The sequence below is a fragment of the Zeus faber genome (genome assembly GCF_960531495.2).
Source record: "Zeus faber genome assembly, chromosome: 20".
Classification (NCBI taxonomy): domain Eukaryota; kingdom Metazoa; phylum Chordata; class Actinopteri; order Zeiformes; family Zeidae; genus Zeus; species Zeus faber.
The window spans coordinates 18,253,084-18,315,406 of NC_137207.1; the positions used below are offsets into that span (position 1 = coordinate 18,253,084).

Here is a 62,323-nt window from a genome sequence, read left to right on the forward strand (position 1 = left end):
TATGTATTATTTTACTGTTAACTTTGTAGGTAGATGCATAAATGTTTTTTTTTGTTTTTAATTTATCATTTTCTTGATTCCAGGGATTGTGTAATATCATAGATTTTCTGTAGAATGGTGGGAAAACATCCTCTGTACGCCGCAAAAGCACACTTTTGTGTAAGGCGGCGACCGGAAAAACGACCTAGAGTCTCTCTGGAATAGGATTTTTACTTGAAAAAGATACATAAAATGACAAAAGCAACATGGATTGTACAAATTTCTGTGCAACCAAAAGTAGCACGGAGGCACTTCAATGCCTTCTGCTGCTGTGATATATGCTTGTACAGACTCACCTGCTATCTCTAATCACCATCGATCAACATATACCACAAACACATCCACACCATTATTTTTTGCTATTTTCATTCGTTGATACATTGTTTTTTTACCAAGTCGTATCATCGTAGGCGGCTAAATACAGATTAAAAAAAAAAAAAAAAATGATTCACCAGTGTTAAAAAAAACGGTGATGGCCTGGGTTATTAGGGACCAGAAAAATCCTCTGCTTAATGAGGAGCGACTGCCTTAACACGGGTGGGCGTCAAGTCAATTTGGTAAAAAACTTGTCACCTTTCATGATCTGCTTGAGTTAACCGCAGAGGAACATGCTCGTAGCAAATAACAGAAGCATGAAGAGTGTCGGAGGCAAACATTGTTCAGTGTCCAGCTTAAAGAATAAGTAAATACAAACATAAAGGGGGGGGCGATCCACTTAATAGACCAAGACTATTAAATAACATTCTGTTGCAGTGCATTGGCGCATCATTGTAATGGCACCAAAGAAAGGTTAAATGGAGAGCCCCGGATCAGTACTACAGCACATACAGTATGTTTCATGTCATTCATTCATTCGTGCCCGGAAACTGCATGATGCGAAATTGGTTCATGCATTTGGGAGCATATCTCCCCTCTTGCAGAGCGCCTAAAATGCACCCCAGCTCTTGCTCATGATTTATGATTAAATATATCTCAGACAAAGAGGGTAGTTGTCCCAGACAACTGAGAAACTACCACAAAAAAAAAAACAACTGAATATCTATGAAGTCAAATAGGTCGGATGGAATCTTACACATCCAAAATGAGCGAATTATATGCCTACTTTTAGAGCTACAGTGTTCATTACAACACTGCAGTATTTCTCTTTCATATTATTATTATTTTTTTTAACATTTCCCGCTTTCAAAGTCACAACGAATCACCACATTCAGGCAAATGACATTCATCAAAAATGGTAAATGACCACAGTTGCAATGACAAAGTGTTTCTGGTCCAGCTCATCAGCGCACATTCAAGTGCTGAGAAAGGAGTATGTTACAGGGTGAAAACCACAATCTGCATCACTATCGGTAATCATCATCCTCATCGTTATTATCAAATCACGTCCTTAGCTCCAAAAGAAATAAATAAATATATATATTACATAACAAATGTCATATCCGTAACACTGGGTCTGGCTGTGTTTGTCCAGGGGTCAGACCCCCAACTTGTTGGCGATGGTTAAGACCACCTTGAGGATGGGCATGAAGGCGGAGATCTCGCTGAAGTTGCTGCTGCTGACCACCTGGGTGTGGACGTCCAGGCCGCGCTGGTAGTTCTGGCCGGCCACGTAGTGGCTGATCTCATGGAGGCCACCCAGGATGTTGTGAGAGAGCTGCGGGGGAACAACTGTCACCGGTGGCTTTCTGGGCACGAGCAGGAATCAAGCTGTTTTTATGAATGACATTTTTTTTTTTTTTTTTTTAAGTTGATGCTCTCCTTACCGACTGGTCTCTCAGCTTGTCGTAGAGGGATCCCAGGCGCTTGGCAGCGTCATCGAGTTTCCTTTTAGTTTGCTACGAGGGAAATAAATCAGGAGAAACATCAGACATAAAATTTTGACTTCCGTTTTTATCCCCTCAGTCCGTGGAGTCCTGCCCACTTCTTTGGCAGCGCTGCTTACCGGGTCCCCCGCTGCAAGCTGGCAGCGCTGCACCAGGCTGTCGAAGGTGGTCTTCAGGACCAGGTGCTCGGCGGGGATCTCCCTCTGCTCCACCCGCTCGGCCGGCAGCTGCTGCAGCAGCTAAGGAGGAGGTCTCAAAAAATATCAACAAAAGAGCCTGCAAGAGTTCAAGAGCGTTAAGGAAAAAAGCTCTAGTGTGACACCGACCTGCACGCTGGGCTCCTGAGGGGCCCCCGGCGGGACCTGGGCGTGTTCGTGGGGCTGAGCGGCCTCCACTGGGAATCCCATTACAGGGGCCGTGATTGGGGCTGGTGGGGTGTAGTGATCAGGGACCTGCATGGGGAAGAACAGGGTTTAAAATCCAGGAGGGTCATGAAATGCTAAAATGAGGACTGCAGAACATTCCTTCTTTATTACTTCAGCATTAAAACGGCCAAAATAATGAATTTCAGTATGACAATATCAAGTACTATTTCATATACTTTCTTCTATTGGTTATTATTTGATGAAATAAAAGAGCTATCTGTGTGTTACATCTATTTTTTAATCTATGCTATCCTCTGGCGCTATCCTGCTGTGGAATCAACCTTTCAAATTTGGTTGGTGATACTGCCCTCTGGTGTTTAAAGTGTGTAAATGAGTACGTCCAGTAAATATCGCGATCCTATTTCACAGTCGAACCACAACATTTTGTGCCATGATACATTGTTGAACCTTTTTATTAAGCCCTTTATTTTAAATCTTTACGTTCTATACAGAAAACATCAGGCAATAACGTCCTATTTGTCGGTTGTATTTAGGCATGTTCGTTATATCTAGCGCTCGTTATACAGTGGGGCAAAAAAGTATTTAGTCAGCCACCAATTGTGCAAGTTCTCCCACTTAAAGAGATGAGAGAGGCCTGTTATTTTCATCATAGGTTCACCTCAACTATGAGAGACAAAATGAGAAAAAAAAACCCAGAAAATCACATTGTCTGATTTTTAAAGAATTTATTTGCAAATGATGGTGGAAAATAAGTATTTGTTATATACCCTTTGTTTGCAATGACAGAGGTCAAACGTTTTCTGTAAGTCTGCACAAGGTTTTCACACACTGTTGCTGGTATTTTGGCCCATTCCTCCATGCAGATCTCCTCTAGAGCAGTGATGTTTTGGGGCTGTCGCTGGGCAACACGGACTTTCAACTCCCTCCAAAGATTTTCTATGGGGTTGAGATCTGGAGACTGGCTAGGCCACTCCAGGACCTTGAAATGCTTCTTACGAAGCCACTCCTTCGTTGCCCGGGCGGTGTGTTTGGGATCATTGTCATGCTGAAAGACCCAGCCACGTTTCATCTTCAATGCCCTTGCTGATGGAAGGAGGTTTTCACTCAAATTCTCACGATACATGGCCCCATTCATTCTTTCCTTTACACGGATCAGTCGTCCGGGTCCCTTTGCAGAAAAACAGCCCCAAAGCATGATGTTTCCAACCCCATGCTTCACAGTAGGTATGGTGTTCTTTGGATGCAACTCAGCTTTCTTTCTCCTCCAAACACGACAAGTTGAGTTTTTACCAAAAAGTTCCAGTTGTCATCTGACCATATGACATTCTCCCAATCCTCTTCTGGATCATCCAAATGTTCTCTAGCAAACTTCAGACGGGCCTGGACATGTACTGGCTTAAGCAGGAGGACACGTCTGGCACTGCAGGATTTGTGTCCCTGGCGGCGTAGTGTGTTACTGATGGTAGCCTTTGTTACTTTGGTCCCAGCTCTCTGCAGGTCATTCACTAGGTCCCCCCGTGTGGTTCTGGGATGTTTGCTCACCGTTCTTGTGATCATTTTGACCCCACGGGGTGAGATCTTGCGTGGAGCCCCAGATCGAGGGAGATTATCAGTGGTCTTGTATGTCTTCCATTTTCTAATAATTGCTCCCACAGTTGATTTCTTCACAACAAGCTGCTTACCTATTGCAGATTCAGTCTTCCCAGCCTGGTGCAGGGATAACAATTTAGTTTCTGGTGTCCTTTGACAGCTCTTTGGTCTTGGCCATAGTGGAGTTTGGAGTGTGACTGTTTGAGGTTGTGGACAGGTGTCTTTTATACTGATAACGAGTTCAAACAGGTGTCATTAATACAGGTAAGGAGTGGAGGACAGAGGAGCCTCTTAAAGACAAAGTTACAGGTCTGTGAAAGCCAGAAATCTTGCTTGTTTGTAGGTGACCAAATACTTATTTTACCGAGGAATTTACCAATTAATTCATTAAAAATCCTACAATGTGATTTCCTGGATTCTTTCCCCCCCATTCTGTCTCCCATAGTCGAAGTGTACCTATGAGGAAAATTACAGGCCTCTCTCATCTTTTTAAGTGGGAGAACTTGCACAATTGGTGGCTGACTAAATACTTTTTTGCCCCACTGTATAACACCCCTCGGTTTGCTAAAATGCACGGGCATGCGTCCCTGTGGTGCCTCCGTCCTCTCTCCGTCCGGACGGAGAGAACGTGCTACATCGGGCGGCGATGCTAAAAGTACCTTCTTCTTCCTGGGTCCCCCTCTCACAGCTGGAGGATCATTCCAGCCATCTTGAGGTCCTAAGCAACACATCTACAATCAGACACATTCTCAGCACCAGGGCTTTTGGCCAAAATACCAACAAGCATTATTCGTCCCAAAGCAGGAAAACACGTTGCCACGCTGGCTGAGCCAAGGTTAGTCCATGTGGCCGAAGGTCAATAATATATGCGACAATTTTTCTACAGCCTCCAGCGGAATAGAATTCAAGGAGGACGGGAAAAATCAAAGCAGCACCAAAGTTAACAATTACCATCAATTACTCTAGAATTCTGTGTGTGTTTACCAACCTAGTACACCTGAGGGCTCAGGGGCTTTTGGTTACATTTTCCAGCACTGCTGACTTTTCTAGTCATACCGTCACCATAGGGAATAGACACGTAGTGATTTTAAAAAGTCTCATAATAAGTCAGGTATTATGTGGAGAGCTTGTGTCTGGATGGATTCCAAATGTAAACCCCCGTGCGTTTGCATTTTGTCTTTGTCTAATAACTAAGGCCAAACAGTCTACTGAGTCACTTCCCGGCATCCAGCGGAAGTTGAGCCTACCAGCGCTTCACACTAAGCACAACTATTTGTGACGTCAAATGCCGTGAGCAAGATGCAAAAAGGTTTGGCTGGAACAATTTGGAGTTTATCACTTGGCCAATAAAATCAAAAATGGTATTGTTTTGATTAAAACTTTCAATCAAACTGTCATTTTCCAGCTCACAAACGCATACGTCAGCAATTCAGTCATTGTGTTTCACTCAAGCGCGTGGCTGCAAAAGCAAACACGCGACCACACGTTTTCAGTGCAAGCCTTCGATATGCCACCCTAACGCTGTCACCTTGATCGTGAAATTGGGAATTCAGCCACGGAAAGTACCCTGAAAGTCAAATAAGGGGGAAAAAGCTGAAGAGACATACAAAAAACCCCCAAAAAACAGCCTGTGAAAAGACATTTCATCGCAGCCATACTTCAATGTGGATTTGTCCCCAAGAAACATTTCACAGAGGATTCCCTTTACGCCTGATTTGGGCATCAAATCAACATTATTTCAGTTGTTATTGTCATCACGTTTTTACCTGTGGGGGGCGGAGCGACAGCAGCTGCAGGGAAGGGCTTTGCGGCGGGGGCGCCAGGTCCTCCCTGTGGATACCCAGGACCGAGGGGAGGGTACGGGCCGGCCGCCATGGGGGGACCGGGCGCTTGGCCGTGCATGCCCCCTTGGTACATGGGGACCGGCGCTCCAGGCTGGGAGCCAGGGGACATGGGGCCCGAGGGCACCGAAGTGGAGGGCATGAAGACCGATGGTGGCACCCCAGGACTGGTCATGGTGGGCATCCCGCCAGGGGCGGATGACGCAGACGGCAGCGGTGGTCCTGACAAGTTAGCGGCTGGCATCGATGGACCCGGGGATGGGAAGGCCGAGGGGGCCCCCATGGACATGGAGTGGGGTTGGAACGGCTGATGAGGAGCGAAGCCTGATAAAAAGACAGAAAAACACCTTAGGGCTTCGAAGACGAATGGCATACAAACCTGAAGCGCAGCGTGCAAAAACCAAGCGGGGCGGACCTGATGGAGTAGGAATAGCTTGCTGGGGGTAGGGGGGGCGTATGCCGGGGCGTGGCCCACTGGGAGGAAGCATGTGGGAGGTGGGGGGCAAGCCAGGGACGGTGTTGGAGAGAACGGCTTGAGGAGTGAACACAGTTGGTATCGGCGGCTGTCCGCCAGGAGCCATTTGGGCAGGAACAGGCTGGTACTGACCCTGTGAGGAGCACAACATGGCTTCATTATTACCAAATATAGCCAAGAAACACCAAAACATCACAGATCCTCTGTGATATTGACATGTGGTTCTTTGAGTGGGGTGAATCTGGAAATCCGTACCATGACGTGAGCTTTCTGGGCGGGTGCTTGCGGAGCAGGAGCGGGTTTGGTCGTAGACACGTTGACTCTTTTGTACGGGACGGGGGGCTGCTGTCCGACCGCGGCGTCTCCCTGCGCGTGGAACAGCCGGTCTCTCAGCATCATGATCCCAGCCTGGAGAAACAATAGGAATGTTGACATAGCAACACAGAAGAGAAGCATTGACATTTTGGATGGCCAGAAGTGACGGCTCTCACCTGCTCCGAGCTCTCGGGGAGGTAGGACATGGCAGTGGCCAGGCTTCCCTCCGCGGCCAGGATGCCGGCGTAGCGGGTCAGCTTCTCCGCCAGGACGGGGCTGTGAACCGCCACCTCGCTGTTGCGAAGGCGTTCAATAGACTTCCGCAAAATCACAACCTTCTCCACCAGGTCCTGCCAAGGTAATGCAGCTGGTAAATCTTTCCAGTCAAAAGGTCATGCAGCATTTGAATTCAACTAGGATGGATGGATAAATATATCTCCATAGATAGATATCCATCTACTCACAAAAAGTTAGGGATATTCAGCTTTCGGGTGAAATTTCAGGATGAACCTAAAATGCACTATAACCTTTACAGGTGAACTTAATTTGACCTTCTCTAGACTTTTGAATGCACATGTCCAACTGTTCAATGTTTCAGTACTTTTTGCACAACTTGCTGTTCTCTAACAAGGAGCTGAACGGCAAAATTCACAACAGGTGTTTGATCCATGAATCGACCAATACATTTCCTGGTTCAATTAGAATTGGTATTCAAACAGTCCTCTTCATCATGCTGTTCACATTTTGACATCGTGAGACCAAGACGACACCTAACAATTGATCAACAGTATCTCGCTGTTGCAAGGCTTCAAACAGGATGTTCTCAGAGGGATGGATGTTCTCCAGAAAAACATCAACAATTAACTCATACGGCCGCGATGCACTCATGGATATAAAAATTTCCCTAAACGAACAACTTTGGGACTTTTTATCCGTGGGAGCAGAGTGGCCGGCGGAAATCCTACGCGGGAACACTCGCAACAACAACTACAACAGAAATGGAGTCACTGTTCCACGAGCCGGCCCACGGAGGAAGCACCGAGGTAAACGAGGCGGCATTCGGGTCAGAATGAGGACGCAACCTTACCGTCCACCTCTGCCAAGCATCCTTCTTGCGAACGTCCAGTCCCTGGAGAACAAGATGGATGAACTTCGAGCGAGGATTCAATTCCAGCGTGACACGAGGAACTGTTGCGTCCTCTGCCTGACGGAAACATGGCTGAACCCACTGGTGCCGGATGAAGCCATACGTCCAGCCGAGGCCTTCTCCGTGTTCCGCGGCGACAGAACGGCAGAGTCGGGGAAATCCAAAGGTGGAGGCGTCTGCCTAATGGTAAACAACCGCTGGTGTAACGCCAACAACACCAAATTCCTCTCCCACTCCTGCTCGCCGAACCTGGAACAGCTGACCATACTATGCCGTCCATTTTATCTCCCCCGGGAATTCAGCACGGTCATCATTACAGCCGTTTATATCCCACCGCAAGCGGACACCGACGCAGCTCTGTCGGTTCTGCACGATGTGTTGTGCGGATTTCAGAACAGACATCCCGACGCGGCTGTGGTGGTGACTGGGGACTTTAACAGGGCCAACCTGAAAAAAGTTCTGCCTAATTTCCACCAACACATCACGTGTGCCACCAGGGGAGACAGAACTCTGGACCATTGTTACACACGTTACAAGAACGGATACAAGCCCGTGTCGCTTCCTGCTTTCGGGAAATCAGATCACGCCGCGATCTCGCTGCTTCCTGTTTACAGGCCTCTGATCGCGCGGGATCTGGTGATGACGAGGGAAGTGAAGCGGTGGACGGACCAATCAGAGGCTGCGCTTCAGGACGCTCTGACTGACGTAGACTGGGACATGTTCCGAGCGAGTTCAAGTGACGTCAGCGAGTTTACGGAGGTTGTAGTGAGTTTTGTGGCTACGCTCGCGGATGAAATCGTTCCCACGGTGAAAGTTCGGATATTTCCAAACCAGAAAACATGGGTTGATAAATCCATCCGCTGCGCTCTGAATGCTCGCACGGCCGCTTACAACGACTGTCTTGTATCTGGCAACATGGACAATTACAAAGCGGCGTCGTACAATCTGCGGAGGGCGGTGAGGGACGCCAAACGGACGTACAGAGACACCGTGGAGCTGCAGATGGAGCGGGGGGACACAAGACGCTTGTGGGAGGGGCTGCGAACAATAACAAACTACAAGAGCAGCTCCTCCCCAGCCACGAGTGTGGACGCCTCCCTGGCCAACCAACTGAACTCCTTTTATGCGCGGTTCGAGTCTGGCAGCAGCACCGCTAGCTCGCCGGCTAATTGGAGCTACACCGCTGGGGACGAGCGCGCACTCTCAGTGTCCGTGCACGAGGTCAGGAGGGCTTTGATGCGGGTGAACACCAGGAAAGCTGCGGGTCCAGACGGCATATCTGGACGAGTACTGAAGACCTGTGCTAACCAGCTAGCTCCGGTGTTCACCACAATATTCAACATCTCCCTGGCTGAATCAGTGGTCCCATCCTGCTTCAAGAGGTCCACCGTCGTTCCTGTCCCGAAGATCGCCTCTCCAACCTGCCTGAATGACTACCGTCCGGTGGCCCTCACCTCGGTGGTCATGAAGTGTTTCGAGAGGCTGATTAAGGATTACATCTGCGCCTCCCTCCCCCGCACCTTGGACCCGTTGCAGTTCGCGTACCGGCAGAACAGATCCACGGATGACGCGGTCTCTCAGGTACTGCACACCACGCTCACGCACCTGGATGGCCAGAAGGGGGCCTATGTGAGAATGCTGTTCATTGATTATAGTTCAGCTTTCAACACCATAGTCCCCACCAGACTGGCTGTCAAGTTGTTGGAGCTAGGATTGAATGCTCCGCTGTGCACCTGGATCCTGGACTTCCTCACAGGCCGCCCCCAGGTGGTCAAGGTGGGGAAGTACATGTCAAGCTCCCTCACCCTGAATACAGGATCCCCCCAGGGCTGCGTCCTCAGCCCCCTACTGTACTCCCTGTACACACATGACTGTGTGGCCAGGTCCAGCTCCAACACCATCATCAAGTTTGCTGACGACACCGTGGTCGTGGGCCTGATCACCGACTGCGATGAGAAGGCCTACCGCGAGGAGGTGGCTGACCTGTCACTCTGGTGCCAGGACAACAGCCTCCACCTGAACGTCAGCAAAACCAAGGAGCTGATTGTGGACTTTAGGCGTGGATCACAATCGAGGACGCACGCGCCGTTGTGGATTAATGGGACTTCTGTCGATAGGGTGAGCAGCTTCAGATATCTGGGAGTCCACATCACTGAGGACTTAACATGGACTGTTCACACAGACACTCTGGTGAGAAAGGCGAGGCAGCGTCTCTACCACCTCAGGCAGCTGAGGAAATTCCGGGTCTCGGTGAGGATCCTCAAGTCCTTCTACTCTGGAGCAGTGGAGAGCATCCTGACAGGCAACATCACTGCCTGGTTTGGGAACTGTACTGCCCAGGACAGGCGGGCCCTGCAGAGGGTGGTGCGTTCAGCTGAACGTACCACTGGAACTACCCTCCCCCCCTTGCAGGAGTTATACACCAGGAGCTGTAGTAGCAGAGCCCGTAGGATCATGAAGGATCCTCATCACCCCAACAACGGACTGTTTCAGCTGCTGCGGTCAGGCAAGCGCCTCCGCAGTCACGCAGCGAGAACAGAGAGACTGAGACGGAGTTTCTTCCCTCAAGCCATCAGAACTGTCAACGCTGACCTCACCAGGGGTCCTAACTGAGCCATGCACTAGGCTCCACTACCTACTGTACTGTATGTAGCATACTGTACCGCATACTGTATCACTGTTCAGGGTTGTTCGTGATGCCGTATTGCTGCGCCGTACTGTTGTATACTGTGCTGTATTATCCCAAACACTACCTCACACTATTCACATTCACATGCCACTTTAATTCACATGCCACTTTAAATGCACATATCTGTATATACATAGCCATATTCCTTCAACCTATTCCGTTTTATTTCAATTTATTTTTTATTGTATTTTACTCTATATATTTTTTATCTTATTCTATAAGTATTCCACTTACTGTATTACGTTTTAGGAGTCAGTTAGTCGGTCTATTAGAAAGTAATTTTCTACTTTTTATTTTATTTTATTTTAGTACTTTTTCCTAGGACTTCTTGTGTGCTATCACCGGGTGCGTTGCATTACATTTCACTGCATATATGTATGGAAGTATGTATATGTATGTGACAAATAAAAATCTTGAATCTTGAATCTTGAATCTTGAATCTTGAATCTTGAAGTGGCCACTGAGCTAAGAGTGTCAGAGTGTCATCAGCAGGTTGCAACAGAGATACAGAGAGACCTACACTTTGTGAATGGTACAGTGACAAGCCCATACTACCTGAATAACATCATTAATCCACTCATTGTGCCCCTGCATGAACAACAAAGGCCTGATTTCATCTTCATGGGATGCTCCAGCTCATTGAGGTCGCATTATTAGGGAACGGCTGCTGGAGACTGGGGTACCTCAAATGGAGTGGCCTGCACTTTCTCCAGACCTGAATCCCATAGAAAACTTATGGGATCAGCTGAGTCGCCGTGTAGAGGCTCGTAACTCTGTGCCCCAGAACCTCAATGACCTGAGGGCCGCCCTTCAAGAAGAGGGGGGGGCCAGGCCTCAGCAGACAATAAGTCGACTTGTGAACAGCATGAGACGTCGTTGTCAAGCTGTAATTGATGCTCAAGGGCACATGACAAGTTATTGAGACATTGACATTTTTTGTTGTGGTTTACCCACCACTGTTCCTGGCTTTTGTTTCAATAAATTGTTTTAGATGAGGAAATCACCATTGCATGCTTCTACTTAAATGCCCTACTTCCTGATGAAATATCACTTTAGCGTGAACTTTTTACATTTTCCAGAAATTTCACCCGAAAGCCAAATTTCCCTAACTTTTTGTGAGAACATATATATATATATATATATATATATATATATATATATATATATATATATATATATATATATATATATATATATATATATATATATATATATACACACACACACATATACACACACACACACACACACACACACCCTTTTTAAACATTACACAGGGCTGTACCTCAAGGACCAGTGGGGAGGAGCAGTCTCTCTGCAGAGCCCAGCATTCAACCAACTTCTCAATGTTCCCAGAGCAGATATAACAGAGACACGCCTGCAACAAACACTTCTCTGCCCCCTCGCCCTCCAGACGGGCTCCCAGGATGTCTGCCAAAGGTTAAAAAAAAAAAGTGAAAATACAAGAGGGGTGCGGTTAAAACATAAAAAATGTAGACAGGCAGGTAAAACAACTAGTTTGGGCACATCCACCTGGGAGATGAAACAAGTCACAGCATGAATGCTGCGCCGCCTCTGGAGTCCTAGAGCGACTTACCGCACAGACAGGCAAACTCCTCCGGGTGGGCGTAGGTGAGAAGAGCGGCGAGAGCCTCCTTCCAGTTGTCCAGCTCACAGCTCTCCACGATGTCCCTCCAGTTCTGGGTGACTACTGATGAGATGAGCTGGAGGGGGGGGGGGTGAGAATATACAGTAATTTGGATGGTGGTAATAGAGTCTCCACCACCTCACCGTGCCGGCTGCAGGACGGTACATCAAACTTTACTGAGATGTAAGCACTGTATGAAGAGTCTAGATCAGGGTTTCCCCAACCTAAATCAAACCTGAGAGCCTCCATTGAAAAGATGCTTCTTGTATGAATTAGTAGTTGCTTTTGTCTGAATTTCTTGGTAGAGAGAGCAAGGTTTTCAGGGGATAAAATACATTAGTAGGACTATACAATTAATTTACATTAGTATTGCATTAACAGTAGTTCCCAACGTGGGGTCAGGGAACCACCAGGGGTCCTTCTAGAGCAGGGGTTGGGAACCTTTTTGGCTGGGAAAGCCATAAAAGCCAAATATTTCTCAATGCATTTCCTTGTGAGCCATATAATATTTAATAAAATTGAATGCAACTTAACGTGTGCATTTTTTAAGTAAGGCATACATTTTTAACGTATAACACATCTGAGTACTTAAAAAAGCGCTATATATAATCCATTTCTCTTTATTCTTCTTAATAATATTGTCGTTATACTGTAGCTAACCTATAATAAATGAAATACTTTTTACCATTAATGCGACTTCTGGTGCTGCATGGTTTTGCTGGTAAAAGGCGCCCCGGAGTCTTTCTGTGGTACGCAACCGGTGCTTGACTACTACTATGTGTCCGCCAAATTTATATTTTGAATTTTATTTTCAAAATTGTAATTTCTGTTACCTGCTTTACTTTAAAATGACACTGAATAATTATTTATTACTTGTAAATTGTGATGAAAAATTTTAGATCAAAATTGTCTGCGAGCCATATACCGTCATCGAAAGAGCCATAGGTTTCCGACCCCTGTTCTAGAGGTTCCAGGGGTTCCCCAGCAAAACAATTAATGGTTTAACCTTTGCCATTACTTTGTTAGCAAGACATTCGCACAGTTAGAAAATGTATAATATACTGAATCATATCCAACAAAATATCAGATTGGGGGCCTTGATACAAAATTTGAATTAAATTACTGGTGATCTCCCGTCTAGATAAACTGAGATGGCAGTTCACTTGCCATGGAGATGCTATTCTTCTGCTTGTCCAGGTATCTCTGCTGGGTCTTCTTGAGGAGCTCCTCTCCTCCGCTGATGGACAGCAGGATGGCCTCGGCGTAGCGCCCGTCGCTCATGCACAGGTCCACGGCACCCTCGAAGTTTCCCACCAGCAGCGCCTGGCTGATCAGCCCGTCGGTATCTTCAAGAGAGCAGAGCCAGGCGTGAGCTAACCGAGTTACCCGGCGTGTCATCCCGTTACCCGGAGAACAGGCCAGGGCTTGTGGACAGCTGGATGTTTATCGCATCCTCGATTACAATTTACCAGACGAAACTGGAATCTGGAAGTTTGCCGGGTGATCCTGAGGGACCTGGCTAAAAAAGTCGGATGGGGAGGCGGAGCCGGGGGTCCTGGAGCCCGACGTAGGGCTCGCTTCATCAGACCTCTAGGAAAGGAAAATAAAAATCTGTTACAGGTTGTGACAACTGGGCACTCAGGAGCCATAATCTGTGGTCGCTGTGTTGTGGCAGGCTGCTCAACGATATAATATATGGATATAATTTGGATAAAGTGATATGAGACTCGATATATCACGATAATTCATACAGAAAATCTCATCTGGGATTTTCTGTATGAATTATCGTGATATAGTTCAATGTTGTCCTTCAGGCTGCATTACAGCATTCAATGCGCCTACCTGCTTGGTTATAGTGATAATGATTGTTTCTCAGATATTGTGAAATTATCGTAATTGAGGTATTCGGCAAAAGATTACTGTGATATTTTATTTTGTCGCCCGGCCCTAGCTCCATGTACAAAAACGACGTAAGGAATAGAGAACTTGATGGATGATGGATAATGTGCTAACTGGTATCGGTTAGAAAGTGTGTGGGAGTATTTGTGAGTTGGACTGCGTGTGAATTTGGGCGCATATATGAGTGTGGATGTTTTTTGCGCTGATTTGTGGATATAGTCAACACTAAAGAAATAGTTGGAATTGAAATGAGGAAAACATTAACAGCCCTATGCTGTGCACATTCTGCCCGGCTGTAGCGGCGCTGACCTCAGTGGACAGCAGCTCCATCTTCTCGGCCAGATCTTTGGCGTCCACTCCGTGTCCGTTGGGCTGAAGGTTCTTCCCCAGGCACTTTGAGATCTGTTTTAGACAACATCAAAGTATGAAGGTACGATGCGTTTCATGTAAAAACACAAGCCTTGGATATGTGAAGTCAGAAAAACAGAATACCTTTCTCTCCAATTCATCTTTGCTGAAACCCAGGAGTCTGAGAAATTTTACCCGAGCTTCGTCTTCAAAGTTTACCTGGAATTTTGAAGCATGAGATTCGTTTGAAATAGGTCAGATCATCGCCAATGATTTATTTAAATATGAAGGCAACACTCACCAGAAGGAACTTCCATATGTCCTGCTCAGCGTCAGATGGGGCGTTTTGGATCTTGGCCTGGCAGTAGCTGCTGAAGGAGCCTGACTGCACGGCCGCCTGCAGCTCCCTGGAGCGCTGCAGGAACTCCGTCTCCGTGCTCACCTGGCTGACAATCACCTGCCGGGGGACGGGCTGCGGACTCTGCACCGGGGCCGGCTTGGGGTTCTCAAAGGTTATCAGCCTTCCGCCAAACTGAGACATAAGACATGAGCGGGTGTGGAAATATTGAGGCAAAAAGAGTCAATCAAGCAATTGACAGTAATATGGTAAGGAAAGGTTATTTACACCGCGTATTATGCAAACTGGATTTAAGTGTCATAAACATTTAATTTTTTGTTTTTCAATTAAACTCATGGACGTTATTGTGTCTCAGGGCTCTTTGGTTCACTGAAATCAATCTCAGACACCTGTGATAATTAGTTTGCCAGGCGAGCCCAATTAAAGGAAAACTACTTAAGAAGGATGTTCCCCATTATTAAGCAGGCCACAGGTTTCAAGCAATATGGGAAAGAAAAAGGATCTCTCTGCTGCTGAAAAGCCTCAAATAGTGCAATGCCTTGGGCAAGGTATGAAAACATTAGATATTTCACGAAAACTTAAGTGTGATCATCACACTGTGAAGACATTTGTGGCTGATTCAGAGCACAGATGGGTTCGTGCAGATAAAGGCATAATGGGGAAGGTTTCTGATTTCAGTAAATATATAATATGACCTCCTAATGCTGCAAATTCAACAAGTGACCATTTTCAGTTCTTTACAACCTATAAAATGTTTTGGAACTCTGTTGTGCATCATTTGGAACAGTGCCTTTTGAGGTTGTTTTTTTTGGTGGTGGTGGGGGGGGTACCGTTATCATTGGGAGGTTTGTTCAACAACCTCGAATTACACCCTAACGGTTGATGACTTAAATTATACTGACTGTCATTTGCATCGACTATTTAGGAAAATCAGAGAAAAATATCATTTGCATAATTTGGAACGTGGTGTATAGGGCAATATTTCATACAAAAGGGCAATTCAAAGTGCTTAACATAAACTGCATTTTTTTTAAACAATATAGACAAATATCAAATACATTTAAATCACAGAAATAAAAAGGTCAAAGTTTAGACAACAATAATAAAAATAATCTGATATTAAATCCTTTGTGCAGATAATTTGGGGACTATACACAGAAGCCCACATTGTTCATACACTTCTTACGATAAAATAATTCAGAGGGAAACGTTTCAATGAGAAATTATAAATAAGGGGAATCATTAATTTATTTTCATATGTGTGAATAGAGGGGGGGCGATCGGGGCGCAACAGTTAACAGTACCGGTAACGTTGGAGCTTATCGATACTACAGTCTCTTATAATTTAGCCCCAGGACCCGTTTTATACCGGCCCTCGGCACTTGCTCGCCGAATATTCACATTGAACAGCTGATAAAAGTGAGCCGGGTACAGCCCTATATACCCCCTATATAAGCCCTATATAAGTGGCTTCTTTTTTGGGAAGAATCATGCACATGATATGAAATCGTAGCACTCACAGCAAAGGAAGCCCCCACTGGCCTGCGAACCCACTTGGGGGGCTTCTTCAGAGGGGGGATTACGGTGGCCTGGGCCGCGGGCTGAGGAACTGGCAAGGGAGGAAGCGCCTGTCCCGTGCCAAAAGGATCCATGGTGTCAAACGAGGAGGAGATCTGTCAGAATTAAACCAAAAGGTCACAATTGAATTTGCAAATCCTTTTACAATTTTTCAGATTTCAATTGCCTTTTTCCTAAACATAATTTCTCGCCATAAGGACGCCACAGAAAATTGTAATTGACACTACTCTTTCGAAAGATTTTGATGAAGATCAAAGAAAATACCACATTAATATGCTGCTTAAGTTATCTTTCTATTCAAGATGTGGCACTTTATAGGAAATAGCCATTCAATGTCGATAATGCTCGACTATATGTTGGTTCCATTGAGGGTGGAGGTGCCTGCATTTCCAGCGAAGAAAACAAAGTTCAGGCACACAAGACCTGAAAGGCGGCCGCGGGGAATTTGATTTAATGTCAATATTGTTGAAAGTTCAGAAAAGGGGAATGAACTCTTGTTTAGGAAAAAATCCTCAAACCCTCAAGTGAGGAACTAAACAAATCATATTTAATTTCACAATCCTTATGATCACTTGAAGGACTCTTTGCCACAAACACCTTATCGGCAGTGCTCTGCTGCTGGGCCGTCAGGCTTCCTCCCATGACGGAGTAGACGCTGATCCTGCCGTCGAACGAGGCGGCAGACAGCAGCGCTGGGTTCCTGGGGCACCACTGAACGTCAAAACACCACTGGTTGGTTGTAGGAAGCTCGTAGATGACCTGGGGGAAGTGAAATAGGACATTTTCGGGTTCAGTGCTCGGTAAAATAAGGAAGCAGACGGGAAAGCGAAAAGGCGGCTCCTCGATTAGACGTACTTCTCCGCTGTTTGGGTTCCAGCAGAGGATGCGGTTGTCCTTCGCGCTACTCAGCAGCAGTTCTGAGTCGGCTTGGCTCCATGATATAGAGAGGATCCCCCTAAAGAGAAAAACACCCTTACATTAAATCATGTTCTTCAGGTTGAGGTAATTAGACAAGCTAGTAACTTGGGTAGGCTAAGCGAACATTAAAATGAATGACGGAATGTACACGTTTAAAAATCAAGCATTTTCGAGGTACAAAAAAACCACAGCATCAACAACTTTACAAATCACCCTTCCAACTGGTCCTGTCAGAAAACATCCATTACATACGTATAGAAAGGAGGATTCCAATTAAATAACATTAATAATATTAAGACATTCTTCAATACTTCAGTTAAGAATATGCAGGGTGCAAGCCGGGAACCTGTGCACCTACTAGAAATAACGGCCGCGTGTTTGATCATTTAGGACACCCGTAATTGATTTAACTATTTGTGGACCACACGCATCATACTGCAAACCAGGCTCTGATCAGAGCCATGCAGTTATTGGAAACGGCCAGGATTCCCCGACCAGGTCCCCTCGCTTTGAGATTTACCTTGTGTGGTTCTCCAGCACCTTGAGCGGAGAGGTAGCGAAGCGCAGGTCCCAAATCTGGATGACCGGCAGGCGGTCGTCCTCAGAGGCCAGCACCAGCTGTGTAGCCACATCAGGGTGCCACAGCAATCCCGAGCAGTGCATCTAGAAGAACAACCACATTATATGAGAGAGAGAGAGAGAGAGAGAGAGAGAGAGAGAGAGAGAGAGAGAGAGAGAGAGAGAGAGAGAGAGAGAGAGAGAGAGAGAGAGAGAGAGAGAGAGAGAGAGAGAGAGAGAGAGAGAGAGAGAGAGATCCACCCACTGACCCTGTTGCTGTGGTCGCTGATCTTGATGATGGGCTCGTTCTTTCTCAGATCCCAGACGACCGCTTTGCCGCTGGGACTGGCAGAGGCTAGGATGTGCTGGACCTGCCGGTTCCAGGACACAACGCTGACGTCTTCGGCAGGCTGAGAGGGGAGAAGGCAGTGAGAGATAGTTCACAGGTATATTTTAAAAAGGAGCCACCCTAATATACACGCCATGCTAATACTATCAGCGTTTGAGCTTTTAAAGTCACAAGTGCCAACTCCTGACGCTCCATCAGATGAAATGAAAGCTTGAAAGGAGTTAGAAGAACATGTCGATAAGTGCCACACACACACACACAGATTATTTAGAATATCACAAAAAGGCCACCTTGTGAAGTCAAATCATGGTCTTAAATGAACTATAATTTTTTTGGTGTACAGATATATTACAATATATTTATTATATTATGGATACACTGATGCCATTTGTTGGACCAAGTACAAAGTACTTCCTTTCGACAACCAGTGAATCAACAATGTTGAGTTGATTGATTTATTCTTTCGTTAGTTTGAATTAAATCAGATTCAACATGAAACTACCACAGCGTTTAATAGATGAAGCATGAAACTCAATACAACTGTGTGACATTAAGGCTGTTTTGTATTTCGGCATCAGGGCATCGTCACAAGCACATGAGCACAGTGTCCAACCACATATACCACTAATATCCGTGCATCCCTATATGTATCTTAATTCCATAAAATGTCCATGTGAGCAGGTATTAGTATTCTCACAACACTCCAGGGCTGTTAAAGACACCACGTTGAAATCCCAAACCAAACTCCACCTTGACTTTCATCCTTACCTCCATCAGCTACAAAGAAAACAAGGAGACAAAGGCTTAACTCAAACTTCACTGGGGATAGTGTTCATTTTTAACTTATAGCACAGATAAGGGGTGACATTTTCTCAAAAACATTCAACAAATTATCCAAAACCATGAAAGTGTAAAAGTTACATTCTGAATAGAAGTTCATGGAGGAAATACATGTAGGTTATACCTGTGTCTTTGCTCCTGGAGTCATCGGATTGTTGAAGTTGTTCAGATCCCAGATGTAAATCTCTGAATCGTTGGCTCCTGATGCGAGAAGATTGCTCTGAAAGAGAAATTAATTCAGAGAAATAAGTTGCGGGGGAGTTTGAATGGATAAAGTCACCCACAAACTACAAACACCCTGCATGCTCGTTTCAAACAAAACAACCTTTGACCTGAAAAAGACCTACGTCCCATGTTATTAAAATAAAAAGGGTGCATGTTTAATAGTGGTCAACTCATATGGGTTTCTGAACGGCCTATGCCGATATTTCCAGAGCGGGGTGGCTGATGGCCGATACACAATGCCGTTGTTTTTTTTGCGTCTGACGAAGTTATTTCCCCCTGGGATTATTAAAGTATTCCTGATTCTGAAAATACAACAATTTAATAATAATAACAAAAGAGACACAAAATTGCTGAACTCTGCTCTGCACTTGCCATCTTTAATGAGCCAACACCATAACAAACCGGAGTGAGACAGTGAAGACAGTGTGTGAGTGAGTGAGTGAGTGAGTGAGTGAGTGAGAGGAGGAGGGGCTACGCGGGCACCGCAGCGGTGTGTGTGACTCGCTGTGGGAGAGAAGAGAGAGCGAGGAAGCGCAGCTGCTACCGGTATATCAATAGTGTGGAAAATGATTATGAAAACCTTTTCAAATATTCCGAATCGATATGTATAAAAAAATATATTTATATTTTTGAGAACACCAACGCTGTTAATCGGCCTTGTGAGCACAGGCATTATCTCAAAATGGGCAAATATCGGCCCCAATTAATCGACCGACCGCTAATATTGACCATCTTAATTCATTTTTCTATGAGCTTTTCATCCTGGAACCTAATAAGGGAGGTGCGTGCCGTTACCCATTAGGGGAGAAATCCAAACCATTGTCTAGTGCCAGAAGTCAGTGTGTCATCTTTCATGACGGATTAGCAGAAGCCACGCACCTGAAAAGGGTTGAAGTCGAGGGCTCTGACTGGGCCGGTGTGCTTGTCAGACTGTCCCACTATGGCCTCTGCTTCAGATGCCATGATGGCTTCTGGGCTATAAACCGTTAACATGCCATTTTCACTGCCGCTGACGAGTCTCCCTCCTGAGCCATCTGCTCCCATTCCAAAATTCACCCATACGATACTGTGCAGCCTGTTGAATATAAAGACTTGTATAACTAAATGTTCTCTGCCGTGTCCGGGCCTTAAACAAATGAGTAGTAAAATGTTAAAACAAACAACACGACTGGTGATGTAAATATGAAAAATAAATCAAGAGGGCGGTCAATGCATTGTCTGACACTGAGGCTCACCTGTTTGAGGTCGGCATAGATCCCTTGAGCTTCATGTCCAGAGAGGGATCAGAAAAATCCATCTCAAATATTTCAAGGGCAGCAGTGGTGTTGAAAGATGCATCAAGCTGTTGTGCTGATGTACCTGTAAATTGACACAGGACAATTAGAAACAAGTCAAATAAGCGATTAGTCGTCAAATTTAGTTTTAGCCTTGAGCTTCATGTTAGTTCTCCAGATCATATGAGTGTGTGATTATAGGGATGTGTAAAAGTAAAAAAAGAACATTTCATTTTTAATGCAAAAACAACCTAAGGCCAGATAGATGGGATGATGTGTGGCCGGACTCCACGCCTGGTGGGCCGTCCTCTGGATCTCCTTCAGCCTCATCTTCCGGTACTGCAATTCTTCTTCCAAAAATCCTGGACAGCGAAACACAGATTACACAATGAATGGATCAAATTCCATCACATTAAGTGTTTTACAACAAAGTCCCAATGAAGTGTCAATCTGTTTATTGAGTCAAGTACATTGTCATTTACAAGGTATTTATCTTGGTAATAGTCGGGGCACTGCAGAGAGGAGAGTAACAAAAATAATGCTTAACAGTCTATGTGCAATAAATACAGAATATTCAAAATGTGTTCTATGCACCAGATAAAGATAGATTAATTACAAAGATGTCCATGGCAGAGGATAAGAGGCAGTAAGGATGCAAGTATTGACTTGGTATTAATATGAATATTGTTGGCCATTCCTCTACATGAATAATATGTATACAATGGTATGGTCAAGGCTAGAACGTATTAGTGTTGTTTTAAATATATTGAACAGTCGAATGCACTAATTTGTGGCGTGTGTGTAGTAGGCGATAGTAATGAGAACCGTTATTTTGCGGTTAACAGGAGAGTCAAGTCAAGATTATTTATAAAGCCCTATATGACAACACAGCCTCAAAGGGCTTCACAAACCCACATTCCACATGGAAATCAACGGCACCCCCATCCGGGCAACGAAGAACTTCCAGATAGGGTGTGCCTTGGGATGATCTCGTTGTAGAAAGAAAAAAGGTGGGGAACCCTGACATCGCCCGCTGTGATATAAGAAACGTCTCCATTGAACTGATTATAGTCTGAGCGTTAGATTTGAACACGTTATGGGTAGGTCAGACCGCTCCACGTATTGGGCTCCGGCTGTTCCAAGGAAAGGACAGATTACCACCTATAATCCCCGCTGTTTCGGCATGAGAACAGTATAATGCATCAGCGAAAGCACAAAATGTGATCCGAACAACGTTAGAATTGTTCAAACAGCGCGTCCCGGTCCGTCCATTAATCCGTGCAGGCTTTGCCCCAGCGTGTAGCGCTGTTAGCTAACTCACCGCAGCTCCGTATGACTCCTACGCCCTAAACCCGTTGACACACACACACACCGCGCCACCGAAGACAGGGAACGTATAGGACTTGTGATTTAAACGACTAGAGCTCAATCTAACTTGGTCGACATTAGTATTTCACTTACGTCGGCGGTCTCAACTGCAGTCGTTGTAAACCAATCGTTGACACACACAGGAGGCTAGTTCAGCTACCAGCGAAGCTAGCGGCTACTCTGCCGTGTTGTCACTTGTCTACGGTGGCCGACAGGGGTAGAAAAGTACGAGCCAAATAAGTCGCAGGCGTATTGCAAAACTCACCGGGTTGATGCTTTTAAGCACGTATCAGCATGCAAAACACGCAGCAAACGATTGACTAATGTAGATGGACATGGTTTGCACCACATAAAGAAACCACACAGAATACCGTTTAAAGAGTTTATTGATTGCATTCATATATTTACAGAAGTAGAGACATGTCTTGGAATTAAATCTCATAGTTTTTGGGTTCCTCAGGTTGCTTCTCAGGATCCCCACCTTTCTCTACGTGCAGGTTGTTGAAGGGGTACTGTTTGGGTCCCTGGAAAATAGATTATTAGGATCATTAAAGAATATATATATATATATATATATAAAGATTCCCACCGTTACAAAACACCAACTAGCCACAAAAGAAAAGCCCTTTTTCGACATACTCGATTTGTTGACTAATCATTCAAGTTGAGACAATTTCTTATTAACACAGCCTGCAGACAAAAACAGATAAACACAGAAAAAATAAAATAAAGGCCATCAACATTTTTAGGCCAGATAGGCATAAGAGAAGTATTCTCAAGTAAACTCATATTGTAGCATAAGGTTTACATTCTCAGCAAGAGTTGTTTTTATTATTGAATAGTGAACACATCCGTGTGCAGTTTGAATCTCTGCTTTCAATCTGGCTTCATCATCAGTGCCACAATGAGCATCAACAGAGCGTGTTTTCAAATGTAAAGCAGACCCTTGTTCCAGCTCACTTTTAGTAAACGCTCATAGATCAAAGCTAAGAGTTCATTATCCACAAAAGCGACACAGTTCGTTGTCTTTTTGGTCGCAGATCCTGTCAGCTATGCAGCTTAGAGGGAACACTTACAGAGAGGCACTGGACAAGGATGCCCATCAAGCCCCTTGCAGCCTCTCTAGGTCAGTGCCAGGCCTTAGAAGGGATAACCCGAGGGGATACCACACATAAATTATCCGTTAATGCTGATGACCTTTTGTATATTGCCAACTGAACATCTTCGCTACCTCATGCCCTCTCCATTTTGGAACAATTTGGAAGGTTTTTAGACTACAAGTTGAACAATTTTCATTTCTAAAGAACACTTTTTTATTTTTATTTTTAATCACTTGACCAAATCCTCACTGGCTTTAAATGGGACGGCAAGATTAGAGGTATTCGTAAATCATTTCTACAAAGGCCAAAAAAGTTAGGCGGTATGGCCATGCCTAACTTTCTTCACTACTATTGGGCTAGCAATATCAAAAACATTATAATGTGGGTCAATGGTGGTGCAGAAGCTCCAGTTTGGGTAAAATCGTAAACTTTTAAATTGAAAATCCTTGATCTCTGCCCCTCTAGAAAGACCGTAGTTGCCAAAACATTAAAGATCTGGGTACAGTTTTGCAATTTCAGGTTGCAGAACACTTCAGGCTTCTCTTCTTGCAAATCGTCTTTTCACTTGCTCTATGTCTGGCCTGGCCTTTTGGGCCTGGCATGGGAACAACATCAGCGCTTTTAAGGATTTACATGTAAAGAAGGGATTTGCATAATTTGAGCAATTGTCAGAAAAGCATGCACTGCCACGCTCGCATTTTTTTTGGTACCTACAGATTAGGCACTTTGTACAAAAAGGCTACCACCCTTTCCCAGAGCAACCCCCAAGTACTCCCTGAGATGCTCTTTTAGGATTTAATGGTAGTCTCAAGGGTGCCATCTACTGGAATTATGATTTAATCACTGCTATTAACCTGCAATCTCTGAACAACCTCAGGACAATTCGGGAATTAGGCCTGTCTTTTGCAGAGGACCAGTGGGCTTCAATTCTTGACCAGTCTTATATAATTCAAGATAGTTCATCGCCTCCATCTCACTTTTCCATCGCACGGTACCGGCTCAACTAGACTCCACTCTAGTCTCCTTTTTTGGTTTTCCATCGGGCAAAAGATGAGGATAGCGCCTGGTACTACTACAAACCCGCCATTTGAAAATATCCAGGCTACTATAGCGGCTGCATTTTATTTTTATTCACTGGACTATTAGAATAAATGGCAACCCACAAAACCACTGAAAAACAAAAGAACAGGAACGCCATCCCTTTGACATCCTCCATTGTTCCTGTGTGTGTGTGTGGGGTTGAAGATGACATCATCGCAGTGTCATGCGTAGTTGCTATGTGTACTATCTGCAGTGGAAAACAAAATACCTGGTACCAAAAGTAAGTAGAGATGTGTCAAGTTGAGCCGTCGCATGTAATGGAAAAATGCCAAGAGGAGAAACTGGCAACTCCCACCTGTGATCGGTGTCAAATTTACCATTACAATGTGGTTACACATGTTTTGGTGATTCTCAAGCCCTTAGACTTACTGGAAGAAGGTCTTTGAACCCCTTAGCTACATGTATAATATGACAATCGAACCTCTTCCTATTATTACCCTGTTTGGATTGAGGCCTGAGGACACAATGTGGCCGACTGAAATGTGTCATGCGGTTGCCTTTACTACTAGCTCAACATCTCATCCTCCTCAAATGGAGATCAGTGCCACCATCCAATACAAGATGGCTTCACTTGAAGATTGTTTGACTCGAAGCTTTGGAAAAAAAAAAAAGGTCAAACTGTGTAAACTTTTAATAATTGTTTTTAAATGTATTTTCTGGTTTGTATGCCGTTTTATGTCTGTCATGTATTTATTTGTGCTTGATGTCACTGTTTTGGTCATCTTCGGAGTATGCTGGGGGGGATATGTGGGGGAGCAGGAGAGGGATGGGGAGGATACTGAAATTATTGATTCTGTGATTTGTAAAATGCAAAATTCCAATAAACAGAAGTAAAAAAATATATTATATAACTTTACTGTAATGCAGCCTATAAAACCTTGATAAAATAGCCACAATCAAAGATGATAACTAGTCTCGTAGTCACAATATCAACATATTGTTATGTTATTATAATGATCTCACCCCGAGGGATGAAGCTTTGAAAATTCCTACTCCTGTAATGTCAGTAATGATTGGCAACACATTGCCGTGGTGTTTAACAACATTTGACAGCCATCTCTATACTTACAACTGGTTGGTAAACCGGGAACTTCCCCCCAAGGTAGAACATGAACAGCATAAATCCTATGAAGCCCAACAGCTGTTTGGACATTGTGGACCAGGAAACAGGGCTTGGAGAGGTGTCCACACGGTTCCTGATGAGCATATCAAAATCCCAGTGCATCTAAAAAAAAAAAAGTCAAAATCATAATAATTTAAATTAAATTTAAAAGAATATGAAGATAGATCACAATATAATCTTTATAGAGAATATAATGATATTGTATTTTCTAGACATAAAGAAACACGCAACTCATCTATAAAAAAGGTGAAAAAGGTAAGAGAAACATGCACAATCTGCATAAATGATTCCATATTTCTTTGAGTGGCAGGTGTCTTTAGTGCAAAAACCATTCGTAGAAGTTTTCCAGAAATGTACAATAGTGCTATATGGGGGGAAATATTTTGACAAAGTCACAGTTCTTACAGGCTCTCCCCAGTTCCTCCTTAGGTCTGGGTGGTCCCACTTGTACCAGGGGTCTCTCTCATGCTGAGATCGATCGGCTAACTTCGGGTAATCACCAAACCTAAAAAGAAAAACATAATAGAATTCTTTGTAATCAATCATATAAGACAACACGCTCTTTTCCAGAGCGGAAATTCGGGCCTTGCAGCTGCAGAAATCGTCAGAAAATTACAAAAAAGTAAAAAAAACAATTAAAAATGAAAAAAAAATATATATATACGGTATGTACACATTTATAGACAGAAGATAACAGGGAGTAACACTAATGTTGGAAGTTGGTGGGTACGCTAAAGTAAAGTGCAAATAGTATTTAGCAGCAATGTGTGCAATAACATGAATACATGTTACATGAGTACATTTGCTGGTATAGCAAAATGTTAACAGCTGTATTGTATGATATATATATAATAATCTGGTCAGATAGCAGTATAGAAGTGAAAATAATATTAATAGTGGTATTAAAAAACAATAATAACAAAAGGGATAGTAGTACTAATGGTAATAACAATAATTGGTGGAAGACATACACAAACAACAGCTCCCATAAAAGAGAAAGTACCACATTGATATTGCCACTATACTAAAAGTACATACTTACGCTACTTTTTCTTAAAAGTACTTGTCCTACCTGGTACCCTGATATAACAGCCTATAATACAGCATACAGCGTTACTGCAGATCTCTTTCTGCACGTGACTGTTTAGGCATATCCTCATTATGGTTTACAAAATATACAGTATCAGCTGTGTCGTATGGGTTTACAAATATGATTCCTTACTTCTACCTTAATTGTCATAGAAATCTAGCAGAGTAAAAAGTATAGATAGCCACTTTGAAATGTAGTGGAGCAAAAGTTTGACGTCTCGCAAATCAATGATGTACGGACACTTGCAAAATGTAGTTGATAATACCATTAGTCAGTATCCATATACCAACTCTGATAAACACTGTGGGGTGGCTGATAATGATTATTGAAAACATGGTCAAATCCAATCTATAAGGCGCAGCGTACCCCTCGCCCTTGTCGGGATGTGGCTCATAGTCCTCCACTCTCATGTTGTATTTCTTTGCGGCGGCAGCTCTCTCTTCAGGAGTCTTTGGGTACGCACCAGGAAGCATGTTATTGGAAACGCCTGAGGCTGAAACACAAACAACAACATATTTACATTGAGCTAGCATATAGTATTGTATCCTTGTGCATAGCTAGTTTGAGCTAACGTTAGCCCGTCAAGGTTATATTGACTTCGGGACATATGCCTCAAACACTGGGCATGATGGATATTAACGTCATGGTTTTTCTCAAAGGGTAAAATAAACTCTGACCTGCTCTACATAGTGGCACCAGCGCTGAAAAGCCGGGCCGTCTGCCTTTGGAAAGCGCTCGGACCCATCGCTGAAAGCCGACGCCGGCCATGTTTACCGTCTGCTGGGACGACAAAGTGAGGATAAAGTGCGCATGTGCAGGAATGGATTTACAGGTCGCCGAAAGGGACAATATTCGTTTTGCGATTTGTTAATGAAAGAGTGCCTCTCTTGACGGTTTCAGATATATATATATATATATACATTTGATTCGTCACATCGCATCATACAAGTACGGTGCAGTGAAATGTAAAGGGGCAACCAAAAAATTGTATGATAAGTCAAGAAAAACTACATACAACAAGAGTCAACACTATAAGCAAAACTATATGGCAGGTATATGAATGTGTGTATGTATAAACTGTAACAGGAAATACAGTATACAGTTGGAAGGGGGAGTAATTCGGAGATTATGTGATAATGTGCAGTGATGCCGATGAGATTGTACACCAATGCAATCTATATATTGAACAACAGATTAACAGATTAATTTGTGACAAGCACTTTCATAAACAAATCAATCAACCAATCGACCAATCAAGAAAATCTATCAATCAACCAATCAATCAAATCAATCAAAATAAAACCGAATAAAATTAAATAAAGAGACCTAACACATAAAAAGACAGAACAACACACAGAATTAATTACAAACAACACAATAAAAGGCTCAAGGGTCAAAAAAGACGAATATACATCACTGTCTTAGAAAGAGGCAGCTGCACCGATGTCTCCACAGCTGGGATTGGTGGCGTTTGTTCTATATACACATAAGATTTCTTTAAACAGCTCAAAATGTATTGACTCTGGGCAACCACAAACACCTCACTTGCACAAGACCATCTAGGTCTCTTCAGTAATGTTCCCATGGCTTCATTATAAGCCACTTGAAGTTACCGCAGGCTTGCTTTTATTGTTTCACCACAGGTGTGCACTATAGAGTGGTGTACAATATGCTCTGAACAGGGGCATCTTCACTCCATCTGTGATCATGCCACATTGCCTACGAATATTGTCATCGTCTGTCTTTTTTTTTTTTTTTCCAAGATATTTGACCCTATTACAGACACCAAGATTATTATCGCATCATTTGAAATCAGGAAACTTTTGTCCTCTTGGGTTCTACAGATCACTCTTCCTGGCATTATATATGATATCGTGTTCTGCACCATACACAGAGCATATAGCGAGGAGCTGCTGGAGACCACAAGATCATCTGCATACAGTATATGGTTCACAACAGTATTACCAGTCATGCACCCAGTATTGTCTGTGGCATTAATAAAGTCGTTGAATATATCCAGCATGATTCTAGGACTTTTGACAGTATGCTGGCTCGAGCTATGGGCCTGTAGGCTGCCAACTTCCCCAGCTTTGTCCATAGTAGCTGGCACTAATCAGAACAGACAGATTGAGTCTGGTAACAAGCCATGAGTCATAAAGCCAGTAAAACAAATAGCGAGGAGAGGAGCCATGCTCAGACTGGCATATTTAAGATGCTCAGCAGTGATATGCTCTAGACCACTTGCTTTATTATCAGACAGCTTGTTTATAGCTTGGTTTACCTTATATGACTTAAGGTATTGATTTTGTTGTTTTGGTGATACAATACAGTGATACAGTAGTGTGAGAAGTTCCGTTAAAGGAGTGACAGACATACACAACACCAAATTCATATGCACATGTATCTTTCAGAAAATATTTATTTAACTTTTTTTTCTCTCCTCAGTATTACAGAAAAAGGTTGCACTTAGAACACAGCGAAACTCAAATCAGCACCAGTGGCCGAAGGGAATTTGTCCTCGGAGTGAATGCACTGAATCTCCGAGTCCTCTTCACCTTCATATCAGATCCAGCTCAGGCGCAATTCTGCATTTACTGGGGGATCCTCACTCTGCCACTCCTGTTGAAAACAGTTCCGAAATATCCACAACGGCACAGCTGCTTTTAAATTAGGAGTTCTATATCTCTTTCCACCTTATCAACGGGACAGTGGAGTTCGTATCTGAAAGAGAAGATAAGTATACGCTAGGTTCCATCTGTATTTGTGATGATGTCAAACACACTGATTCGACTCCATTGATTCTTACCTCCTGAAAGGGACGCCGTCTGCAGCAATGAGGAACTTTTCAAAGTTCCATCGGATGTCGTTGACTTGGATCGGCGACCAGTAGAATTTCTTGATATCTCCAATAACGGGGTTCACGAAGGGCAAATATTCCTGTAAATGAAAGCGTTGGCGAGGGAGGGCAGTCATTTCAATGCAACAGAGAAAACGGAAATATAGATCGACGGCGATTTATGTGAGCAAGGCACGAAGGGTTAACTCCACGAAGAAGCCATTACCTTCAGATAAGTGTACATGGGCTCCTCATTTAACCCGTTTACTTCAACTTTTCCAAACACGGGGAACCTGGGCACAAATCCCCCACCAGGTCTCACATACTTTAGAATATTTAGTGTTTCGTTGTTCACCTCTGAAAGAAAAAAAGATGAAAAGTAAATAGATAATAACAACGAATAGCCAGAGGTAGGTCAATAATAATAATTTTTAAAAGGGTGAGAAACAATATATATATATATGCTGTTATACAAAAACTACAATTTCAAAAACAGAAATTTTCACCCTGCAGGGTGTAATGTGTGTTTCCGTTCATTTAAACCAACATATCCGTCTGCTACCGCGGTCTATGAACGTTGACAGACCAACATGAGGAACGGGGAGAGAATCCTCCGCGGCGGTGGGGCAAGGCCTCACGCTTTCGACCCTCCTACCTGGGGACTGAAGACCAAACTGATTACAGGAGAACCCCAGGACGGTGAAGTTGCGGTCACCAAACATCTCCATCAGTGCATTCAGTCTGTGGTACTAAACGGCGAGAGACAACAGCCGCAAACATTCCGTGAGCGTGACATAAGGCGGTAGAAGGATTGTGAAATTCGTTTTTTGTGGGTTTTTTTTACACCGGACAAACGACTCAGCGGCGATCCTCGGCGGCATTACCTCCTCGATCGTCGACCCTCAGAACGTGGCCAGGTTGACGATCAGAAGCACCTTACCCCTGTAGGCGCTGAGAGAAACACATTGTCCGTCGAGGGTCTCGGCAGAGAAATCGTAGACGGATTTATCCGACATATTTCTGCTTCGGCTGGTTACGGCTCGTGGCGGGTCAGAAAGTGAGTGTTCACCGTGTGCGCCCGCGCTGTTGCCCCACCGCGGTTAAACATATCTCTTAGGTCAGCGGTCCTTCAGCGTGGCTGGCTCCATTGTCCCTCAGCGGGGAAGGGGAACAGGCATGAAGGTCAATTGTTCGACACACTATGCACAGGGTCAACGTCCTGTTGTTTCAGATGTTGGCTATGACAAGAAATTACTCTAAAATTAAGCACCAATATGGATTTGGCCTAGAGATGGACATTTTAAAAGATCCCATTTGACAATATGTTCTCATCAGGGCCATTAACAGCCAAATAATATTACATAAACTAGACTTAAGTGTGTTGTTTATATTCGATTGGCTACAGCAGGCCAATGCAACTGGTGGTGCGGGGGGCAAATTGAGGCTCGCCCATCATTGTAGAGTGGCCCTTTGAATAAGATAGAAGGTTAGCAGCAATAGACTGAAAAAAAAAATAATAATTTGGACCATTGGTTTAAAAGTACACCTCGTTGTCCCATAGGTTCCCGTCTCGACCAATCACAATTTGCACCCTGACCTTCTGAACTGCTGTTATTTATTTGATTAATCTGGATATTATACCTTGGACCTTGGACCCGTTGCAGTTCGCGTACCAGCAGAACAGATCCACGGATGACGCCATCTCCCAGGTACTGCACACCACGCTCAGGCACCCGGATGGCCGGAAGGGGGCCTATGTGAGATTACTGTTTATCGATTATAGTTCAGCTATAAATACCATAGTCCCCACCAGACTGGCTGTCAAGCTGAAGGAGCTCGCACTGAATACTTCGCTGTGTGCCTGGATCCTGGACTTCCTCTCAGCCCGGCCCCAGGTGGTCAGGGTGGGGGAGCACATGTCCAGCTCCCTCACCCTGAACACAGGATCCCCCCCAGGGCTGCGTCCTCAGCCCCCTACTGTACTCCCTGTACACACATGTCTGTGTGGCCAGGTCCAGCTCCAACACCGCCATCAAGTTTGCTGACGACATCGTTGTCGTGGGCCTGATCACCGACTGCGATGAGAAGGCCTACCGCGAGGAGGTGGCTGACCTGTCACCCTGGTGCCAGGACAACAGCCTCCACCTGAACGTCAGCAAAACTAAGGAGCTGATTGTGGACTTTAGGCGAGGATTACAACTGAGGACGCACGCACCCTTGGTGATAAATGGGACTTCTGTCGACAGGGTGAGCAGCTTCAAATACCTGGGAGTCCACATCACAGAGGATTTAACATGGACTTTGCAAACAGACACTCTGGTGAGAAAGGCGAGGCAGCGTCTTTACCACCTCAGGCAGCTGAGGAAATTCCGGGTCTCGGTGAGGATCCTCAAGTCCTTCTACTCTGGAGCAGTGGAGATCGTTTTGACAGGCTACGTCACTGCCTGGTTTGGGAACTGTACTGCTCAGGACAGGCGGGCCCCGCAGAGGGTGGTGCGTTCAGCTGAACGTACCACTGGAACTACACTCCCGTCCCTGCAGGACTTATCCTCACCACCCCAACAACGGACTGTTCCAGCTGCTGCGGTCAGGCAAGCACCTCCGCTGTCACGCAGCAAGAACAGAGAGACTGAGACTGAGTTTTTTCCTGCAAGCCATAAGAACTGTCAATGCGGACCTCACCAGGGGTCCTCACTGAACCACACACACAGGCTCCACTACCTTACTGTGCTGTATGTAGCATACTGTACCGCATACTGTGTCACTGTTCTGGGTTGTTTGATGTTACCGTATTGGTGCGCCGTACTGTTGTATACTGTGCTGTATATCTCACAAACGTTACCTCACTTTATTCACATGCCACTTTAATGCACTTATCTGTATATACATAATTAGCCTATCCCATTAATAAGTCTATCCCATATACATAAGTCTATCCCATATACATAAGCCTATTATTTAATTTTATTCTATATATTTTTATTTTATTCTATATTATTATATTGTATTATTATTATTATATATTATTCTAGATTATTCTATCTTTTATTTGACTTACTGCATTACGTTTTAGGAATCAGTTAGTTGGTCTAGTAGAAATTCTTAGGTAGCTACTTCAGTCTAGGTCATATTGTGTGTAATCACTGGGTTGTGCGTTGGATTGACATTTCACTGCATATATGTATGAAAGTATGTATGTGACGAATAAACCTCTTGAATCATTTGAATGGTTACAAGATGTATGTTGTTCCTGGTTAGACTGATGTGAGAAATATCTGATGGCTCAAATTAATCAAATTAAACAAACCAAACAAACAAGTGTGTGGCTATGCAGAAGCAGAATTAAACAAATATGAGTGAATAAATTAACAAAAGTGTTGGCATTTATGCATTTTATTTTTCATACAGCCACACCGTTCAACAACAAAACAATGTTGAAACAAGGATTTGTAGGGGTGGGGTGGTCGCACTTTGAAACGGCCCCAAAATCGTCAGATCCGCCCCTGTTAGGAACCCTAGAGTGAGCTGAAAATCTGGCCCCCCGGCAGAATGTAGCTGAATAGCCCCTGGGCTATTAAATATGTTAATGTGTTAAATATGGTCTGTTCTGTGGTAAATACTTTTTTTTTTCCGATGTCTTCTATTTCTTCTTCTTCTTATATCACATTTAGTGTTATGTTCGGACAGGTCCATTCCACACGGGGATCCACACCCACTGCACCGATGCTGCATTCCATTAACTCGGAAAATAAATCGCAAACTGTGCAAATTAAATGCACTTTTCCGTGCAAATTAAATGCACTTTTCCGTGCAAATTAAATGCACTTTTCCGTGCACCTAAAAATTCCAATTACAGTCGGTATTCCAGGGTGCATCGCTTGGGCACCGAGTTGACCGAAATAACGGACCTGACGTCACAGCCGCGCGACGGTGCACATCGCTAATGGCGAGCGGAGTTTCCTTCCGCGGCTTGTTCGTTCAACGCCTCTAACTTCGATCTGAAACCACCGTGTCGCTTAAATCCCCCCGTGTAGATGCTCGTACGACTCACACGTTTGCCCGACAAGCGCGCAACTGCTGCGGGTGTCGGAGCACTCCCGAAACGGAGCCGATGGAGGACTTTTTTATTTATTTTTTATTTTTTCTTTAGCTCGGACGTGGGGACAACCCACTCTTAAATACGGACTCCCGACCATTGCCGGAACGCCGCATCGTGTCCGTGTGGAGGGCCACGCCCACTGGGCTGAACCCGGAAGTCAACGCATCGCCCGTTTTCCACTCCAGCGCCGAGCGGCGTCAAGCGGAGCGTTGTAGCCGCTGGATGAAGGCTGGTCCGCCGGCGTCCCACCGCACTAGCACAGGCTCGAGATGGACGTCCAGGCAGCGGAGGTGATGTACCGGTATGTGCGTGGTGGAAAGAAAATGAGCACTTTGGGTGCAGGCTGAGCCGGCTAGCCGATCGGCTCATTTTAGCCTCCCCGGGATGCATGGGTCACGACCAGGACCCGTGTTCAGCTGATAAGCGACACAATATTCACCTATTTGTATTAAATACATTTTCCTTGTTGACCCTTTTCATTTTTATTGTTGTTAATATGAGTAGTATTATTATTACTATTTTTGCCCTCTATGAAGGTGATTGAGGTTATTGTTATAATTGAATGTTATTTTTTTTTTAATCATTATTAAAACACTTTGAGTTGCATGTAGTGTGTGAAATGGGCTATGCAATTAAAGGTTGTTATATGATTTTGATGATGATAATTATTATTATTTTATGGTTTATTGTTACTATTTGATGGCCTATTTGGTTACCTGTCGTATCTCAAAGGTGCTATACAAATAAAGATTATTAGTTAATATATGTGTGTATATATATATATGTATATATATATATAAACATAATATAGCACTTAATAAAGACATAATGCTAGATACATGAACATAGCGAACATTAATGGTTCATGCATTTATTGTTTCTATTTTCGATCACCTCTTTCAGGTGTCATCTCTTGGACCTGCCCTGGGAGGATGTGTTGATTCCCCACATTTTAAGTTACTTACCATTGCGACACCTTGCGAGTCTGCAGAGAGTAAGCAAGCAGTTCCACGCCCTGATCCAGGTGTACCTGGCCAACTGTCGGAGCTTTGATCTCTCACAGGTGACCTGGCTTAAATATGAGGCATATGGAAAGTAACTAAGTACGAGCATTTCATTACTGAACTGCTTTGTGTAATTAAGTATTTTACGTTCGGACGTGTTTGACAATTACTCCATTATATTTCAAAGCAAATATCTATATTTCGTTTTTACTCTACTGCATCTCGAACACCCGTCACAAAAAGTTGGTCAGTTATTGAGTCCATATCCTTTCGAAACTACGATGAGACCACCTGTACTCTTCGTAAGTTGTAAATCGTAATTATTTATAAATTGAATCAATGTATGCATTAGCACTCATCAGCAGGAAAAATAAAGCTACGTTAGGCACGTTATGATTTGTGTGAAGTGCTTTTATTTTTAGTACTTGAAGTACTTTGAAGAGCAAGTACCTATATAATTTTACTTCAGTCGAAATGTATTTGGTATTTAGTATTTCTTACACCACTGGACATAGGAAGGGTTGTGAGACATTTGCTTGTGTCACTTTGTTTACTGGCCTGTGTTTAGGTAAGACGCATTGATTGTTTCTGTATCAATTCTCCATAAATAAAGCTTATTTCTCAACAGATTGGGCCGTGCATCCCCAAGGACGCATTCTGCTCGATGCTCAGGGACAACAAAGTGCTCCAGAAGCTGTCTCTGCAGAACTGCACGGACTGGGTGACCGACAAGGAGCTGCTGCCCGTGATCGGCCAGAACCAGCACCTGCTGCGCGTGGACATGCGGGGCTGCGTGCGTCTCAGCCGCCACTCGCTGGTGGCCGTGTCCCTGAGCTGCATGCACCTGCAGCACCTGGGCCTGGCGCACTGCGAGTGGGTGGACAGCCTGTCGCTGCGCAGCCTGTCCGACCACTGCGGGGGGCTGCAGTCCATCGACCTCACTGCCTGCCGCCAGCTCAAGGACGAGGCCATCTGCTACCTCGCCCGCAAGTGTCTCAAGCTGCGGTCTCTGTCGGTGGCCGTCAACGCCAACATCACGGACGAGTCCGTGGAGGAGGTGGCCAAGCACTGCCGGGTCCTGGAGCAGCTGGACCTGACGGGCTGCCTGCGGGTCAGGAACCAGTCCATCAGGTACACATCCCCTCACCTCACTCGGGAGGATGCGTGACGTTTTCTTCGTTGGAGCCCGTGAATATATAGGATAACCACAAATTTGAGGTTTGTTTAAGTAAACCGTATCAATAAAACCTGACAGCTAACGGTGTTAATCAGTTATCTGAACCGACTCGCGGTTACTCCAAGTCATCGAGTGTTATCTTAATTATAAAGCTCTGGCACAAAGAGCAATATCAGATAAGTCATATAAAATTAAACCTATTGATCCCAGGGGGGGGAATTCACAGACATTGAAGACACGAAAACTGTTATTACTTTCTTAAAACATAGATGTCTACTCAAAGTCTGTAGTGGAGAAAACTATTAACTACACTGTTTAAAAATAATGGATGGGATTAGTATTTGATGCATAGTGTAAATAGTGTAAATGCACATTAGTGGACAGAATTTAAGATGCCATACGTTATTGTCATCTTAAATGATTTATTCAAAGGTAGTTCTTTAAGAATTAATAATAGCTACAAAATGAACACTAATAACACTCAAATCTAAGTGCTGATAGATCAAAAGTCGCAAATTTTTGCTTTGCTCTAATTTATTATTCCTTGAATGATCTTCACACTCTAAGAATACAGAATTGAGCTGATACCCCTTGAGAAGAGTCTCTTCATGCTGGACTGACGTTCAATATTTGAACCCGTCCAAATGGAAACAACCTGCCCTGGAGCGGCCGACCCTGCGTTGGAGCCAAAGTTCACGCGCCTCAACTCGCCGAACGCTCCACGCCTCCGTTTGTCGTTTACAAACCCCGCGGTTTTTTTTGTTTGTTTTTTTAGGACTGTGGCGGAGTACTGCCCCAAGCTGCAGTCGCTCAAGGTGAACCACTGCCACAACGTGACCGAGTCCAGCCTGGACCCGCTGCGCAAGCGCAACGTGGCGATCGACGTGGAGCCGCCTCTACAGCGGGCGCTGGTGCTCCTCCAGGACGTCGTCGGGTTCGCCCCGTTCATCAATCTCCAAATATAGGCTCCGTCCGCCGCGCGTGAAACAGGTAGCTCCGCAACCCACGGGACCGGCGCCGCCGGGGCGTTCCGCCGGATTTGGGCGGTCGGCTCGGTCAAAAACTAAAACGCTGTTCTGCCTCCTCACAGGTTTTTGTCCCCGAGGAAATTGATCCGTTTCCGCCCCCTCCCCCGGCGTGAGCTCACGTACGTCGTGCGAAGCGTTGCGAATATAAGAAGAAGAAGAAGAAGAAGAAGAAAGGAATGTGTGTCGTGTCCGGGAAATGTTTGATCGGAACAAAACAAAATGAATTCTGCCCGTCAGAGACTGACTGAAGAAATGCACTTTTTCGGAACCGCAGCCAAAGCCATGCTGTGACGGCACTATTTCTTAGAAAAATGCGTTGTGTCTCGTGACTTAGAGCAAGTATAACCAAAGTACCGTTTTTTATTTTTTATTTTTGTACTTTTGAACAAAGTACGTGTCGTCATTTTGTCGGTGTTGTAAAGCTGTTCACAACGAAACAGCTTTTGTTTGTTTCATGAAGAAACATTTTGAATGTTTGAGTTTAATTAAACTTTTTATTTTGCATGCACGTGCTAACTTAGTTCACTGCGTTGACTGCATTATAACTGCATTACAACATCTTTTTTTAATTATAAATGGTATTGCCATTCACAAAAACAGAATCCTTGCCACACCTCTTTTGATCTCGAAATTGCACCGCTTCAGACATTGATATTATGTTATTATGATTTTATATCCAAAAAACATAGTTGAAGCAAAATTGTGACCGGAATTTAGACAGACGTTTAATATATTAAGATCACAATGTACTGCAAGATATCATAAAAAAGCCACTTTTTCATGTAAATATTATATGTAATATTCCAACAGGCCTGTGTTGTTCTTGTCTCGCTCACTTCTGACATCAGTTTGGAAGGAAGCAAGTTTAAACAAATTAACTCCGGTTTCAAGAGGGTTAAGATTAAATAACACTTTCTTAATCCCCGGGGGGTTTGGGTTAGGGTTAGGGTTTTGGAAATGTAGGATGTCCATAAGCACAGGGTGGCAGCAACGAGCTTCAAATGATTGTAGAAAAAGAAGGCAAAGTTCACATAGTTTATTCTGTTGTTGACACACAAGGGGCTCTCTCTCGCTCTCTCTCTCTGTAGCTCTTATTTTAGGAAGGATTTGAATAGATCAAGTCTGCACCATACACAGATTTTAACTTGTGACATCAGTGTTTCAAGCCGGTGTATTCCTCTCATTGTCACTCTGAAGCAGTGCCTTCTGACTGCTCCTCCAGCTCCGTCCTTTCCCTGGTGCGAGGCTCAGCGCTCAGTGGGTCAAAAGCGTTCAAGGCCATATCCATCATGTAGGACCTCAATTAGCATTGATTTGGGTGTGTGTGTGTGTGTGTGTGTGTGTGTGGCGGCGGGGGTGGGGGGCATGGCATGGCTGCATTATTGTATAGCATGGAGCAATTTCTGTTCCAGTGATTGAGTGTATGGAGGGATTTCTGAAACATAGCTGGCCTAACATATTTTGTCTTCCTGTCAATAATGTGGCACTTGTCCAAATTATGAATCGATAGTAACTGATCTTTTTGTGCGAAGGCACGATGAAGTCGGTCTCCTTTTTATTTAATCTACAGTTTGTTGCCCGCAGCACCATATGAAATAGGTCTACTTAGTAGAAAGCAGGCTGGATGGTTTGCTTTGGAGGCCTTTAACCAAATCATGCATCTTCATTTGTGTGTGTGTGTGTGTGTCTGCATTTTTTGTGGGTGTGTGTAATCTTCATTTTTGTGGGTGTGTGTGTGTGTGTGTGTGTGTGTGGCGCTGCCAGCCCCATGTAACTGTGTGTAGGTGAGTGTGTGATCTTCATTTTCGTGTGTGTGTGTGTGTGTGTGAGATCTGCATTTTTCGTGCGTGTGTGTGATCTTCATTTTTGTGTGTGTGTGTGTGTGTGTGTGGCGCTGCCAGCCCCATGCAACTGCACTTAAAAACAAACAACAAACATTCATAAATTGGCTTTTTTTCCCAGCTTTCATTTGCATCTCGTCCTCATTTTATTGTTCAATGATTTTTTTTGTTTTGTTTTGTCCTTAATTGCAAAACTAATAACACAATGAGCTTCAATTGTTGGAATTCACAGAGCCTGAGAAAGACATTTGACACAAGTTATTAGGTAATACACACGTACACAATACAGGGTTCTTATACACGCTCCTAAAAATGTTTATTTAATTGTTGTTGACATTATTACCTGCTATACCGTAAGAGTTCAATAGGACACAAAACACGACAGATACTAAGTGGTCCTTTTCCTGCTTATAATGTATATCGTTAAATTTCCTGTGATATTATTTAGATGAAATGTATACAGTGGTGAGTTTCCAAAGGCTGCCACAAGAGGGCAGTAGTGGCGCAGAAAATAATAAAATGTAAAAAAAACCCAAAAAAAACCCTTTTTGTTTACCTTTAATTACGTTAGAATTAAAAGGTCTAAATAGGTATTTAACTAATGCGTCCTGTTTCTGTTGAGATCATTTTATTTAGTCTCTTTCTGACAGGTATATGTGAGAACAACGTATGTGTTGCTGTACGGTTATTTTAGGGACACTTTGGAAGCTCATGATGTAAAATAATTTTAAATGTATGTTTATACAACCATCTACATAGGTCACTTATGAATGTTTCATGGTCAGCAGTACAGAGTATTTGCCGTAGGCACATGGACATAGACAGGATCATGTTCACCGATAACACCTGACTTTCAAATGTTAGAAACATAGAACATTAAAACTTTACATGCCGAGGTTTCCATATTTGTGAGATATGAATAGGCAAAAACCAAAACACATTATTGGGCTCAAAATACAATAATAAACGAGATTCTGGATTATTCTACGGATTGTTTTTATTTGAAGAAAAAAAAAAGTTTTATGAGCAATAATTGCTTCGTGGATATTCAAACACAACACGTTTTCGTTTTGACACTTTAGTGTTCAGAACTATTATGTTTTTGTTTTTTGTTTTTTATCGCAAACTCAATGCCGTCCTTAAACATTCCAAGTCGGAGCGTGACGTGACATCAAGCACCCCAGAGGGATTTAAAGAATGAACCAAAACCTGCATTTTTTTTTTTTTTTTTTTGTTCATTTTCATATTTTTAATTAACCGACTTCCTATGTCAGTGAGCAAGTCGTTTTTTTTTTTCTCTCTTTTTTTTCCCCCATTTATCCAATGTATTTTATCTCCTCCGACCATTCATTTGAGCGCCGGTTGTGGGCGCTGGGACTTTAGGGATCAGTCTTTTCGGCCCCCAGAGGAGCAGAACTAATATACACATTAGAGTATCTCGGTGAGGGCGCTCATCAAATGTCGATCAACCAAGCAAGAAATAATGTTGGATTTCGCAATGTGCATGAATAAACAATGTTTCTAATCAGCTTAACTGAACTGCGAGGGGGGCTCAACTTTAAGGTCCCACATGATGGAAAACTCACCTTTTTTCAGTGCTTGTGCACAGGGTCTCTGATGGGCCCTACCAACACGCAAACTGTGAAACAAGACAACCCAGTCAGTCCTTTTGTCGGCCGTCTATTCCACAAAGACGTGGTAAAACAAGCCGTTCGGATTTGCCCCCTCCTTCCACGTCAAGGGGGGGCTCATCGGAACGACACCGCCTGCGCAGTTTCTCGCCATTATGTCGACGCTAAAAGCTAAGCGGGGGGGGGGGCTCTCTTGGCTGCGCGGACCAGCACAAATCTTCTAAAAGGAAGAGGAATCAATACCAACTGTCTGCGACAAAACTGCGGACGACGGAAATGTAAGTGTTTAAAAAAGAAAAGCAATTGTGCTGCGTGTTTCTTCTGCCGTTTCTTTTTACCTGTCAACCCTCCCGTTTTTCTGCCGTATTTTACCCTCATCTCCTGCTGTCCTCCCGTTTAAACATTTTCCCTTCGACTTCCCGTATTTTTTACCTTTCTAAAAAAATATATATCTTTTTAAAGTTGGCGGTAGGCTGTGCCATTTTTTCTTCCGTTTCTGAACTGAATGACACAAAAAAAAGCTCCGGAGGGCGGCGAAGGGATCGGCAGATCACTTGCATTTCAAGCTACAGACACGGAAACAGGGGTTTGGAGGCATGTTAGAATGGCTAGAATGCATCATCTGAATGGTATTTACAGCAACAAACTTCAAAGAGATGTTCACCTCAGAGACCTATATTAACTTGTTGAAAAGGAGTGTAATATGTGTGTCATATCTGAGATTTAAAGGTGAAGTTTTTTTTTTTTTTTTGCTTTTTGCATAATATTTGATTAAATCTCGTTCGGGTCCTTATGCGTCGCATAGATGATTATATTCTGGTGCTGCATTTATGAAGCTTCTACGGAGTCAGTGGTGACTGACCGTGCCGCACAAGATGCCTCTTTGCTGCCCAATTAAAGTGACATTTGACTCTTTTTTTGTTTTGAAGACACCAATAATTGTCAAACCAATTAGCATGTCCTTAATGACTTTGTTTTTACCCTGAGCACGGACAGGGAATACATGGATAACTAGCCGGCTGTCAAGTACCCCCGCAATAAAAAACAAAGAATAATATTTGGACCTGTCCTCTCTTATCTATGGTTATCAACTTTCGGGGTCTTTAGTTTCATTATCAGAATCAAAATCAAAATCAGAAAGAGTTTATTCCGCCAGGTACATTTACATTAACATGGAATTTGTCATAGTGAGGATTGGTGCATTACACGGGTGATTACTGTAGCATTAACCAAAAATCTTAAATCTGGGAAAAAACGAATTTTTTAAAACGGAATACACAATTCCCAAATATACACATATAACCGAAAAAACCCCAAAACAGAATATGAAAAAATAAACAGATTGTACAAATGCGATTCAGTGCATGGGATATGTTATTGGGAATGGGGTTATAGTGTATACATTCTCATTATAAATATAAATGGTTGCTATAGTAAATCTGGTATTTCGCTTGAAGGTTCACATAAGTCCACTTCCATGAACTTGATGGTTTTTATTCCTCCAGACTTTGGTTGTTTCCTTTATTTTTCCTCCGTAGAATTGAGTTGACCTTTGCGTGACCGGACCGAGAAGCCCAACACTGAACTCACCTGACCCCGGGTCCCGGCCTCCATGTTGGCTTTTTTGATCATCCAGCTGGGGGAGAATCGTAACCATACGCTCAATTTACCTGCGATGTAAACACGGTGACTTACTTCAAATGCTGCACCCACCGCAGCAATAACAAGGATTAATGTAAAGGACTAAAGGGCTAATCTGAAGCGCCGCAGTGTGAGCAGCCGCTCTGACCCCTCTCGTCCTCCAGCGAGCAGAGGTCAGAGGTCAGCGTCCACCACCGATCACATCCCATCGCTTTAGCCTCACTGCGGTTTATCTCCTTATTTACTTTGAGAGACCTTTTTCCACAAGTCATTTTGTCAGTCCAGGGGAATATTCCGATGGCTATGAAATGATGCAACTGTAATCAACGTAACAAAAAAATTATGAAATTTCTAAATTATTTGAAAATATTTGCAAATCCTCAACGAAGTCGGCATGTATTAAAAACTTTTTTATTTTAACTTATTTTCCATTAAATGAGCCAGTTCCGATAATGATAATGTTGTTATAGGTACACTCGACACAAACACATATGTCAAGAGAGCACTAAATAAAGTTTTTATATTTCCAATATATTCAATTTAGGCTCTGTCGAAGACTCATTTTATCTTTTCCTCCAGTAATTTCGCACGGACGGAGGGAGGCACTTTAGTTATCAACAACAGCAACAACAAAAAAAGAGCACAAACAGCCAAATATGTGTTTAGTGCGCGTCTCGGCCGGCAGATTAATGACATTAACAAAGTTTCCATTAGCACGGCGATGGGGGGAGACAGAGGCGTTCATGCGTTCAGCCACATGACTGAATCACTGATAAGAGAAAATGAAACACATCTCCACGGGCCAAGAGGGGGCCAGGAAACGCCACTCCAAATTAGCCCGAGTCCCAATTTGTTGTTACTTCATTAAGCGGCCGGCGTCTGCAGAGCGAGGGAGGACGGGCGGTGACCCGTCTTTTCACCAAATATCCTGCCCCGCCCTCAGTGCCCCCCCCCCCCCGGAAAAATAAAAAATAAACCCAAAAAAAACAAAACAAAAAAATAAAAACCTTTCCCCACCCGGACAGATGGCCCGGGAGAAGAAAAAAAACCCGCAAAAACCACGTTGTTCGTCGGCAAAAAAAAGTTTAGCGATGGTCATCTGGTGATGGAGCCCCCCGGCTGCAGGAGAGTCTGGAAGCCGTCAGGGTTTGGGTTTCAGTGTGTGGTCATGCCTGCGTCTCACGCTGTTCGCCATGAAGCTCGGAGCTGGGCTGTGGGCTGTGTTTTGGAATGTTTTTTGTTACGATTTCTTACAACTTTACGCCACGTCCGTAATCGCATCCGGCAAACGGAGCCTAGCCCCTGGTGGTCGCCGGGTGAGCTGCGTCTGGGTTTCGCCTCCCAAAATATGTCAGGGAAGATGGGGGAGCTCTACCCCGTTTTGAGTCCAGTTCCAATAAAAAAAACAAAAAACCTTGACCGACGCCACTTCCGGTCGTAGTGTTGGACCCAAACTCGCCGCACAAGTGGATTTTTTTATTCTTTATTTTTTTCGCGCGCGGAATTTGACCCTCCCTAGGAACGAATGGGCTTCCGGTTTGCTCTTGTCGTTTGTCGTATTCGGTGTGAAGCGGGCCTTGCATTCAAGTTCATTGGTCTTTAAATCAGATACACTCACATCAAATTTACAGACGTTCATTCGGTCTCTGTCGGTGACGCGGGAGTTTTTTTTTCTTTTTACCCTCACATTACCACGGTGCACACGCCACTGTGTTTTCAAAGCGGTTAATCATTGTTCACGGGGATCATTATCCGTTGTTTGGCAGTTAATGATTTCTTGTTGGTCGTTGCTTTTGCAAGACAGGACAGGCGGAGAGGCAGCGAGGAAAAAAATAAAAAATAAAAAAATAAAAAAATTGGACTTTCTTTCCATCGACGTCTTCTATTGATGCCGCTAAATACTTAGAATTGAAAACCGGCGTCGAGACGATAGGAAAGGAAGGGAAAGGGAAACATGTCTGGAGCAGACCAACATGTCACCGCCAACTGAAGGCGGAATGTCCAAAAATCCTCAATATGTGTCATACAGTCAGGGTAGCGATGCATCGAGGACAACATTTATACTGTAATTTGACTTTTAGACCATAGTGGTGATGAAATAAAAACTCTCTCATGAAGCTCCTGAAGTTATTATTACTGTTTATAATGTCAACGTTGGGGATATCGACGTTTTTAGACCAGACTATTGAATTTTTGAGGTTTTGATCGCTTGTGAGATTTGGTCAAAAAAAGACAAAAAGGCAATGTTGAGCAGGACTAGATGGGAACAACATGGAGGTGGAGCAGTGAGCGTCCAGGAGGAGGAGGAGGCGGAGGAGGAGGAGGAGGAGGAGGAGGAGGAGGTGGTGAGGCCTTATCGGCTCCTGTCTAGCATGGCCGCTCCCTTATCTTCCGGGGCCCGCTGCTGTCCGCCGGGGACCAGAACCGTTGGGCTCCGTGAAATCCTTTTTCATCGGCCGCATGAGGAAGCATCCTCCGCCCGTGGTGGGGGCCGCGGAGAAAAAGCGGCGCCATATGGCCCCTTTTCTTTTAAAATCCTCAAAGGGGGGGGGGGGGGGGGTTTCAGCCGCAGCATCTAGCGGCGCACACTGACAAATACAGATTATGTCGTTCTGCTGAATGATGTCATTTTAATGAAATTTAATGTCATTTAATGTCGTCGTGTCGCGACGAATCACCGAAAACCATGAGCTGCCTCATTCTGAATATGATTCAGACTTTGCGGAACGTCTTCGGACTCATTGCCTGAATCAGGGTTTTCCCTATTCTTTGGGGGCCCCAGAATCAAACACGATTCAACCTGAGAGCCAATTTAAAATCACTAATAAATAAATACATGGACATTTTTTTTTTTACAAGTGGTCAGCGATATTTTTTTCTTCCAAAAAAAAAAAAAAAGGGCAGACAACTCATTACAACATACAGTATAGGTTCTCGAAACCTGATCGGACTATTAGGAAACATACGCCTCAAACCGTCCAAGGCTTTGCGGCCGCCGTTGCGATCTCGGGTGACCTCCCGCCGGGGTCTGGTGCCTCGGGTTGGGAAATCAGTGCGTTAAATGACTTCAACTTAAATAAGGTTTTGTCCCCCCCCCCCCCCATTTTAAATCATTTCCTCTTCTTCTCTGGGCTGCTCCCCCTGAGGGGTGTCCACAGCGGCTCATCTGCCTCCGACACCGTCTGTCCTGCGCCTCTTCCTCCCTCACGCCGACCGCCCGCGCCTCCTCCCTCACCACCTCCACAAAGCTTCTCTTCGGCCTCCCTCTTCTCCTCTTTGCCGGGCGGCTCCATCCTCAGCCTCCTTCTCCCGGTGTACCGCTCATCTCTCCTGCACACGTGTCCAAACCCTCTCAATCTGGCCTCTCTCACTTGGGGTCTTTCGGTATCATTGTCGTGGACTCTGTCGTTGTAGTTCATCCAAATGGCCCCGGCGCCCCGTATGAAGCTGCAGTTTGAATTTCGGGTGTGTTTGAGTTTTGAGCGGGGTCTTGGGGGTCTCGACCGAGAGGATGTTCCCGAACACTTTGAGGCTGCATTACTGCATGCGACCAGATGAGGACATGCTTTCCTCACTCTGGGACAGGGCGCGCCGCTCGAAATATCCCCACCCCTGGATCACAGCAGTGTCACAGTGTCTATCGTCACTGTCGATGCAGAATTACGGAATATTATTTTTTGCGAAGATTGGGTTGATCATTTTCAGATAACGATCTTTATCTTGAACCCATTGACTCCCATTCATGGGGTTTTTTTTCAAAGTTGACCCCACACTATGAAATTCTAAACTTTTCCCGGGGGGGGTTTAGCCCTCGGCGGGGGCCCCCCGGCCCTGCGGGGGGGGGGGTGAGGGGTGCGACCGAAAGACCTCCGTCAGACTGTTTTTTTAATGGAGCGGCTGGCGGGGAAACCCCCCCCCCGCCCCCGCCGAAAGGTGGTCTACCTGAAAGGTGGAGGCCGCCTGCCAGCTGCATGTCATTTCTATCAAATCTGGCCGGGGTCTGTCAATTAAGAAAACACAGGGCAATCTGTGGCTGCTGAAAGGGATCCTTTTGGCCCGCTCCCGGCCCCAAAGACGGCTCTTTTGTTCCCAGGCATGTCTCACATACTTTCAGGGCCCAGATAAGCTCGGGCTTCATGAAACCCGGCTTTATATTTGCCCACTGTAATACCTCTGTGGGGTCAGCGCATACGGTGGAAGCACAGGCAGTGAAAAGGTAATACCCTCCCCCTCCTCCTCCTCCTCCCTTATTATAGGGTCAGGAATAGAAGCCACAGGTTAGGTGGTCCTAAGGCCGGGGCCAGGGACGCTTTGCTGAATGATCCCACCCCCCCCTACCCAGTGCCCACCCTCCGTTGCCCATTTTTTTTCTCTCCGACCCCCTTTCAGTGCAGCGCCGCGGATATAAAACCGGCAACAACCGAAGGGGAGCCTCGGATGAAATCGGTTGAACGGGTCCTCAGCGTCCGTATGTAATCGGGTGGGTTTGTGGGGAATGGGTGGGGCGGGGGTGGTGGGGTTGGATTGGGGAATTCTCTTTTTCTCATAGTCAAAGGTTGGACCACCCACCGCCAAGTAAACAGGTACATCAAGGTGGGTTGCAATCTGAGACGGGGAGGAGGAGGAGGAGGCGGAGGAGGGCCAGGGCCATGTAGGGGGTCGCCAGGAATAAGGGCCCTCTCTATGAGTCGCTGCTGCTGTGGTCAAACATGAAACGCGACCGAGTGCTTCTGCTCGGAGAAGAAGGAGGAGGGCGAGGAGAAGGAGGAGAAGGGGGAACAATAGCGAGAACGAGGAGAACAGGGCTCGCGGCTCCCGCACGCGTTGACATACAAACGCGCAGGCATTGCCGATAAAGGGCATTTTGAGCATTAAAACCACACTCTACCTCCAGTGATTATTTGCGTCATTAACGTATAGCAGCCAATTATTACCGTTATTTCGCCGTCACGGAGCGATTTCCTCCTCCATTGTCAGCGAATCGCCGAGGGATAAGGTCCGGTCTGATTGCGCTTTAATCAGGCGGGTTTTAAGGTCGGCCTGATTGCTCTCGAAAATGAGTTTTTGTGTTTCTCTCTCTCTCTCCCGCTCCGCCGGCGACTTCCTCGAATGCGGGGCGGCTGCGAGCGGTGCCGCCGAGGCTTTGTTAAGAGCGCGCCGGTCTAAGCTCGCAGCTTTTCAAGCCCCCCCCCCCCGTTATGCCCGAGTCGGTCGGGCAGAAAGCAAAAAAAAAAAAAAAGAGCCTTCTCGGCGGTCATGTGGGCATACTGGCACCGTACGCAGCTCTGCGTCGGGATATTTGTGAGTCGTATAAACAGAAGGGCGGGCACGGAGACTTCTGGGGGGGAAAAAAATATATATAATTGGGGAGTTATATAAGTGGCTAAATCCTCCTCAGAGGATTTAATTCCCCACCCCTCCTCCCCCCTATTGTGTGTTTTGAAAAGCAGGGAAGTCCTCACAGCGGAGGTGACAAATCCTCTCACACAGAATAGCACTAAGTGAAGTCTTCAAGCCAACGCGAGCGGGTCCGGGCTAATTAGCTCCCACTGTGATTACTTATTTATATATTTGCGTGGAGGCCGCGCGTCACGTTGCTCTCTCTCTCTCTCTCTCTCTCTCTCTCTCTCTCTCTCTTTTTTTTCCTTTTCGTTTTTTTTTTGTTTTTTTTTTCCCTTCTGCAGGTGAGAACAACAGAGGCAGATTTGGTGCAGGTTCACACTTGACCTCTGACCTTTCTCAGACCTTTCACATCAGTGAAAGCAGAAGTACCCTGACACCGAATGACACCGGTAATGAGGAAAATACCACATTGGCCTTTCTACTTCAGTAAAAGTATGTAGCTACTTGTTCTCAAATGTACTTAAAGTATTAATAGTAAAAGTACTTGTCGTAACCTGAGTCCTGATGTAACAGAGCCTTCAATTCTTAAAAAAGTGCTTCTGATGGGTTTTATTTGTCCTTGAGTGCTCATGCAGATCCTGATTACAATTTTCAATAAAAACCATACAAACAGATATAAATCCTGATCTTCTTTTAAAGAAACTAAAATGACTAAAGTATGTAGTAGAGTATCAAGTATAGATATTTGCCTTGAAACCTAAAGTCGAAAGTCACCGAAAGTGGAGAAGTAAGCACTTAAGCATGTACTTAAAATTTATTTAAGTACAGTGATTTGTTACCCTTCACCACTGTCAAAATCTCCCAGTAAACCATAATATACATATACAGTATAATATCCGTAATATGAACTGTGAAAACAAAATGTACAGATTTCATTGCAGAAATAAGGAACCTTCTCTCTCTAAAATGTTTTTGTTTTTGTGTATCTGTGAGCTGTACGTGTGTACTGCAAGTGTCCACACACATTTCTTTCTGAAAAGAACCCCAGGTCGAGCCACCCAGTCAGCGTGTGTGTGTGTGTGTGTGTGTGTGTGTGTGTGTGTGTGTGTGTGTGTGTGTGCGTGCGTGTGTGTGCGTGTGCGTGCGCGTGCGTGTGTGTGTGTGTGTACACAGTGTGATATGGGACTGGCTGGGTCACTCAGCCATGACCCGGCCATGTCAGGCCGTGTGTTCAGAGAGTCTCCAGTCTCCTGCAGCAGCAGATCCAGGATGTGGGTCATCCACATCCACCTCCCTCGATCCACATCCGCCTCCCTCCACCCGCTCCACCAGCGTGTTAACACCAGCATGATGCACCGCTTCTGACAGCACCACGGCCAGTAGTACAGTTTTTTTCTTTTACTTTAGGCAGAAGAGCCTCCTTTGATGGCTATTCTGAAGCAAAGGCGCTGTTACTGTAGAACATGTAGTAAACTCAAGCCCGAGGGAAAGTTCATCAATTGTCAAATGGAGTGAGAACATAGTCACATAAGTTACTCAAGTCATGTGCAAATTAGTTCACATGAATTTCTAAATATTCTGCTTAAATTACTTGAGGGCTAATGGCATGTTCTATCCCTGGAATTAATTGTATTAATATAAACAATAATACAATACAATATAATATAATATAATACAATACAATACAATATAATATAATATAATATAATATATTACAATATAATATGATATTATACAATATCATATACTGTAACATCATATAATATATAATACAATACAATACAATACAAAACCTGATTGTATAATAATATGTACGCTTGACAGTAAGTCCTGGTCAATGCGGTAAAAGTTTTAACCAGAATGAGGACGGGAGAGGCAGGGATACGGCTGAAGGATAAATGAAATTAAAACACATTTCTATTTATTTCGATAGATTAGGGCAGAATGAGTCAAAAGTGGTGCTTTTATTGCAATGACGCAACACAACACAGCAATAAAAACAAGCAAAATGTATCATGAGAGGAGGCTGCTTCAGTCTCAGTAAGATGTATCTCTTACTTTTTAACAAATACGAGCAAATGAAGGGTCGCAAAAGAAAAGTGTGATTTCCAATACATTTTTATTCAATAAATCCCTTGGGTAGAATGAGTGTGTATATGTGCTGTAACTAGTGACCTCACACCTCTGACAAGGAAAGAAAAAATCCCAGTGAATGGACTTTGAGGATTTGTTTTTATTGCCCTTTTCCCCCTTTATGTAAATCTCCTCCATACAATACGGTCCCAGGTTTGATTGGTTTATTCCAGTGAAAGGCGTCCCGGGGAGACCACACCAGTTCACCATTTACATGATGCCTCTACAATCAGATTATGTATGGCTTCAATTGGCTTAATGGATTTGAAGGGACTAGATCCTATTAATGAATAGGCCGCCCGAAGGCGCTGCCCCCCCTCCCCCCGACCGGCGGCGAGCTAATCTGCCATGCAAATTAAATCCTGCCTCAATATGCCTGCCCGTTTAATGCAATCCATTACACACTTTCACTTATTTATATATACACTATTATAAAAGAATAGGCTTATAAACAAACTGAGGGTGGCTATTATTTTGTAAATGGCTCTCCCTGCGCAGAGGCCCCGGGGCCAGAGGAGGGAGCAGCGACATCCATTGTTGCTCGGGATCAGGCTCCGATGCCCGGCGCTGTTTTGTTGGCACAAAAATCGGGACCGTTTCCTCTGACGCCCTGTTTTTTGTTTTTTTTCTTAGCACTTCATTTCATTTTTGCGACGACATACATTGTTCCCGTGAGCCCAATCTATAATTACTCTTTATTATCAGGTCATCTCATCGAATCTGTATTTTCAGCGATGTGACCGTATACGGCGCGGTCGTGTCAGGGAGGATGACGTTGTGGATGGTGGAGGGTGGGGGTAAAGATTCATCCGATCCCGGTTTTGGTTGACGCTGTCGTCGTCGTGGTCCCGAAACGTATCGGTTCTCACCCTTTTCCCCCCCCCCACTTCTACTTCTTTCTTCCCTTTTCGTTGCCGCGGCCCGTCGTGCTGTGAGCACATGGGCTCTCAGAGTGATAATGTGGCTCATGATGGAGCCCAGGGCTGAGCGGGACGTCTTGCGAGCTCCGGCTTCCAGCCTCTTTAGTTCTGGCGGCGCGGCGTCATGCCTGGTTACCTTGGTGCCTGCTTTGTCAGTGGCGGTGGAGGCGGTGGTGCTGGGGCGGGGGGATAGGGGGTCAGGGAGAGGCCAGGTCCCAGCCAGCCCCCCCCCCCCCTTCCTGAAGTATTACAGCCAAGTTTGCTTACCTCTCCGGACAGGCACACCCGCCGCCGCCGCCGCCGCCGCCTCTACATCTTATGGATGGAGGAGCCAAGACCTGGCGATGCGGAGGGGGAGGCAGTTGCTGAGGATATCGTCGGTCAAACTCCGAGGTGTTTTTTCTTTTTGTTTTGTTCTGTTTTTCTCCCCTGCACCGCGGGCGCGGCCAACCCGGTCGATCTCGATCCCCCGCGTCGCGTCGCCCAAAACGTTCCCCGCGCCGGCGCCTTCCAGTCGTCGGCGTCTCGCGAAAAGGAGCGGCCCCTCGTTCGGGGAACAAAGTCCGATTCAATCTGGTTCAACCAGGGCCTCGGCGGCGGACGTCAGCGCCGCTCGCTGTTTTGAGCGAAATTGAATAAGACGTGAATTGAATATTCTCTGTTTATCTGACACCGGGTTCCCTGACAAATATAAATAAATAAAGCCTTTTCCGTTGCAGGTACACTGCAATGTGCGCGCCTCATTTCAAGCACAATTAACTTGAATTGGAGTGCTGCAGGATCAATAGTCCCCATTTGATCCAGGGGGTCTGTCACTCCTTGGAAATGGCACACATATGGTAATAGAGCCGGCTTAACAACAACTTAGAGGATTTACTGTTGCCGTTTTCAGACCAACACGAATAACAAACAGTGGGACACCCATGGGAGCCATCCTCTTTTATCATGACTTCAATTAATCTAGGAGAGAGATACCATTTAAGCCTAATGAGCAGGGGGTGAAACAATGCACATTTGGACTGGGAGGAAATGGCGTCAGAATACCATCGCCTACACAAAGAGGAGGTAAATATCAGTATATAAATATACGTGTATATATATATATATATACTGTATTTCGGAAATCAGTCACCAGTATGTCTTGTGGGCTAAATAGTCAGGTTTGGGCTATAGTAAACTGGCCACGGCAGCACAACATAAAAAGACAAATGAACACTGAATAACCCTGATGTGGCCCCGGCTCCTTCATCATATAAATAACAAAAAGCGAAGCGAATAAAGCAGCCCGCGCCAGGGCCAATTCCCCGACGGGTGCTTATGTGAAATGCAACTTTCCCGCATTTTCCCCAGCTCAGAATGTGGCATCTATTTGCAGGACTCTGTTTCAATTTAAAGGGAATGGCAGCTGAAGGAGGCACAGGGGACAGTGTCTCATCACAGCCACTTACCAGCCTTATAGGCCTGCTGGCGGGGAGCAAACCCTCCACTTACACAGTGAAGACCTCCACCTCTCACTGTAATGTGCAAAGCTCTGATGGCCCCATATTCGCAATCCTTTTCTGGCTTTCCCAGTGCAAACATTAAGCATTCTGTATGGTGTTTTGTGTGATCTTTTTTAGGATGTACAGCATGTTTGACAGCAGTGTATTTCGGATATAATAATAACAACCCCCACCCCCACACACACACACACACACACACACACACACACACACACACACACACACACACACACACACACACACACACATCCATTGAAATGCATTGAATTTGACCCTAGTTAGATTTTTGTATTTTGTTTGTAATTCTTAATTACACTGCATGGTTGTTGTTTGGCAAAATTTGCACATTTGGTGCGTGCCTGCACAGAAATAGATCTATAGAATGCCGGCACAATAGTACCTCAAAAGCAGTACGCCTAAAGTCATTATGGAAAAATCTTCATGACCCCCTGAACTTTTAAAAATAAATCCTCCTCAATTTTTGTCAAGCAATAAAAATATCTATATATATTTGTTAGTATGGTTAACACAATTGTTTCCCTTCCACCAGGAGGGTGTTTTGTTTTTTTGATTTTTCAGAAAATGTAAATAAAAACCTCTTTGTGTATAACCCTAGCCCTAACCAGCCCAACGTGGATGCTGGTCTGGTCCGCTTGTGAGAAGATGCACTCCAGCCCGTGCACCCGCCCTAATGGGGACACCGTTAAAACCCAACCCCTGGACTAAACCCAGCCCTAACCCAACCCTACTCTGTCTATTTAGTGAGTGACTGTTTGGAGCATCACATTTCCTCTATGTTTCTTTTATTTCCCACAGTCCCTCTATCTACATACGTATACGTATATATGGGAGTGTGTGTGTGTGTATATGCCTGTGTGTGTGTGTGTGTATGCCTGTGTGTGTGTGTCTGTGTGTGTGAAGGTGTGTATATACCTACCTGCAGGAATGAAACATGTACTTTACTTACCTTGTTGCCGCGTGAAGCTCTCTCCCAGATAACCGGCCGGGCTCCTCGGGGCGCTGCTCCTCCGTCACTGCCAGCGGCCTCCACCTGTATGTAACTTGTTCATTAGAATAACAAAACGATGAAAATAGACGTTTTTTGTTTTTTTTCCCCTCTCGGAGCCATGCCGCAAGATAACTCCAACGCTGAATTTCCGCACCACCGCCATGTTGTTTAGCTTCCTTTTCATTTGGAAGCGCCTTGCGGGGGATGTTGAGCGGGAATGTTGCGCCGGCTGCCACAGAAGCTTCTGTTCTTGCCGAGGAATTGAAAATTAAAATCGCTGACCTTGTGGTCAAGAACTTAACTCATTAGATTAATTATCCTCTAATATCTTGATCATAGGAGTCATTAGAAAGAATGTGGCGCACTGCCCAAGGACATCCGAGCGGCGCCGCTCTGCAAAGGATGGCATACGGACATTCCTCGCCCAAAGGGTTAATGTTGATGAAGAACAAACAAACGCGTCCATAAATAGGTGCACTCCCCCTCCCCGCACGCCCCCCCTGGAAGAAAGGGTTCGCATGCGAGCGGCTCATTGGAAATTCAGCGGAACGCCTCATCCAACGGCCGAACATACAGGGCGGGCGGCGGGGGGTAAATTAGAGCTCGGAGATGAATTATCAAACAATTAAAAAGCCCGGGCAGAGCCAAGAGGAAACAGAGCACAGATGATATCGGCGCGCTCGGATTTTTTACGGGCCGTCGTTTCTTTTGGCTCTAAGTCGCTTTGTCTCATATCTGTGCCTGTCTTTGTTTTGGTTTTTTTCTGCCGCATCTTTGTTTACCGTGACATTTAACGTTCGACGTTTAACTGTTGGATCCCGTATTGGGTTGAAGCCTGCCAATAAACGGGGATGGATCTGGACCAACCGGTGGGATCCCTCTGTTGAAATGGCAAAGGATTAATTTACCCTACACCCGCAACCACACACACACACGCACGCATGCGCACACACGCGCACACACCCTCGCACACACGCACACAGAAGCCCAGTGATATTCATTTTGATTTCAATTAAAGATCCCGGGTGTGACTCTCAGAAAAATGGCCGGGCCTTTAATTAGGTAGTCTAAGTTCGTGGAAGCAATTGTTGTTTCCCGAGCGCTTTCAATTTGACGAAGCACCAGACTCTCCATTTCCACAGCACATGAGTGAATATGGCTCCTTATCGCTCTGGTTCTTTGCCCCCCCCCTCTCCCGTTAACTGTGCGATAAGCAAATACTACTTCTACGTCACAAGTGGGCGGGGCTTCGCCCGCCGCGGTAGGGATAACCTACTCTGTCCTACTTTTCCCCTCTGGCCGTCCCAGAGGTTTTCCCCTCCGTGTCTTCTCGCCGAAAAAAAAAAGCAAAACGTGGGGCGGGGCTCCTCCAGCTGTGATGAAGAGGTCATTGGCCCTGGGACCACACAATGTGGTGCTGCGGACGCTGCCCACTGGTCAATAATCTATTATGGGACAGCCTGTCCCCCCTCTCTCCCTTGCGTGACTGATGCACTGCACAGAGGCGGCCTCCTCGAGGTTAATGCCGCCCAGGTGACCCTAACCCCCCCCCGCCTCGGACATATGCCGTCAATACGGATCGGCTGCTTCTCAGCCAAATCCAGGATTGGCTTTTCCCGTGAGGGTGGTCTGCGGGGGCGGGGGGGGGGGCGCATGCGCTGCGAGGCCTTCGCCCATCTTCTGTGTCGTTATTCCGCCACGGCACCCCCTTTCCCGGTGAAATAATTCCCGTGGAACCACAAACCAAAACATAAGAAACATGCGTAACCGTTCTTGTCACTCAGGCCTCCTTAATAGTTGGCCACGCGAGACCCGCAAACGACCTGGTCGTGGCGGACGGATGTTTTGAGCGACTCCGGCGATAGGCTGGGCCAGCGCGCTCAAACTTGGACCCGCAAATCAAACCGAGGGGATTGATTGAAGTGCAAGGTGACGGGAAAAAAAAAAAAAAAAAAAGTCGACAAACGAACGACGCGTTGCTCTTTTGAATCGCCAAGAAGCGAATCGAGAGGAAAAAAAAAAAAGTCGTCGAACCTTTCATCGCAGCCCTCCCTTTCAGATTGAAACGTGTTCCGGTGATCGCTCGGACGGTGTTCGCGGCCGGAACCGATGAATTCGATGAATTATGTAACGGCCTCGCGACACAAGAGCGAGTTTCCGTCTGGTAACCCCTGGTAACCCGGGGCGTACGGGAGGAGAGCCGGCGAGCTGTAAATCCCCTCAGGTACGCCGAGCGGTTCAGTGGATCACACGGATGATCCGGTGATCTCACCGCACTCCGACGGACTGGGAAAAAAAAACAAAAAAAACCCTGCGCCGCCGCCGAAGGAAACCCCCCCGCGCTAATGCCCTCACGCCGAGGGTGTGATTGTCTCTGTGTTTGGTGAATGCATGAGGGAGCCGCGAGGTTGAAGGTGCCGCGCCGGAGCCGTGATAAACAGATCGCTTTATAGGGCCCTGATTGGTAGAACATCGTGTTTTGCTTCTGACAACGCTCACTCCCAATCAATTTATGCCGCAAATTCCGGCGCCCGCATTCACTCAACCATTGCCTATCGCCGTGTTCCTTCATTTTCCCCGTTCCCTGTCAGCGTGCAGCCTCTCCCCACCCCTTCCCACCCCCCAGCTCCAGCACAGTAAACAGTCATCAGCGGTGCCATTTAAACGCACGGCCCTTGGAATCACAGCCGTAGAAATTCACAAACCACAAAGCCGCGGTACAAGAATTTAAGGTCAACAAACAAGATCCAAACGCGAAAATCATTACCGGACGTACCATTCCATACGCAGTCGTTTGTGGTTTTTACAGCTTGGAAATTGACCTATCATTAGCCTGATTCCATTTTTCACGCATTACCATTTCGCATGCAGCGTGCACTAAAAACGTGCGCTTAGCCGTTCCGTATCAGATATAATCTTCCGCGGTGTTTTTCGGGTAATGCCTCTTTGTTTCACGGCGCGGTGTTAATAAATCACCCGCTGTCATTGCGAAATGCGAGCGCGCGGGGTCCGCAGCGCGAGCGCGAGGACGACCCAAGGCGGAGGAGGAGGCCCCCGATGTCTGCCCCCGCGTCTGCGCCCAGCAGAAGGAAATTAGCCGCACCTGAATGACAAGGCATGGGCCCCGGCCCCCAGAGGGACCGCCATCTACACACAAACTCCCTTTTAATAGACTTACACCTCATTTGGCCTCTAAAGCTTGTTGAAGGGTCCCCGAGGACGGGGGAAGCGGGGGAGAGCGGGGGCGGGGGTGGCGGGGGAGGAGGGCGGGGAGGGGGCGGCCCCCCCCCCCCAGAGGTCAGGCCCGCCGCTCGCTGTAAACCAGCTGCAGTGAAAGGGAGAGCTTGATTAGACGGCCATTCACACCCAGAAGGGGACCGCCGCAGAGGGACAATGCCACATTTGCCCCCTCGCAAAAACAGCGGGGGACATTTTGTCTGGCCTGTCACGGGCAATATTTGTTATGGCGTTGGAGGGGCCGTTTGAAACGTTCAGCCCCGTCTCATGGGGAGGAGGGGTGGGGGGGGGGGGGACGCCGTCCGTCACGTAATGATGACTAACTATCCCCCGATCTGCATTCCTGTGTGTGTGTGTGTGCGTGTGTGTGTGTGTGTGTTTGCGCCTGCCTGCGTGCGTGTGTGTGTTTCGAACGCCCGCGCTGGGAACCCGATCAATGGGCGCGCCGCGGTGGATCCGGCGAAAGGATATTTTTCGCGCTCTGCGTAAGAAAGAAGATCGATATACGCTAGATGACATAATAGGGAGGGGTTGCGGCGCCCCCCCCCGCCTCGCCGCGCGCCAGTTCATTACGGACCTGAACGCCTCCTAATCCTGGATCATACGGCTCTGTAGCCACTCCCGCTCCCCTTTTACGATAACAAACAACACAGTAGTTCCTACATGTCGGGGGCGGAACCGTCGCCTTCCTCCTGGTGACATTTTTTTTTAATATATATATATATTTTTAAATTAATTTGGGCATTTTCTTGTTTTGTTGTTGCTTTCAATTTCCTTCCAGAATTTGAATCTGTTACTCATATTATTATTTAATCGAATGTGATCATTAATTGATGATATTTCATACAATACGCGCAATTCCGCCCGAGCGCTGCCCCACGCTTGAAAGCGGCTTTTTACTCCCTGCCCTTACAGTGTTACACCGTGGGATGTTCCCATCGCCGGCGGACAGGGGGTGGGGGGTGGGGGGGACCCGAGGCGTCAGACCGGAATTACACCTCGTTCCGTGCAGGAGGTCGTTCCTGTAGGTGCGGACATTATATTATTCCAGTCGGCTACATTTTGGACATCAAGGCCTCTCAGTTCCTGATAATTGGCTGAATGAACCCGATAACCACCATATGAACCCCATAAGCACCGGGGAAGGTAATGATGGGCGTAGGCAAGATAAATGAACACCAAGACATGAATGGAGGGGGAAATATATATATATATATATATGCCTATATATTCAAAAGCCACCTGCAGTGGCTCTGCTTGGATTTTCGTGAACAATAGAGCCCTGTCACTGTAATTACAGAATGCATTTCTAGTGAAACACGTCTCTAACCTGGGGATCCACTCTGTTTGCCTGACACGCCAGAGCTACACGCTGAGCTTTTTCTTTTTTCTTTTTCTTCCTCTTTACACGTCATTCACTGACACCCCAAAACATTGATAGTTAATTATTTCTGAGGAGCCTATTTCGCCGTCCCTCTCATCCCCCTGGGTTAATTCTAAAGCGTCCCCCCGCCCCCCGCCGCCCTCCCAGGGGTATAGATAGTTTGCATTTTAAGTGTGGCGCGGCGCAGACACTCAGCAGCATCTTAACTTCCTAAGTTGAAGTGTGGCTGGGGTTAAGTGGTCCCAATGCTCACGCCACCTATCTCCGCCAAAACATGACAGCTGGGGACTTGAGTGTTGCTATGGAAATCGCAACCCCCCCCCCCCGCACCCCCCAACCCCTCTACTACCCTCCAACAAAGCATGGCAATGCCCCCGGACTGCTCATTTGAGACCTTCCTCCTCTCAGTGTTAAAGCGTGGGTTCGCTATGGACTGTGAATGCACCGACGCTATTCCCTGGATGGAAATGGAAGGTAAAAAAAACATCACATCCTGCGCTGGAGCAAAATAATATCATACTAAGGTATCGGCGGCGTTGAACAAATCAAATACATTGATATTTTTGGACGGATACCTATATATACGGTATAAAGATAGGGTCATTTGATGATATTTTGAGGGATGACTGTTTCATAAGATATTCATGCTTTCATAAGATATTCACACACAAGAACATTGACAAACAGCCATTAGTGATATGGATGTTGATATTAGAGGCATTGAATAGAAGAGTCTCTGAAGTAAAAAAAAAAATAAAATGAAATATATATATATATATATATATATATATATATATCATATTTGACTCTAATGCAGCCTTAAAGACAACATTTAACTATGTCACAGTATTATGATACTATATATATACATATACTACTTTTAAATATATCATAATATATATTATATATTATAAAAACTTTGAAAGAATAACAGAGGTAGATGAAGTTACCTTCCCATTGCAGCTTTCAGAAAACCAACTTCATCTATTTGATGCACTGTAGACTGGACAGGGCACAACGCAGAAAGAAAAGCAACATTTGGTCTTTGGGAAAAAAGCTGTCAGCCTTAAACAGAATTACTTCACAGCATTGTTTTGCAAGATACATTACTCCAGCCTCTTTAAGTGTTCTCACACCAGAGCGGGGGATGCTCTGTTTATATGTATCATTATTCAATACATCCGGCAGACGAGATTCTTATCATCATCATTTGTCATTTATTTTCAGTTTTCAGATGAGTGCAGATGTAGAGCAAAAATAGAAAGAGAATAGAAAAGAATGGAAACGTGTGCATAACCAACGCAGAGTTGTTTCTCCAGAAGGTGCCCGGCGCCAGTGGCGTTTTCTCCCCTTGCAGCAGCAGCCGGCTGCAGCGAGCGCTCGGCGGTGGCAAAGTTATACGTCGCGCTGAGTAATTATCTGCTGTGCATTTTATCACTCCCACTCTTTCCCTGCCGCGATCAATCCCGAGCCCAGGAGCAGAGGAGTCGAGGGGCCGAGGGGCCGAGGAGCCGAGGGGCTGAGTGGCCGAGGAGCCGAGTGGCCGCTGTAAAGGCCCATGCGCTGATGGACACCGCCTGTGAGTGCCATGTGAACGTCGTCCTCAGCAACCGCAGCATCCGCTCTCCGCTCCGCACCGTGTGGGGGACCTGTTTGTGTCACACGGGGTCGAAAGATCCACAGCTTTTTGCTTTTTTCGTTCACTGACCTCGATTTGTCTACTAATTGGAATATTAGCGTTGTGTATTTCAGCTTTCTTCAACCATAAAGAATGGGAATGCACTCGTAGGGCAAGATCAAAATCGCGAGGTTGCACTGAAGTGAGGACTTTGCGGCGATGAGAGCTTCCGCTCTCTTTCGAGATTTGGTCAAAAGGGTCGTTCACCCGCTCACCTGCTCTTTTGCCGGAGTCATGATCCGTTCGCTGTGAACGAATCATTGTAAAAATCGAATTGTAAAAAGTGTTCCCCTGGAAGAATTAAGGTTGGGTGTGGAGGACCAAGGGGCGTGGTCATGCACCGGCTGTGGACGACAGCACAGTTCCCTTTTCTGCGGCCGCCGAGCTGCCTTGAATCTGCCTTGAATCTGCCTAATCAGCACGGCCGCTGATTAGCCCGATTCGAGGCAGCTTGGATAGATGGATAAATAGTTGGGTAACACCGGTATATCTGATGTTTTCTATCTGAACACATATCTTTAAAGAAGCAAAATCCTCACGATGTATAAACGTATAAAATTCACTGGTGAAGGAAGTACTCTGACCTTTCACCGAAGTAAAAGTACAAATGCACCTGACACAAAGTTACTCTTGAAAAGTGAAAGTACCAAATTGACGTTTCTACTTCAATAAAAGTGCATAAGTGCCGCCTCGTAAATGTTTTTAGAGTATTAAAAGTAAAAGTACTTGTCATATGCAGCATCCTGACATAACAGAGCCTATAATACTTCATAAAGTGCGACTGCAGCTTTTTTTCCTTCTGTGCTCGTGTAGGATTTACAAAAATAAAGATAAAAAGCTTTTATGTGTGAGTCAGTTCCAAGAATCTTTGGTGAGAAATCCAACATCAGCGGTTTGGTAGAGCCAGTGTCTAATATGAATTTACTGTATATGAATATGAATCCTGATAAAAAAAAACTAAAGAACTCAAGTAAATCAACTGTGTTAGAAATGTAAAAGAGTCAAAAGTCTTAGTGACATTTGCTTTGAAGTAGTAAGTACAGTAACAAAGTACTTTACTGCTTTCCATCACCGCATAGTGAGTATGTTTGCGACGATGCAGAGTTGGACCAGGCTCATTTCATCCTGAGTAAGAGATTTAAGAAATCACACTAGAAACAATATTATATTGTTCATTGTCCATATTGTTATATTTTTAAATATATTAGAGTTTAAAATCAAATTTAAAATCAACTGGATCCCTTCCCGTCCCTTAAGGTGGAAAGGGAACCAGCCCGATCCCTTTCCGCCCTTAAGAGACGCCTGGTTCCGAGCGCCGCGGCTTGGGTCAGTTTAATCGTCGTGACATCAAACCGTCGGCAAAGCGTCTGAGGCCGCGCGCGGGGGGAAGATTTCTCAGAGTAACGGTCGTTTGCTTAGGCTGCGAGCGAGGTTGCACAAAGGCACTAAATGTTTGACTGCAAACAATTTTCCCTCCAGCTGGTGTCTTTATAGATCATGAAAGTATACTACTTAAATCAATGGGAGACGTCCCAAACACAATGGCGGCCCTGCTGTTCAATGATGACTTTCATATTGGGTATAATCTGCCACGGTCATCCATCACGTTGTGTTGCCACCTCCAATCTGGGGGAGAATAGAAAAGAAAAAAAACATATTAACCGGTGGAAGGGTTGAAAATCGCCCCATAATAAGGAAACCCCCCCCCCATGGAAAGTTGTATGTATAAAGGATGTACTTGTTATCCAAAACGAATGCGAATTAACAAAAAACGCCGTTTTATGGTGATGTCCATAGCATATTAAGGATTAAAGCCAAATGGGACAAAAAAAAAAAAAAGGGGGGGGGGGGGGGGCGGAAATTGCTCCAAATTCCCCGTCAGGCATGTGGCGAGAGAGGCACTTTCGCCGCCAAAGACTCCCGGGCCGAGCTGGAAACGTACGATTGACCCCGCCCGCGCTTTCCAAAATGGAGCGCCATTATGACCTGGGGGAATGTGTTGTCATCCAAATGAGATAAGTTTATTTTCCCGAGGACCCGGCATTTGTTCCGTCAGGCGGCGGCGGCGGCGGCGGCGGGAGGGGAGGGAGGGAGGGAGGGAGAAGGGGCGGGCGGGAGGGGGGGGGGGGGGGTAAAGCCGGGAGGACCAGCGGGGAGTCGCGCTCGGCACATGTGGCGGCGAAGAACGAGGAGCCGCCCGGCGAAACGGGGGCTTGGCTGCCGCCCAAATCCCTGCCTCTACCGTCTGTGCTCGCCCGGCCCCTTTGTTGGAGAAAAGCAGGAGGCCACAATATTGTGGAACAAATTTCCTCTAATCTGAACCGGGCGCTCCGGTGGGAAGTCTGCTCTCCTGTCCCCCCCCCCCAACACACACACACACACACACACACACACACACACACACACAGAACAGCCTGCTTTACCCTTCACCGTGCCAACACAGTGAAAGACGGATGAGACGTCAGCGGGGGAGTGGGTGGGGGTGGGGGTGGGGTTGCGGGGGGGTGGGGTTAAGAGCTGTCAGGAACCCTGTCTGCCGTGGCCCCTCGGACCCACGGAGACCACTCATGTGTGTTCTCAGCGGGCCGGCGCCTGCCCTGGAGGACGGGGTGGACGTGGGGGGGAAAGCTGGCGCCCTCCGCCCCCCCCCCCCATCCTCCCACATCCCCCATCCTTCCTCCTGCGTCCTCCCTCCTACGTCCTACATCCTACAGTGCATCCTCCGTCCTCCCTCTTCCGTCCTCCATCCCCCCTGCTGTATCCTCCCTCCTCCGTCCTCCATCCATCCTCAATCCTCCCTCCTACGATAAATCTTCCATCCTCCCTCATACATCCTACATCCTCCCTGTTTCATTCTCCATCCCCCCTGCTATATCCTCCCTCCTCCGTCCTCCCTCCTCCATCCTCCTTCCTGCAGTATATCTCCCACCCTCCCTCCTACAACCTACATCCTCCCTCCTACATCCTCCATCCTCCCTCCCCCATCCTCCCTCCTGCCGTACATCTTCCATCTTCCCTCCTACAACCTACATCCTCCCTCCTCCATCCTCCACCCTCCCTTCCCCATCCCCCCTCCTGCAGTACATCTTCCATCCTCCCTTCTATATTCTCCCTCCTCCCTCCCGCATCCTCCATCCACCCTCGCTCTTCCATCCTCCATCCTATATTCTCCATCCTTCCCCGTATATCCCCCTGTCCCCCCATCCTCTCTCCCACAAAAGCAATTATGACACTTTTTACTCTGCTCTGCGTTTCTTCTACATTCACTTTACCTTTACTTGAGTCAAAACGCTGAGTGCTGCCTTCACCACACTGTCCCCACCTCTCCAATCCCTCAGTTCTCTCCATCCAGTCTCATTAAGCCCTAATGGCAACCTGTCTCTCTATGGTGACACATACACACGCGCGCGCACACACACACACACACACACACACAAACACACCCACACACACACACACACCCACACACACACCTATTAACTACAGATTGGTTTTCATCTCCGTGACAAATCAACAGAGGAGTATAACATCCACACCATAAGAGCCCCAAAAACAACCGAAACCGTGGACTCAAAGGGCCGGGTGACATCATTATCCCCAAATTGCATTTCCTGCGGGTCTAAGTGATCCCGTCCCCTCAGCTAACGACCGCAGTGCGCAAATTGTTTTATTGCTCAGCCGCATGGTTTCCAGCAATTACGTTGCTTCCACGGAGCTTAAATTGACGTAGACAATGCACCTTTTCCAAAAAACGATATCATTTAGAAACCCTTCAGGA

At 45.6% G+C, this 62,323-nt stretch overlaps 4 protein-coding genes across 5 annotated transcripts; 1 reads left to right on the forward strand and 3 right to left on the reverse strand.

The window, feature by feature from the left end:
* Positions 1–201: 201 nt before the first annotated feature.
* Positions 202–21,801, reverse strand: sec31b (SEC31 homolog B, COPII coat complex component). Of its 2 annotated transcripts, XM_080021911.1 has the most exons (27): positions 21,762–21,801; positions 20,552–20,662; positions 20,262–20,385; positions 19,906–20,101; positions 18,926–19,021; positions 17,882–18,022; positions 17,575–17,717; positions 16,992–17,091; positions 16,734–16,895; positions 16,079–16,231; positions 14,502–14,732; positions 14,345–14,419; positions 14,162–14,254; positions 13,423–13,543; positions 13,121–13,299; positions 11,903–12,029; positions 11,591–11,736; positions 6,646–6,819; positions 6,410–6,562; positions 6,095–6,287; positions 5,605–6,003; positions 5,367–5,405; positions 4,498–4,556; positions 2,189–2,314; positions 1,982–2,101; positions 1,803–1,874; positions 202–1,693 (listed from the first exon to the last, which is right to left on the reverse strand). In XM_080021911.1, exons 2-27 carry the CDS (start codon positions 20,628–20,630, stop codon positions 1,514–1,516), a joined length of 3,681 nt encoding a protein of 1,226 aa, XP_079878037.1. In that variant the 5' UTR covers positions 20,631–20,662; positions 21,762–21,801; the 3' UTR covers positions 202–1,513. The 2 variants fall into 2 exon arrangements, with proteins under 2 accessions (XP_079878037.1, XP_079878038.1); XM_080021912.1 differs by lacking the exon at positions 5,367–5,405.
* Positions 21,802–22,036: 235 nt separating this feature from the next.
* On the reverse strand, positions 22,037–26,881 carry ndufb8 (NADH:ubiquinone oxidoreductase subunit B8). The gene is made up of 5 exons (XM_080020795.1): positions 26,760–26,881; positions 26,449–26,575; positions 25,398–25,497; positions 24,939–25,094; positions 22,037–22,192 (listed from the first exon to the last, which is right to left on the reverse strand). The coding sequence occupies exons 1-5, from the start codon at positions 26,848–26,850 to the stop codon at positions 22,100–22,102; spliced, it is 567 nt and encodes a 188-aa protein (XP_079876921.1). The 5' UTR covers positions 26,851–26,881; the 3' UTR covers positions 22,037–22,099.
* A 1,864-nt stretch (positions 26,882–28,745) lies between these two features.
* On the reverse strand, positions 28,746–29,934 carry gpx9 (glutathione peroxidase 9; the record flags this gene model as incomplete). Its single annotated transcript, XM_080021255.1, has 5 exons — positions 28,746–28,803; positions 28,889–29,019; positions 29,145–29,275; positions 29,574–29,667; positions 29,803–29,934. 5 exons carry the CDS (start codon positions 29,932–29,934, stop codon positions 28,746–28,748), a joined length of 546 nt encoding a protein of 181 aa, XP_079877381.1.
* Positions 29,935–33,181: 3,247 nt separating this feature from the next.
* fbxl15 (F-box and leucine-rich repeat protein 15) lies at positions 33,182–36,990 on the forward strand. The gene is made up of 5 exons (XM_080021387.1): positions 33,182–33,318; positions 33,921–34,080; positions 34,650–35,152; positions 35,974–36,188; positions 36,289–36,990. The coding sequence occupies exons 1-4, from the start codon at positions 33,287–33,289 to the stop codon at positions 36,161–36,163; spliced, it is 885 nt and encodes a 294-aa protein (XP_079877513.1). The 5' UTR covers positions 33,182–33,286; the 3' UTR covers positions 36,164–36,188; positions 36,289–36,990.
* The last annotated feature ends 25,333 nt before the right edge of the window (positions 36,991–62,323 follow it).

Coding starts and splice junctions, on each gene's coding strand:
- sec31b (XM_080021911.1), bottom strand. CDS start 20,630: ATGAGGCTGAAGGAGATCCAGAGGACGGCCCACCAGGCGTGGAGTCCG. Junction 6,004..6,094: donor AGCTATTCCTACTCCATCAG/GTCCGCCCCGCT, acceptor TCTTTTTATCAG/GCTTCGCTCCTCATCAGCCG. Junction 1,875..1,981: donor AGCTTGCAGCGGGGGACCCG/GTAAGCAGCGCT, acceptor TTTCCCTCGTAG/CAAACTAAAAGGAAACTCGA.
- ndufb8 (XM_080020795.1), bottom strand. CDS start 26,850: ATGGCCGGCGTCGGCTTTCAGCGATGGGTCCGAGCGCTTTCCAAAGGC. Junction 25,095..25,397: donor GGAGGAACTGGGGAGAGCCT/GTAAGAACTGTG, acceptor TTTTTTTTTTAG/ATGCACTGGGATTTTGATAT. Junction 22,193..24,938: donor TCCCGGTTTACCAACCAGTT/GTAAGTATAGAG, acceptor TCTATTTTCCAG/GGACCCAAACAGTACCCCTT.
- fbxl15 (XM_080021387.1), top strand. CDS start 33,287: ATGGACGTCCAGGCAGCGGAGGTGATGTACCG. Junction 33,319..33,920: donor GCAGCGGAGGTGATGTACCG/GTATGTGCGTGG, acceptor CACCTCTTTCAG/GTGTCATCTCTTGGACCTGC. Junction 35,153..35,973: donor GTCAGGAACCAGTCCATCAG/GTACACATCCCC, acceptor TTGTTTTTTTAG/GACTGTGGCGGAGTACTGCC.